This window comes from Xiphophorus hellerii, chromosome 18 (assembly GCF_003331165.1).
Source record: "Xiphophorus hellerii strain 12219 chromosome 18, Xiphophorus_hellerii-4.1, whole genome shotgun sequence".
NCBI classification, from domain to species: domain Eukaryota; kingdom Metazoa; phylum Chordata; class Actinopteri; order Cyprinodontiformes; family Poeciliidae; genus Xiphophorus; species Xiphophorus hellerii.
Window position 1 is genome coordinate 14,150,368 of NC_045689.1, and position 55,789 is coordinate 14,206,156.

The 55,789-nt window shown below is 38.0% G+C and overlaps 3 protein-coding genes and 1 long non-coding RNA gene across 5 annotated transcripts; 2 read left to right on the plus strand and 2 right to left on the minus strand.

Annotated features, from left to right (window-relative positions):
- The first annotated feature begins 647 nt into the window (after positions 1–647).
- LOC116737243 (uncharacterized) lies at positions 648–1,090 on the plus strand. Its single transcript, XR_004342755.1, has 2 exons — positions 648–835; positions 919–1,090. It is a non-coding gene; the product is annotated as an uncharacterized LOC116737243 (long non-coding RNA).
- A 20,230-nt stretch (positions 1,091–21,320) lies between these two features.
- Positions 21,321–22,536, minus strand: LOC116737237 (forkhead box protein O1-A-like). The gene has a single exon (XM_032590279.1). It carries the CDS (start codon positions 22,070–22,072, stop codon positions 21,359–21,361), a length of 714 nt encoding a protein of 237 aa, XP_032446170.1. The 5' UTR covers positions 22,073–22,536; the 3' UTR covers positions 21,321–21,358.
- Positions 22,537–24,250: 1,714 nt separating this feature from the next.
- Positions 24,251–35,627, plus strand: LOC116707971 (uncharacterized). The gene is made up of 14 exons (XM_032545677.1): positions 24,251–24,708; positions 24,881–24,946; positions 25,438–25,696; positions 26,533–26,673; positions 26,765–26,940; positions 27,013–27,171; positions 27,681–27,799; positions 29,523–29,640; positions 31,063–31,166; positions 31,895–31,967; positions 32,077–32,159; positions 32,255–32,458; positions 32,983–33,117; positions 33,235–35,627. The coding sequence occupies exons 2-14, from the start codon at positions 24,892–24,894 to the stop codon at positions 33,424–33,426; spliced, it is 1,818 nt and encodes a 605-aa protein (XP_032401568.1). The 5' UTR covers positions 24,251–24,708; positions 24,881–24,891; the 3' UTR covers positions 33,427–35,627.
- Positions 35,628–36,398: 771 nt separating this feature from the next.
- LOC116707885 (microtubule-associated tumor suppressor candidate 2-like) lies at positions 36,399–41,991 on the minus strand. 2 transcript variants are annotated; one of them, XM_032545563.1, is made up of 9 exons: positions 41,825–41,991; positions 39,342–39,408; positions 38,841–39,055; positions 38,605–38,710; positions 38,455–38,528; positions 38,273–38,371; positions 38,072–38,191; positions 37,660–37,760; positions 36,399–36,704 (listed from the first exon to the last, which is right to left on the minus strand). In XM_032545563.1, exons 1-9 carry the CDS (start codon positions 41,879–41,881, stop codon positions 36,497–36,499), a joined length of 1,047 nt encoding a protein of 348 aa, XP_032401454.1. In that variant the 5' UTR covers positions 41,882–41,991; the 3' UTR covers positions 36,399–36,496. The 2 variants fall into 2 exon arrangements, with proteins under 2 accessions (XP_032401454.1, XP_032401455.1); XM_032545564.1 differs by having other exon boundaries at positions 37,660–37,757; positions 41,825–41,984.
- Between the last annotated feature and the right edge of the window lie 13,798 nt (positions 41,992–55,789).

Here is a 55,789-nt window from a genome sequence, read left to right on the forward strand (position 1 = left end):
CTGAGATGACTTTTTAAAGCTGAGCTGAGTTCATTCCAATAACATGAGTTTATTGGAATGAACTCATGTTTATTCCAATAAACATGAAGGAACATGAGTTCATCTGTTCCTTTTTACTCCTTAAAAAGTAAAAGGAGAGAAAATCTGTTTAAACATTTACTTTTAAGGCCAATTCCTGGTGAGCCGAGCAGCATTGAGGCAAAGCTCCTTCATTCAACAGAAACTCAGACGAGTTTTTAAAGCTCAGCTGATTTATTTAAAAAATTGAGCTAAAAAACAAATCAAAATGTGTTGAAACCTGGTTGAGGTAAGAGGCCACTGAAGTTAGGGTTAAGTCCCAGCTCGATAAGACGTTCCTAGCCAGACTTTGACTAGGTCGAAAAATGAACGGGAGTCTATGGCAGCTACATGAAAGGAATGGGCTAGGACCACCAAACATGGCGGGGACCTGCAGAGGGTTGGAGGGAGAATACGAATCAAGTTTGGTCAAATGAGCACTTCTTTTTGTACTTCACCAATTTTCCATTCTGTGCACCACCCAGGTCCGTTTAACAGTTTCAGGACCTGACCAGCACCCCTCAGCATCATTTGCTTGAGAAATAATGAGATTTGGAACCTATTGGAACTTCTTCATCTTGCCTGAACTACCAGAGACTGTCAGGATCTGCGGCTTCAGCAGTTCCTCTGGTTTCCTTCTAGGTGGCGTTCGAGAGCTCGCTGCCGTATTCACACACCCTCTCCACAGGTGTGTTTCGGCACACCTGTGGATCATCAGCGGGAGCATATTAGGAGCGGGTTCCCGGCACTTCGTCGCCAAAGTGTTGTCGCCTTTGTGGTACATCTGGTCCTGAGATCTCTAGAAAGATATCCAGTCTGTTTCGCACGCTTACCTGTCCTGTACCTTTCTGTGATTCCTAGGCTCCCTGTTGTCTGGACACTCCATGCGAAGTACGGGATTTGCAGTTCCATCCGCTGAGCTCCCTGACGAGTTACGCCCACCTACCAGCTGTTCGATCACACCGGTCCGCTCCTGATCAGACGCTCCTGCATTACACACCAATTGTCTTTTGTAAATAAATCTTTAATCTGATCTCCTGAGAGAGTCTTTGCATGTGGGTTCGGAGAGTTCAAACAACATGACAGAGACCAGATGAAGAACCAGACAGGTCCAACTGATGACTTTAGGAGCAACTGTCGTGGCCATTTATGCTAAGGTTTTGTAGTTTATAATTTCTACCAATTTTGTTTTGTTCTTTGGGTAGTTGGAATATATTTAAGTTAATTTAGAATCAAAATTTGTAATTAATTTTTATATTTGGAATTGTTTAATTTACGTTGTTAATTGTTAGACCCTCCCACCAAAACACACCGGGTGCTGGGTGGATTGTTTGGTGGATGTCTGGTGTGGACGGGAGGTTTGGTAGAATGATTTTTTTTTTTTTGAACACTTGTTTACACCTTCAAACATTAAATTGAGATTATTTTTCATTTCAACTAAGTTACAAGACCTTTATTTCTACTTTTGCAATAAATGAATCGAGTCAAAGTGCGTACAGATCCCAAACCGCCTGTTACCACCCACAGCCTTTATTGGAGTTTTTATTTTTTGCTTTTTTGGAACGAAAGGCTGCGACAAGCAACTTTATTTCAGATGTATGGTGCATCAGAACCAACTTCTCCTGGTACCAGGTAACAACTGAGCCGGGCCGGGTGGGATCACAGCTTTCATGGTTGCACAGAAAGAAGGAAAGAAAAGGAATATTTAATCGCTGAAGCAAAAAGAGCAACAGCTCTTTAAACCTTAAAGTTTAAACTAAGGTATACTTCCATTAGGCCATCAAAGCACCACAAGCTACATAATAAGTTAAAACAGGCACTGAAGAACATCTTCACGATTTTACTTTAAATATCAAACGAAAGCAACTCTTTTGCCTTTTGTTGAAAAAAAAAAAAAACTTTGGCTGATGCTGCATTTTGCTACAATATACTTGAAGGATAATCAACTAAAATTGGACTAGCAGAAGAAAGCTTTACAAAAACACAAGGGCAGACACCTTGCAACAATTTCTGATTGGTGCATTTCTAATTTCAAGTGACTGATATAATTTTTTACAATGCAATGACTGGATCAGTTGTAATACCTCTACATTTCACTCATTTGTCTTCACAATGATTCATCTCTTTCTATAATCTTTTGCATACTGGTACTACCATCTTCACAACAGGCTGAAGATGCCAATGCAATTCATGGTTTACATTAGCATGCAAACCATAAATGTATAACACTTTTAATTAATATATTATTCTACATTGTGATATTATTTATATGTATTGTACAACCAAAGAGTCCAGTTCTTTGGTGTCTTAAGCTATCTATTAGGCATGTAAAGTGACCATATGTTTTATTAAGTTCTTTCTAATAAAGACAAGAAAAACAAAATTTTAAAAGCTTTAAAATTTATTTGAACGTTTGAATATTTTCTTTGAAGTTTTAGAATGTACTAAATGTTTAATATTTAATAAATTAGGAAGTCTCTTTACTTAGTATTGATTTTTCCTTGATGAGGCTGAATGTTAGAACATGAAGGATGTAGAGAAAAACATAAACAAAATCACATTCTGTTTTTCTGTTAAGTTTTAGGTTAATTAAGTTTTCATTAACCTAAAACTTAATTAAATCTAAACTAATTCACGTAAACAATAAATAAATACAAAGAAATCATGCAGTTGTTCAGTTCATTTTTGTAACTGAACTAAAAGTCACCAAAGGACATTCTACAAAGTAAACAAGTTAAATGCAGATCCAATTTATTTCTTTTTGCAACACCATAACATTACCACACTTACAAAGCAATCTGAACAGACGGCAATGACTTCATGTGTTTGCAGTTTAATAGGTTATCATCAGCACCAATATTGAACTGTCCAGTTGTAATCACTGAAATCACTGACCTGTTTACCAAAGTCAATATGGCGATGATTATAAAAAGGCAGTGGAAATGAAAGGCCAAACACAGGAAATGCACAGCCCCGGGTCTGATTTTTTGTATTATTTACATGCTCAGATTAAAAACAGAAAAAATACAGTCTGAAAAATGGAAATGATTGTTATCATTAATGTTGCATAGCAGCGAGCAGCAAAGCAGAGCACCTCAGGTTTGTCTGGTGAGCAGAGTATAAATGTGTCACTGTTAGCAAGGCTATAAAAGGAAACTGTTTTGCCACAATTTTTTCAGAGAGAAAGCTTTTGGAACAAAAATGGAAACTGACCCTAGGACATGGGTAACCAAAAATAGGCCGTTTCTGATTTCTCTTCCATCCCTTATTATTTCCAGTTGCTCCTTCAGGCTCCTTAGTTAAAGATCACTACTTGCTGCACCTGATTGCACACTCGTGCTTCAAAAGGGTCTCTTTCAGCAGTTTATGTCTTATAGGCATTAATATCATATTCATTTTGGGGGTTTTATTTTACTTTGGTCATTTTTTTAATGGATGTATATGGATAATAAAAAAAACTGCGATGAATAAAAACAAACTGGTTGACAGTTTGAGATCACTATTTTTTCTCAAACCTAAATAGGTTAAAAATATACAACAGGCTCAAATATATACATGTACCACTGCTTACATTAGATTAACAGTCTCTTAGCAAGTTTAATAAAGAATGCATACCTGGGTTATTAGAAGTAGTGGTCTTCCTTCAAAATGGTTGCTGTCTGAGCACACACTCAGCTTTTAAGCAAAGCTCCTAAACTGTCAGTAGCGTTGAGGTTGGGATCATCCCAGAAGCTTAATGTCTGTTTTTTCCCTCCCAACCAGTTTTATTGTTTGTTTGGAGTCCTTTTCATGATGGAACCTCAAACCGTGTTCAAGATTGACTCATCTGCTGTTGGGTGACGTGAAGTTAATCTGGAGGTAGTCCTCCTTTATCATTAAACTGTTCACTTTTGTTACTGGTACTGCAAGCAACAGTGTTACCGGTGGAGAGAGCAAAATGCTGGAGAAAGAACTGTATTTGTAAAAACCCAAAATGCAAAATGACCCTCATCTCAGTCATAAATGAATTAAATTTTCTGACCAGCAGTGTGTATCTCCAAAGATAAGACAGTAGGCTATGCATTGAGCTGCCAGTGTGCAGCCCGTCAAATTCACTTTACAATTCTATTAGCCTGAATAGTAGTCAATGACTTCCAGGAAAGTACTTCTTTACAACAGCCATTACCAGATGGTGAGATATATGACCATCGTAAAGAGCAGATGGAAAGACAGAAAACACAAGTCATGCAGAAGCAAGTCTGTCTGCAAATGTATTTACCAACTGCACTCTTGGCAGGATCGCCTTCTCACAACCCTCTGTAAGCAATCTCAGAGCAACCAAACGCTCTTTCTCCTCAAACTTACACACAGTCAACTAAGTTTGGAAGCCACAGAGGACACCGACTGATAAGGATGAGAAGTGATTATTCTCAGAGTCTCTGCAGAAGGCTTGAAAGCAGATTTTGCAAACGATGAGGATCCACAAGGCCTCTGGCACTCGGGGATCTATCGTCGCTGTGACCGCTGCCGTCCCGTATAAGGCGCAGATTGGCTATTAGCAAACTTCCTGCTGCATTGTGTCCACACAGGAAGAGCTGGCCAGTCCTGATACTGATCCCGCAGATGCCTCTGGTTTACTTGAAAAACACCACAAAATGAGACCCTGCTAGGTGCAGAGCCAAGGGACCAGCTGGAGAAAACAGTGGGTTCATGAGCCACAACTTCCTAATCAAAACTCTAGTCTGACCGGGCAAAACAAGAGGAAAAAGGAAAGAGTGGTGCCTGGTCCAGGTAGGCCTTTTCATGGAGAGGTTACAATGGATCAGGAATTACTGTACATCCCAGAAACTATTCTTCACTGAAGACTTGACCCCATTAGGTACCCAAAACAAAGAGAAATAAATCCTCTCCTGTTGTTCTGGGTTTGACAGTTTGGAAAAATATTCAAAAGAAAACTTGGTTGAGGAGGTATCGCTGTGATCACATTGGAAACAAAAAAAGCTCACATTTTGTCACATCAAAACTACAAAACTAATTTTTATCTTATTGACATTTTATAAGTTACTCTAGCTCAAAATAGCACATAATTACAAAGTAGAAGGAAAATGATACATGTTTTTATTTGTGGCATTTTATGTTATTTGGATTTAGGTCTACAGTTTCTAGCTTTATGTTTTGAGTTGTTGTCCTGTGGAAGATCAACCTCTGCTCTAGTCTAATGTCTTCTCCAGCCCAGCCTCTAATAGGCTTTCACCTAGTTTTAAGCTTCAGCCACATTCTCATCAACTTTGAGGAGCTTTACTCTCCTTGGTGAAGAAAAGCCTCCCTGTGGTCACGACCATGACAATCTGTGAAAGAAATCAAACTCTTCTGCTCCTTCCCTGTGGTCCTACTGCCATCTGAAACAACCAATCAACTCCAGGAGGAGGGTCTTAGCAGTCTACAGCTCCTCCTCCACAACGGAGCCTGCCATGAATGAGCAAACTAGTTAGCAAGACCACCGATGAGTGTTTTAAGTTTTAAGTTACTTACTGCAGCTTTAAAATTTTCACTTATAAATGTTAAAAATATTTGCACATTAATGTAATGTAGCTGTAGGTTTTATGACAGTGGACAGGTAATAATGTTAATATGCTGTGAAAATCATGTTCCTACAGTAGCCCTGAGTGGACAAACCAAAGCAGGGCTCTGGATTGAGATTACGTTCTGATTCTCGTTCTGTGTAAAATGTGTAATTAGTTTTTTGCCAGGGGCAACTTCATCTGTGAAGATGGATGTAGACTATTCAATAGTTTTCATTGATGTTTTTGTTTTTTTAATGAAGTCACACTGATTTAATATTAAATGTTCAAAATACACCATTGTTTGCAACATGACTAATTGGCATCGAATGACTCCAAGTGCTTTATTGGCATTTATTATATTTTTTATAAGTGTTGTTAGTGACAAATTCCTTGTAAGTAGTGTCTCGGCAGCAATGTGAGCTCTGTGTTCACATGTTGGGTTCGCTCGCGTGCTTGTTGATTATCTGACTCAGACTGGAGCAGCGTGCAGCTCATGTGTATAGACAGGGACTGAGTTGTGCTGGCTAAGCTTGCCATGCTAAAATATGTGCATGTGTTGCTATATGCCACACAATGTGAGTCTGTAAAATGGACAGAGCTGTGTCTGTGGAGTGGGAATATTTTTTGCCTCTGATCAGCACGGCCAATGATGCAATTAATTGCTTATTACGACAGGCATAGTGTGCAGCATTAAATCCTTGACTCAAAGTCCAGAGTCTGCTATTTTGAAAACAAAGTGCTGCTCATTACACATTATTGGACAAAAGAGAGTTACTGATCAGTGAAGTCTTTATTAAATACAGATTAGCACCAATTCATGTCAGAAGCATGGTCTGATTTTAGACTTTGATGTAGAAATGCAGGATATATCGTCATTAACATTAGTAATGGCCGATGTCTATTTTTAACATATCATTAATGGCCCTATAAGTATAACTGGGGCTTGGTCATGTGGTGTTTGTAGTGATGCAGAAAAGGTTTGTGGGATGTTTCACTGAAGCAAAGAAGCAATGTCAGTTGTTTTTTTTCACAATGTCCAAAAGGTCAGGAAATATTTATAATATGTAATACAGGTGAACAGCAATATTGTTAATATCAGTATCATATCCCTACTCTAATATATAATATTTAGCTAATTTCCACACACTATTATTTGGAAAATTGTCAAATGTGAAGTAAAAAAAAATAATGTGAGAATTTACATGGACAAGCATCAAGAGTGATTCACTTCCTGCTCTCAGCAGAGTTCAGATGAAGGATGTTGAAAAATTAAGGAAACTGGAAGAGGAAGAAGCCACTGAATCTGGCATCACGCTCCCCGTTGCTTCCTCTGCGCATGACATCACTGCGATGGTGCTGCATACCTTGAGCTGTTTTCTAAAAAGCCCGCTTCCTGTCAGTGAGAGGTTTGAAATTTACATCTTCAAAAATAGAAGATGAAGTAGGTGGAGAAAAGTGCCAGTGACAGGTTCTAGAAAAGACATCGATGTTGCTCCTGTGAGCTGATGACACAGAATAAACTGATAGACTCAGCCTGGAGTGCTTTAAATTAATCGGACACTTTTCTTCATCTTGTTTCTGCTGCTCACTGTCTGTTCCTGAATGATACAAAGACATAAATGTAGCACCTTGCAGAAGTATTCACACCACTTCCATGTTCAGAGAAGATAAAAAAGGAACACATGCAAAAAAATGCTCTTTCTAGAGGAAACACAGTAGATTACCATCCTATCATGAAACATGATAGTTTCATCATAATGAGCAGATGATATTATGATGAAGGACAAAAAACTGAGTTGACTTTCAGCAGGACAGCCATCCTAAACATACACAGAGGGCTACAATGGAGAGGTTTCCAGTCAGAACTCTTTTCCGCTTAGAAACTTAGGTCTTGGTTCAGTTGAATGCATATGTGAATACCAAGCACCACTTAAAAAGCAGGAAGGGAACTATTGCACAGGGCATTCTGGGTAAATACAACTAAAACAAATGTGCAAATCGAATGCAAGCAGGAGAAATGGCTCATGGCCATTTGCCAAAGAAAAAGAGAAATCCTACAAACTGCTAAAATTTGATGTCACCTAGGCCTGTCACGATAGCAAATTTTGCTGAACGATTAATTGTCTCAAAAATTATTGCGATAAACGATAATATTGTTTGAAGATATTTCACTGAAATGACGTAATAATGCATGCGATTTCTTGCCAAAGATGGATACACTTTATTTTCAAAAGAACACTAAACACTGGAACTGATAAACAAAATAAACAAAACAACCAAAAACAAAAATAAAATGGATTCTCAGTGTCCATTAACAAAAAATGTACTTGAATAAAACCTAAACATAAAGCCAAAGTGGAAATAAATACTGCATTCAACCAAAAGATTATGAAGTCTGTATACTATGTTGCCCTTCAATAATCATTAGATTTAAATAGAGAAAATGGGCACATCGACTACATGATGCAATAGTGCACACTACACGATTTTTTGCTCCTATTTTTCCCCTTACAACAATCTTAGAACGTTGGTCTTTCTAAGATTGTGTGGTGTGTTATGGTAGATCGTTGTTGCCACTCCAATCTAAATCAGGGGTTTTCCCCGACTGGGATCTTTAACGCAGCCTGTTGAATGTGACAGGTAGCCAATCAGAAAGCGTGGCTTCTCCTCCGTGCTTTCTGAGGGGAAATTACGTCGGGGAATCCCAAACAGCTGACACGGCGGAACACGAAGTCCAGCGGACATTGGAGATGATATGTGGAAACAACATTAATGTTTATTCAACATGCAAAGAATATAGAAACGACAAGGGGAGGAGTTGGAGCGAAATTGCTACCACAGTTGATAAACCCGGTAACTTTTCAGCTGTTCGTTAACGTGACGTAAATAGGTTATAATGATTTTCATTCAGTCAGGACTTTACGCTGACACTAGCCACATGCATTGCAGGTAGATTGTAGTAAAGCATTAATTAATGCCTGGTTTTAAAATTAGTTAACTGGACTTGTAGCCATTATTTTGTGCCCATTGTTGGACACCACACGGCAGGAACGAACCCGATCGAACCGTTTTACCAAGGATTTCTGTCGGCTAATGTGTGGTCTGTCAGGTTTTGAAAATGGGCCGACAATCGGCCGACAGCTCTAAGATCGTGTCGTGTGCGCTGGTCTTTACCCTAAGGAAATGAGGAAGGGAGGGTCAGTGCAGAGCACCGGAGTTTAGCCTTTTTTCATTCAGTGTCATTAGCTGAAAGAGAAAAAGGTCGGAAGAGACGATAATGCCGATAATGAAAATGACGTCGATAGTTTTAATTTATCGTACGATTAATTGATTTATCGTTTATCGCGACAGGCCTAATGTCACCCCATTTTTGTTTACATTTTGTGAAGAAGGAATTAGTGCTCATGTCTTCTTGAGAGGTTTTTGGTACAGCGCCACCACAGGTGAGGGAGACAGCAGGTTTTTCAAACAGTTTGGTTTGATTGACACAGATGAAATAGTAACAAATGTTGCTATTTTGATCCCCACTTGAACCATGTCTACCACACTATCAGGTGTGAAAACCCCCTAAAGCTTATTCATGACTGAGAATGGCCAAGTCAAAGTCAACAACAAATCCAAAGGAGAATCTGTAGAAAGACTTGAAAACTGATGCTCACAGATACTTTACATTCTGTCTGACTAAGGTTGAGCCATTTTGCAAAGACGACTTGCCAAAAATTAAAGAACTAACTTTCTGGAGGAACAAGTTGAGTTCAAGTGATTTTTTTTAATTTTGTTGAGGGGGACTCCAAAGTTTTCTGAGTTTAAAGTCAGAATTCGGAGAACTAAGATTTCTGAGAAAAAAAGTGTGAATTCTTAGATTAAAGTCTGATATTTTTTTCTTTTTCAGTGCCTCTAATCCTCTTGTAATGCGATACAGTGCTGAAAAGCTCAAAGGCTAAAGGGCAAGACACTCTCAAAGACATGAACTTAAGAACAGTTAAGTGCTGGTTCAAATATCATCTGAAGTAATACTTCAAATAGTGAAAGAAGCAAAAACTGCTGAATAGAAACTTTTCGTCTCACTCACAAGGCTCATGACATCAACTGACCTTTCTCACATTACGGCCGCCACCTAAAAATATCACTTTATATCAAGTCTTAAACAAGTGTTGAGGGGTTTTTTTTAGGTTAAGTGGGTGATTAATTCTAATCTTTTGCGTCAATTACGTACAGCAAGAATAGGAATGAATCATTGGGAGACAAATAAAGAGATCTTTAAAACCATACTCTCAGTCTCACTCTGAATTAATCACAGATTTAAATTTCCACTGCTGAGCATTCATGAGTGTGACAGAGAGGGTCGAGTGAATGTGTGATGGTGTGATAATGCCAGGCCAGTCTGACAGGCACCGTGTATAATAGCTTTAGGGCAGGAATTGCACAACAATGTGGGTTTGGGTAATGCCAGTGGTTTGGGGCCCGGGGCAGCGAGCGAGCAGTCCCGTTAGAACGCTGCCCTCCCCACGGGTCTGCAATCCAGTTCAGAGATCCACGAGAGCGGATTTTCACATGTGAAAAAGTACTGGGGACTTTCATTTCTCGTTTTAACACTAAAACATCGACAGTTCCTCTTTTTGCACCGTAAAACAATGTCGATGTCTTCCTGCAAAAAGAATCAGGAGATTTTTTTTTTTGGTTTGGGTTGTTTTCCTCAGTTTGTGTGAAAGATGAGAAGCTGCGACGGCACGCGGGGCAAAAGCACACTCTGCGCCAAGCCCGGCTAGACCCGCGACCAAAACAAAGTATCACGTGCTCCTGTCCCGCTACTACCAAACCCGCTCTGAGAAAAACAAAACATTCTGACTCATCCTAAATGACTGTTTACCTGGCAAGCTAACATGATCTCTACTCCATATTTTCACTCTTAGTGTAAAGCCCCTAGATTTGGTGCTCCTCCCCTCTTTAGCTGAAAACCTAACTCTTTGCTGTTACGGCTACACTCACTGTGAAGTTAGTGGTCAGCCAGGACACTGAGTGGTCTGTCCTCTGGGCTGCAGCCAGAAAATGGGGACTGACAAAACAAAACACTGGCAGGAGCACAGCGTCTGAGGTGGGTGGAATCAGCCGGGTACACATTCCACCTGATTTGTTTGAAAATGAAAGGGTCACAATATGGGATTTTCCAGAGTTCAGTCCTGTTATATAAAGGCTCAGTAAGTGTTAATTTACCAGCTGCAACACCTGATGTTTCACTAACTCGAGTAAAAAAAAAGTATTCCACAGCTCAGAACACATGCTGTGTAAATGGAAGGTGCTCTTACCGAGTATGTTTGACCTACTTTTAGAAAAGTCTTGTGGTTTGATGTAGTGCCTTGCAAAAGGATTCATGCCCCTTGAGCTTTTCACATTTATTCATGTTACAACCAAAAACCTTAAGCTGTTAAGGTTGAAAGACATGAAAGACCTGGGGTCAGCCAAGCAGCCATATTTAAGTTCACTTACACAAGAAAAAAGTTATCTAAAACCGCAAAACTTAGAAAAAAAAAAACATGCCCTGTCTGGTGGAGGGACTGCTGAAACCAACTGGTTTTTTTCAGTTTGTATTATAAACACAACTCACCTGTATTTATTAATAGGATTGATTTAGAATACAGTAGATCCCATGTTCGAGGGATGTAGGGACCTGAATTGGATAGCTGAAATCCACAAATATTTGAGACTCCCTTTGGAATCCCTCACAATTGCCTATTTTACCAGTTCTAAAATGAAATGCACTTTAACATGCTTTAATTTGCATAGTTGAAACCACTGAAGCTTTCTTATCTCTGCTCTTGAGGATACAGTCAATCAACGGCAAGGCAAATGAATGGCACTCCTGGATCGGCTGCTTTACAAACACAAGCCAATAGCGTGTCGAGTAGCAGGTATCTCAGCTTCCAAAGACGCTAAAAAATCCACAAATATGTGATTTTTCAGTAAATAATTTCAAGTAGCGCTCCACAGAAAACTCTGCAAGCAGGTGAATCCTCAAATACTGAACAACGAACAAGTGAAGATCCATTGTAATTTGCATTATATTTGTCTGTATGATAGGATTGAATTGACTATATATTTATTTATATAAATTGAATAATTTTGTTTTTAAAAGACGAGATCAGTGCTATATAAAAAAAACTGTATAACAAAAATATACAGATTTTTGTTATACAGATATACAAATAAACAGATCTTTACTTAATATGCACCAAATGAGATCAAACTGTAAAACAAGGACACCAATGAAGAAGTCCAACATGAGATAAATTAGAAACATTCAGCTGAAGTTAAAATGATGTGATGTCATATCATCAGAATAGCATCCATAAATAAACACACGTGTTCCACACTTAGACATCAACATGCAAACATCATTTGATAGCTGTGCTGTGCCATAACTCTGCCCTGCTGTCGTGCCTGTTTACTGCTTCAGTCTACTGAAGTTTGATTAAATCCCCTAAAGCCCTTCTGGGCAAACAAGAATGAAAGAGTGCAGAGAGCAATAGTAGTGCCGGAGCTGAGGAGGTAAACAAATCTGGAGCAGGATAGAAGGGAAAACATGACGTTGTGAAATCGTCTGTGGGGCTACTAGTATCACGCTGTTGCTCCATCAGATCAGCTTGGATCAGCACAGTTACGTCACAATGTTACATCGTTCCCTGCCAGCACCATCAAAACAAACTGATTGACTTGTACTTACAAGGGCATAAAAATCAGATGATGTGAAAAGAAAAACCTTCAGTTTTTTAATTAATATATTAAACTAATTATCTGAATAATCCAAATAAGCAAAGACAATCCAAGAAGGAACAATGTACTGTTTTGCAGTAGGAGAAGGAGAGCTGTTGTAGAAGAAAAAACAAAGGACCTCCAGTAACTACTGACAAGCCAGAGAGATCCAATCCATTGATGTGAGAAGAAGCAATTGCTGAAAATATGCCATAAGAAGTTCCGTTTGCTGTTTGCAGCAACCAGTGTGGTGGCCCTGTTTTGCATAACTTCATTTCAGCAGGAAACTGCTCAGTTTTGGCTGACTTATATCAAAGCATATACAGTATATGTTTTGCAATGGCCCAGTCAAAGGTCATACCTTAATTCAATCCAAAATCTGTCCTAAAGTTTTAAAAAGACATGTTTACAGATACATTCCATCCAACTTGATGGTGCCCATAAATCAGTTCCTATGTCCATTCCCACTTTGCTTGACACCCCCTGTGTGCAGTTATGGTAATTCAGCACTACAGAGTACAGGCAGTTTTAAAAGTTTCCGCATTGAAATCAGGCGGGAAGAAAAAAAAAAGACACAAAGTATTCCTCTACAGTAAAGAAAAGGATATAAAAGCATGTGCTGGAATGTTCCCTGTGTCTGCCTGTCTGTCTGCCATCGTGATTGTGCATCTGCCAGCAGAAGAGCTTTAATTATGAGGCCCAGGTTATGTGTGTGCACTCACACACTCACGCACGCCTACACACGCACACACACACACACACAGAAGACTAGCGTCCCACATATCTCCAACACAGGCCTCACAGTTCCGCTGACTAACCAGTGGCACCAGACTTTGGCCTGCGGCTCCCTGATTCCAGTAAATGTCTTGTTATGCAACTCCTCACAAGTGTCACCCAGACTGAACTTGGAGCTTTCTGGGACTCTCCTTCCCTTAATCTTTAGCTCTTTGATTTTGTACAAGGAATGGAAGCCCCTGGTGTAGCTGAAGGTTTGACAATGGCAAAAGAATATGGAGAGACAACAAAGGAGGGGAGTGTCTGGTAACCTTTTAAAAAATTAAGTGTGACCTGCTTTTTGCTGAGGCTAGAAACTGGGAATGAAGAGCAGACAGTGCAGGCAGGAAATGGGGAGGAGGGTGAGGAGAGCTCCTTCAGTTCTTTTTGCCTGAGAATCACAGCTGCCCCTCATGTCTTGGGACAATGCCAAGGCTAGACTCCTTAAATGCTTCACAGGGGTTTGGTGTGTGTGCTTTTTGAGTGTTTGGGTGTCCTTGTGTGTGTGTGTTTTGAACCAGCTGAAAGAAGAGGACTGCTGTTCTATCTAACTTTCTGTCCCACTTAAAACACTTTCAGGGAAGTTAACAATCTTAAAGTTGTGACAAAGTTCAACTAGCTTTGTGCTTAATCAGGATTATAACACCTTCGGTCTCAGCTTCTGGTTGACTTTAAGCCATATTTCAGAGGTTTATAGGGCAAACATTCCAACATTAAATAGCTTTCTGTATCCTTGCTCAAAAACAACAAAGAGTTAAACTGTAGCCTATAAGTTACTTAACTGCCTCAATTCAACTGAAGAGTGTTCATCATTCCTCGCTTTGAGGGAAATATTTTGAAGGGTTTTATTTCTAAGGTTGACAATATTAGAAAAACGCAGAGATACATTATTATTGTTCAAATACTGTTAATTTGGGACAATTTACATTGAGATTAACCCAAAGTAAATCTAGTTCATGCCTGCCATTTCAAGGGCTTGCAACTGAAAAGACAGCATAAAAAGGCAATATCAATCAATAGCTTCTTTCTTTTCCAGTTTAAATTCTGACTTTAGGGAGCACTATAGTTTTACCGAATGGGAACTCAGAAAATCTAACTCCAAAGTACAAAGGGACCACACCATAAGTACTTGTTCCCGTCAAACAATTACCAAAATAAATGTCACAAAATATTGAAGAAGCCTCCGGTAGAGAAAAAATGGCCAAAGAGAAAGACCAGATTTAAAAAAGCCATGCGAACCATCTTTAAGCTCTGAAAAAATACGACAACTAGATAATTGCTATAGCTACTCATTGTGCCAAAAACTAGTCTTTGAATCAGGACTTATGCTATGTCATGAGTTGGGTAAAAGTAGGTTTCAAGTCAATACTTGGTAGAAATGGAAACAATAAGTTAACAATAAGTTCTGATATCCATTTTATAAAAGCTTGGTTGTTCACTCTTTTTGAGTTCCTTCCTGCTTTCTCAGAATTTGAGAGGACTTGTTCATGTTCTAGGTGAACAAAGACTGGCCTGTTTTAAAACCAGCTTTGATTATATTTGATAAAATCTCAACAGTTTAAGTTTAAGTAACTCTTATCAATAGCTTTCAGAAATTAAACAAAGCATCAATTGACAGACCCATGGTGAAGCCTAGGGATGATTCAGCCAATTTGCAACTGAGCAATTACAAAATGATTCAGTTCAACTCTGAGTAATTTCCAATGAAAAATTTGTTGCATAACGCAATCATTTTTTTAAGCGGGATGTTTAATTGTCTTCCACAGATTGCATAACTGCATTTGGATGTCAAAGGTAAGATAAAAATGCAGAAACAAGCAACTGTTAGTGTGATGTAAATAACCAGCAAAACCCAGTAATGAGAGGCTATATTCAGTTTTTACCCATTACTGGTTGAAATGTTTAATTTACTGGTTCATAATTTTTGTACTGGGACAGGAAGTGATCAAATGAAAAGTTTGATATTTGAAGAAAACTATCAACTTATGATACTATCCTGGGTCATTTGTCTGATTTGAAAGATAAATATATCTTTAAATCATTTCAGTTGTCATTCGCTTCTATGGTGTTGCAGGTGCTTGGGAGTTATTCTGTTAAAATGCTGGAGCAGAACCTTTCTCCTGTCAAAGTCAGTGTTTACAGTAAGACTGAGTGGGATGGGAGTCAATAGGCGCATTGACATGGTAATGACCCTTGTGCCGCTTGCCGTACAATCTGCTCGGACCGATGTGTTTGTCCGCTGCTACAGTTTGTTTTGAGTTCCGTGGGAGTATTTACCAGCGTAGGTTGAGGAATTTCAGGTCAAGAGAGCGCCGTGTACGGAGGAAACCTCTGACTGAACTGATCCTGATACTGACATCAAACGCACCTGAGCCATCAGGCTCCACCAGCTTAAAGCAAATATTTATCCTGTAGTGACGTAAAAGCAGAAAAAGAACAGATTTTTGGCAGGTATGAATGCATGCGTACCTCGTGTTATTTTAATGTGTGACTTTATTCATCTCATTAATTCCATTCATAAAGTTAAACTAATATACTATACAGAGTCTTTACACGCAGAATAACAGAAGTCAAGCACGTATTTCTGTTAAGTTTTATAATAAAGGCGCCAATGATGCAGCACCAAATTGGTGTTCATGAAGCCCAGGTTTCTTTAATACTAGTCTGCAGCTTGTCTGCATTGTTGGTTCTGATGTCTCTCATCTTGCTCTAAACAATATGCCTCAGATTCTCCATAGGGATCAGGTCAAGTGAGCTTCCTGGCCAATAAAACACATTGATTCTATGGTGACAAAGACAGGTATAAGCAGTTTTGTTGTAGTTTGGAAAGTGTCGAAACCTCTTGAAAAATAAAATCAGCAATAAAGCTTATCAGTAGAGGGAGACATGAAGCACTCTAAAATTTCATGTGCTGACTAATACTTGAGCTTTTGAAGCACACATTTTCCTTCCACATAACCTTCTACTAATGTGATTGTACAGAGCATATAACTGCCATTCCATCTGTATAATACTCTTATAACTTTGTGTAAGCAAAAATAATCAAAATTAACACGAATAAATTATCAAAACGTATTAGTGCGTGCAATGAATCTATATAATAAATGCATTTCACTTTTTTAATTGAATAAAAAAAAAAAGAAGAGAATTTTTCAATGATAGCCTAATTTCTGGAGCTGTCCCTGCATTTCTGGCAATAACGCTTTACAAAGGGAAATAACTGATCATAAAATGTGCACAGATCTAAGACATGGAGAATGAGCTCAGCAAAAATGTTTGGTGATGCATTGTTTGTGCCATCTGCTCTCTTTCCCATCAGGTGGCATCCTGGGCTTGGGCCAGTGCCCAGACCAAGCTGATCCCACCTGACACAACTGTCCTCCAAATTCACACTGTCACAGACGGCCTGAGAAGTGTGGAGGCTGTCATGACTCAGCTTAGACTGGACCTACCGTGGAAGATTAGTGGGACTGTGAAATGAGCTCTGTACATTTACAGAGCACAGAACCCTAATTAGATATTAATGAGAACTTTATGTGCTTTCTTCACTAACAGTAGATAGTCACAGCAATAAACCATCCTCAAGTTAATTATAATTAATATCTGAAGGTGTTAAGGAAACCAAGTATTTTTTTGATATGCGGCCAGTCATGTCTACTGTAGCTCACATAGAAACCACTGTCAGCCAAAGACTTACTCAATCAGTGAATCAGCACAAACCACATATTGTTTTCTGATTCAGTGATTTGTGTTCTGTTAAGGTGATTTGGTGTGAGTGCTTTTATCAAAATTACTTTTCCAGCATCTGCATTAACAGAATATGTGCCTTTAACTAATGAAACCAACATGCTTTTGTATTTCCAGAGAGTTATTTTGTCCCATTTGAGACAGAATGTGGGTAACAGATAAAAATTAGGATAGCAACAAGCCAAAACAATGAAGACAAAAATGTTAAAATATGAGAGATGAGACCAGAACTGACCAAATTTTAGCTTGATTAACCGTAACTTCTGACCAGTCAATCATAAGCTCATTTTCTGATTAGTCATTCCATCACACAAAATAAGTGTTATCAAGTTGCAATGACAACAATCTTCAAAGTAAAAGCTTCAACGACACATATTATTTCAGTGTCTTGTAGCTAGACAAAGGCTGAACAGAGTTAAGTAAAGATGTCATGTTTTAACCTTTTGAAATTCCAACCTTTGCTTGTCATAGAACATGCAAGACTTGGAAACATTGATAACTTTTGGGAGCATCCAGCTAAGCTAGTGATCTAAGTTATGTAGAATTTACAATTGGAGACTGCTGTTGTAGTAATGTTAGCCATGCTAACGGCTACAACAATGCTAATGATGCAAATGCTAATATAAGATGCCAAAGATAGATTAAAATGGACACTTCATAATAGCTTTGTCTTAAAACTGTTTCCCAGCAACTATCCTCTCACAGTCAGTAGACTGACTTTATTGCCGCCACTACCAGAATTTTTTTATTTATTTATTTTTTTTAATATTTCTCAAACTGTTCTTATATTATAGTAGAACTTAGCTGATCGGAATAGAATTAGCCATTCAAGATTTACCAAAAACTAATTGGAAATCTGTCAAAATTTAAAAGGAGAAAATTAGTTTAAATATTAATTATATTAATGTCTTTTGAGATTGGGCTGCCTTACAACTGAGCTCCTGCTGAAGATACATTGTGTGACAGGCCCCCTGTGTGGAACCGAGCTCTATGAATAACTCCTCTCAGCAGTACTGAATGGTACTTTGATTTCCAACAGAATTACTCAGTTTTAAACACCCCCAACATGGCAGGAAAGGCGGCAAACCCAGGGGGTAGCCAAGCACCCCTCACTGGGCTGCCAGTCACACACACACTGCTACATGGCTGCTACAGCAACAGAGAGGAAAGCTGTTAACTTAGATGCAGTAGATCAGACAAAAAACATGTTAAAATTCTGTCAGTGTGACTCTGTTACATACGTTATAAAATAAAAATTGACTGATGCAAATCAGAGTGCTGGAGACAATTAACCAGCGTTGATATTTTGTAACACTGTTTTGCTATAACAAAGTCACAAATTATCTCATTATGCAGGACTCCAAAAATATAATGATCAATGGCTGAAAAACTGAAAGTGGGGTACCAACACCTTTCTTCCAGGAATCTTGCTTCTGGTTTCCTACTATTATTACAAATTAAAAATGGTTCCATGCATTAATATATTCCAAGGTTGCACAAATATTCTGTCAAAATGTTGCTACGGTTTAAAGTCTGCTTAAAGCTATGTCAGAGAAAGTCTTAGACCAGACCTGTTGCTGAAAACTCTGGGTCAGCTGGGTGAAAGAACATTGCTACAATTTTTCCTCACTTACAGGAAATGCAATTGAATTGTTTGGGAACAAAAACAGCCATGACATATCCAAATCAACATGATAAATAAATGTTAATTATAGTCAATAAGTTACTTTATTTCAGCAGAAGTGGAAATAACCGTTTTTTTTTTTCCTGTCTCCAATAATGGCGATTCAATAATTTTTTGGGTAGATCTTTGTTTTACTTTTTTTTTTAGCAAATAACATTTTATTGTGAGGATCTCATACTGGCTAAGCTTTCAAAAGACAATCATTAAAATAGCAATAAAAAAATACAATAAAAATTTTAATGCAATGTAGGATAGTTATCAAAGAAATCCTGTAGGCAGGTAGTTTTTTTGCATGTGGATTAAATAATGATGCACCTTCTCAAGTAAAAGCAATGAATCCTGCTTACGACTTTGTGTTTGTGTTTAGCCCGCAAATCGTATGAAAACGCACTGCGAGAACATTTTAGAGCAAAAATGCACATCCAGAATAAACAGTGGGTAATTGACTTCAGGTAAAAATCTACTTGAACAATATCAGTCCCCCCTTGCACCACATCTGTCCATTGACGGCTTTGTTTACTGAGAGTATTCCACTACACTGGAAGGGTTTTTCCACTTGTGGGACAACATCTGACAACTCAATGTGAATTTTAAGCTAATTTACTAAAATCCTGGAGGTCAGACAGATGAATATGAAGCAAAATGTTTGCAAAAAAGAAAAAATACCTGCATGAAAACAGTGAAAATCCAAGTGAATCAGTATTGTTTATATCAATCTGTGTCAGATTCAGCATAAGCACTAAAAAACAATATTTTCTCCAATAACCGTGACTGACACATATGTCAAATTTCAGCACATGAGGTTGCTCAGATGGAGACAGCCCAAACAATAAAGAAAAAAACTACAACTGCTTCAAATTTCAAAAACCCGGACAGCTTACAATAGAGAACAGTCGTAGTAAATCTTTCAGTATTATGGGCTCACTATGATTTCCTGCTGGGAAAGCAGACTGTCATTAATTTATTGTCAGACATCAATGAAACTATGTTTCTCCAAACAATAAATTAAATGAACGAAACATTTTCGCCCCTCAATGGTCCTCAGTAGGCATGCTTTCTTTCACACCACATCAGAAATTTTGAATCTACTCTTGTGTAATGTTTTGGGAAAGTTTCTAGGACACATGATCGGCTCCAGTGTCTCCTTACGACATAGCCGCTTAAACTCAGCTGCATTGGAGTTCCACAGTCCAATGTGGAAAACTGTGATTCAGCCTGAAAATGTACAACATTTTCGCAGGACAAGAAAAAACAGAGGGGAGCTGCCTCAGCGGTACAGTGATTACCATGATTACCATGTTTAAAAGATCAATACGCCAAACTGGAAGAAAAAAAAAATCCTGTTGAGTCAGGAGACTCACATAAGTCACATTGTGCAGTAAGAAGTCAGATGACTGTTTAAGGTGATGGTAGTAACAGACAAGTTTGCAAAATTATAATGTACTGGTTGTAAGACATGGTACAATTAACAATTTCATTGGCATTTAAATGTTCTTGCATGCTTTTTCAGTTAAGACCATTGAAAAAGCAATGATCTAAACTTAATCATGAGGTGAAATTAAAGATGTACCAATCAGTCAGCTGGGGATCGGCTTAGGCCAATTTTTCTCTTGATCAGCTCTAATTTTTGACGGCGTGTACTTTTTGAGTTTAAGAAAGATTAAAAATGTTAGGGACATGCAGTATGAGTGGAGCATATTGTTTTCTCTTTTATGTGAAAACATAAAAGATTCATGTCTGAATAGGAGAAAAAAAACCTGAAGTGTCACAAATTAAAATCGACAGGTCAGACATGATCAACCAGGAAAATCCTGATGAATGAATCATTTGTGAAAATGTAGACCAAAAGATAACATGCCAGTAACACAGACAACACAATGGAGATATAAAAGTAAACAACTCTAAAACAAAGGATACAAAATAAATTCCTTGTCTATCAAGCACCACAGAGAAGCCAAATCTCCCCAGAGGGGATATTACAGTTATACCACATGAGATAAAAACAGCATAAAACACAATGAAGTCCATAAAAACCCACTGTGAAATACCACAGACACAAAAAATTCCCCTGTGGATAACATTGTACAGGAACTGGCATAGGCAGAACTGGCATTGGCCAATCTTCACCTGATTGGCACTGATCAGTGCCGATCATTGTTTCCCCAACAGTAAAAACAGCAAAAGATGTTTAACCACAGATGGTAAGAACTTCATACCATTTTCAGTCTCTAAATGCATCAACCAATGACAGGTTTTGCTGCATAAATATCAGATTTGTTGTGACTATTCTTGACAGCACTTTTCTTTCTCCTGTTTTATGGATCATAGTCATTTGAATTTTAAAATATTAAAACCGAAACTAGCAGGTCAAAGTTTTATCAGCTTTGTTGACAAAAATGTTTTGACCTAGCCAGACCTTTTCTGTACAACTAAAACCACATGCAGAATGACTAAAACTACAGCAGAAATGAGTGAAATTTATGCTATTGAATAAAAACTTAATTGTAAAAATACTGGAAGGATCCATATTTAATTTTAGCTTGAGGAACGGTGGGATAGATTGTTTGTGTTGCAAGATATAAGTTTATTTCTATTGCATTCTAAAATAAATATTAGACTTTGATGTAAAAAATATATATATTTTCCTGATAAAAGTGAACTAAAAAGTATTTGAATATAGCTTTACACTATTGTCAACTGACTAAATTGTGAGTAAAGTCAAATTACAATTTAGTTAAAAGACTGTGACAAACCCCAATTTAAAATGTATTTTTACTTCTTCAAAAAAAATCGGTAATGGGTATCAGTCAGGAAAAAAACATGATTGGTGCATCGCTAATGTTGTCCACAGTAAACTCCAAGAAGCAAGTATGAAAACAGTCAGACATACCTTCCAGCCTGCAGAGCTGTTGCTGTCTCCCTTGTCCTTGAAGTAAGGCACACTTTTCACCATCCAGTCATAAATCTGAGACAGCGTTAGTCTGTTCTCTGGAGAACTTTCAATAGCTTTGGTTATGAGGTCTGCATATGACATATTCCCCCATGCGTTCCGCCGAGAGGAGCTGCTCTTCCTCTGTGCAGCGGCTGCAGCAGCTGCTGCGGCTGCCGAAGGTGAGGAGCCCACCGGGGTGGAGAGCAGAGGCACCTGCTGCTGCTGCTGCTGCTGCTGATGCGGGAGTTGCGGGTTTGGGTGCTGCTGCTGATGCTGGTGATGATGTTGCTGTTGGGCTTGCTGGTGGACGCAGTTTTCCTGACACTGAAACTCGCTGCACAGGATGACCGGCTTCTGCTCCGTGAAGTCTTCATTCTCCTCCAGCAGGCTCAGATTGTTGATGAACTCCGCATTGCCAACGCCGGGCTCCTGCTTCACGGACGGCACCGGCGACGAGGTGTTGGAGTCTCCCGGGTTGATGAACTCCGGCCGGGGCAGGGGCCAAGTGCACGACCGGGGCCGCGGAAGGGGCTCGAAATCCGGGTCGATTTCCACCAGGTGTGGCTGCTGGGCCGCTTCCGCCATGGTGTCGAGAGATGACCGAGTGTTCTTACAATGTCATATAAGTGTGACACCTTCTAAATAAGTCAAAACTTACGTTTTTGAAATGTTAAGAAACTCAAGAAAAGTCTCAGTGCTCCGCCTGGGCGCAAAATCCTCACTGGAAGTTACATCCCAAGCCGGTGGAAACGTGAAGCAGTTGAAAAAAGTCTGCGACCGAGTGGTCTTTCAAGGGGGCTAAAGTTGAGTTGGTGGGACGGTTCTGCTGGATCGCTGGTTTGTTTATGTTGTCCAGTCGTGGTGATGTTCCGTCTGATGTCCCGCACAGCCTGTTGACTCTGTGTTGTAGAGCATGTGAGGAGGACTTACTGGAAGTCTCATTTGTCAACTGATACCACCCACATTTGACTGACAGCCCTGAGCCACCAATGAATGCTATTTTAAAAGCTCCTCTGGTTTTATTCTGAGAAGGACCAAAAATACATTTAGTTCTCAGATAGTCTTCCAAAGTACTTTTAAATGTCAGTTTAATCGACTTTCTCTAAAGTAATCTGGCTTCTATAACAATTTTTGTTGTAAATTTCTCCCCTAGAATTATATTATATTATATTATATTATATTATATTATATTATATTATATTATATTATTAAAAAGTGCAGTAACACTTGCCTATTTCAGTAACACACAAAGAAAGACATTTAATTACACCCTTTTTTCTTGTTTCTGTTAAATACTATAAGAATAAAGTTTTCAAAAGTTACTTTCTGTCTCACAAATGAGCTTCATTGGAACACACATTCTAATTTATTGAACATGATTGAATATATATATATATATATATATATATATATATATATATATATATATACAGTATATATATATATAGTGTATATTTAGACTGTGAGTTCAAGGTAGAGCAGATGAAATCAAGTATTGTAAATTAAAAAAACATTTAGTTTTCAAATAAAATTAGGCTAGTTATATTTTCCATGGTGCAATTTTTTAGGTAAAAAAAACATAACAACAAAAAACCAAGAATCAAATCAATGTTTCTGATTAGTTGGTTGATGAATGTGGTGGCAGCATCAAGCTGAATGACGAAATGTTTTCATTAGGGTCACCTGAAGCAAGATGTAGCTGAAGTTGAAGGAAGAAAATCTGCAAAACACTTTATCCAATAGCAGAGGTTACCTTCCAACAGATCATACAGTCATAGCTGTCATAGAATAGTATAACATGGCAATATCCAGACCTAACCCCACTTAAACATCTGTGGCAAGATTTGATAATTGCTATTCAAAAATACTCTTTATTCAGTCTGGAATGTTTTTTGCCTACGTTAAAAAACAATGGAAGCTTTTAAATGGTAGATAAAAAAAATTCTCAGGCAACATGTTAGCTGAGCCCCCATAATGATCAAGAGCAAGAAATGTTAAAAGGGTATGTTCTAAATGGATCAAAAGTGCAGTGCAGTTGTGATGCACATAATGATTCATCAAAAAAGCCCCTTTTGCAACATCTGGACAACATAACGTCTTTTTGATCTCTCTCTATTTCTCTCTCTCTTTGTCAGTCTCTCTCTTTCTCTCTCTCTCTCTGTTTGCCTCTCCCATTCTCTCTCTCTTTTTTCTTTCTCTCTCCAGCTCTCTCTTTCAGAATAGAATAGAATTGAATTGTACCATATTGCACAAAGAAATTAGGACAACCCATTTACCAAATACTTTCATATTTCACTGGATCTCAGGAAATGGTGGATTCAAACATCCAAACGCAATGAGAAATCTTAAACGAGAAGCAGCAGCATAAAAAAAGAAACTGATTTATTATGCAACTATGTTTTTTTGCTAGGTTTGCATTCTATTCCTCCCCTTATGAATCACAGCATCAGCACAGCAACTTATTCTTAAAAATGTATATATATTCCTAAATAAGGATATTCAAGTAATTTCGACTACCCTTATTTTGCACTAAAATGCTCGGTAGATAGATAGATAGATAGATAGATAGATAGATAGATAGATAGATAGATAGATAGATAGATAGATAGATAGATAGATAGATAGATAGATAGATAGATAGATAGATAGATAGATAGATAGATAGATAGATAGATAGATAGATAGAGTTAGAGTTAACTACAAATTTCAAGGCATCCGTGGAGTCTGCTGACATCTTGTGGATAATATTAGGTATTACAATCTCAACTGTGTTCGAATAACCTATTCTGTCACTAGAGGGTTTAGTAGATTTTATTTCGGTCATTCTGAGTTTGAGGCTTTACGAGAATATATAAACAGAAAACATATACTAACTTTCTGTTCCGAACCTTTGTAGTCATGTCTAAATTGATTCCATGTTACTTTCAGAGAGCGTCTCATTTCTGTCTTCTGTCATTGATATCAGTCTCTTGACGCGCTTACGTAGGGTGTGCGCCACATCTTCAGGGCTCAAGGGAGACGGAAGTTCACCACGGAGCACCGACGTTAGCTCGTTTCTTCGGGCTGTGTGAGAGCTCTGTTAACCTTTCCTGGAAAGTGGGGTGAACAGTTTTACCTGAGTGGTTCTTGTGGGGACAAAAAGTAAAGTAACGCTTCGATTAACAAATAACACCGTCTTACCTGTCATACTCTAAATCCGAGTTAAGGTGACTACAGAACAGGTGAGTGTGAAATATAAAGGTATGTACTGGGTGAATTACACCCAGTAAGAGGAGTTCTCTTACTGGGTGCTTTTCTTTTTCTGCTCTAAAGTTACATGGGCTCTAGGGTTTGTGACTCTTTTTTATGAATTAAAAAAAGATTTGACCCTCAGGTTTGTTTATATGTACACAGGCTTCATCATCATGGCTCCACATCCTGTAATACAGGCACTCATTGACTTTTCAGCAGGAGCAGCAGGTGAGTTCATTATTTTCTTAAACCTTCATTCTGTTAATTAAAGGTATATCAGTCGAATTAGACTACATATTCATGCTTTTTAAGGACCAGTTATGCAGAGATCTACAGTTGGGTGATAGAATGCTAATTTTGGCCACTACAAGTCTGCCTTTTATGATATAGCTGCAAGAAAAAGCACTTGTTGAAAGAAACCAATAAGAGCTCTGATTTGGAGTTTTCTACAAGCCACTACAAAGAGGAAATCTCGGTCCCTAATCACAGTGAAAGGTCGTTTTACAATATATTTACTCCGGAGAGCTGGATACAAATGTGTGCCACACACACTTTTCAGATATTTATTTGCTAAGACATGTTGTTTGTTGATCTGTAATATAGAAGTCCAATATAACACAATTGAACTTGATTATTTCCTAGCCATATTTACATATACTTTAATGGTGAAGTAGAAAATGTTTGTTCTGCTTTGTAAAACTTAAACTGTCCTATTTTAGGTGGTACAGCCTGCGTGCTAAGCGGTCAGCCATTTGACACCATCAAGGTGAAGATGCAGACGTTTCCCAGCATGTACCGTGGCTTCATCCACTGCTTCATTTCAAGTTTCAAACAGGTGGGACTCCGTGGTCTCTACAAAGGCACCACACCAGCCCTCCTGGCCAACATCAGTGAGAATGCGGTGCTCTTCTTGAGTTATGGCCTGTGCCAGGACACTGTCCGTCTTTTGTTAAGGATGGATAAAGGAGCAGAGCTCAGGTTTGAAACTGATGAGGATTTCTGTTTCTTTTATTTCAACTAAAAGTTTCACTGTGGACAAATATATTTGTTCATCTGTTTCCCAACCCTGTTCTTCAATGAACACTGATCTGCATGTTTTAGCATGCAACATACCACATTCAGATGATAGCAATTCAGTAAAACCCCATTAGTCAGCCATCTATTGAAATCATGTGTGCTGAAGCAGGGGAATGCCTAAAACTTGCAGAGCAGCGTGCCTTGAGGACCAGGGTTGAAAAACACTGTTAGGCCACCACATAAATGTTTTGTAAAGTTTTAAAATCTGTACAATTTGCAGATCTCTTTGAAGAAGTGCTGGTAACAGGATCTTATGGCTTAATGAGCTCCCGCAATTTTTCCAACTTGTAGCAAGCAATATTGATATTTAAGAAACATTTATTTGTTAAGACATTAGGTGCACAATATTTCTGATAATTTTGACTAGAAGTCTAGTTCTGCTCTGGGGTGTACTGTAGGACCTCTGGAGATTATTTTGGAAGAAAGAATTCTTCATGAAATCTAGAACATTCTTAACCCTGTACAGTTTTTGAATAAACTTGGATAATATGAGTTAGAAAAACCTCTTAATTTTTCTTTGGCATTAATAAAGTATTTTTGGACTAATTACTAAAAGAACACTTAACTAAAGTTGATTCTTGTTACCTAACACACATGTAACAATATAAGCATATTAAATCTTGATTATTCTGTGCAAATTCATAGCAGTCATTTCAACCTTTGCATCAATGTGTACCATTGTGTCTGAGGACTGTCACTCATCTTTATACATTGATACATTTTCTGTTTGTGTTCAGTGATGTCCAAAAAGCTTCTGCAGGGTCTTTAGCTTCCATCTTCTCCTCCATGGCCATTTGCCCCACAGAGCTGGTGAAATGTCGCCTACAGGCCATGCATGAAATGGAGGAGACTGGAAAAGTTGCAAAAGGACAGCGAAGGTCCGTTTCATCAGAGATGTTGGAATATACAAAGCATTTTCAGTTTTGGCTGATTTCACCTTTCCTTTCTGTATTTGTGGTGGGACATTAGCACCGTCTGGTCTGTGGTTAAGACTGTGCTGAGGACAAATGGTCCTTTGGGTTTCTACCAGGGACTCACCTCAACCATTGTCAGGGAAATACCAGGTTACTTCTGCTTCTTTGGTGCCTACGAAGTATGTCGGACTACATTTGCACACCATATGGGGACAGACAAAGACAGTATAGGTAGGTTCATTTAATTTTAGTTTTGATGTCTGTGCTTAAAGCTACTCTGCAAACTGACATCTTTGTTTGCAGGCATTCTTCCACTTATGTTCAGCGGTGGATTTGGAGGGGCTTGTCTTTGGCTAGTGGTCTATCCAATAGATTGTGTGAAGTCTAGGATTCAAGTCTACTCTTTAGCTGGGAGGCAAGAGGGTTTCATGAAGACCTTCATGGGTATTATACGCACTGAGGGTAAGCTTTGACGATGCAATGTTTGCCTACTGTGACAGCAAATGCAGTTAGCAGTTGTAGAATACTGGGCATGGCTGATAGCTAGCACAGCAATCCCCAATAGAGACAACATCACACGTTTCTCTTGCTGGAGTTATGGAGATACTATATGACAAACACATTCAGTTGTTGCAGTCTAAAATATCAAGATCTAAAATTAAGCCCTAAAGCACTGAGAACCACAAATATTTAACATTGTTAATCATTTTTGCATTTATATACAGCTTTGCTAATATAGCAGATGTTTGAAAATATATTGAAAAATGTCACACATATTCATGTGCAGAATGTCATAAATGCATGTTATCCTAAACAGTAACATAAAACTGCATGCGGCAAAGCTAACTTACAAGTTAAATGAGTGATGAAACTCAAAAACTTGCTGGAGTTGTGAGGATAATGTCTCACTGTAAGAGTATTGTACAGGTTTTGCATTTTATAGCCACTGTTTGACTGTTTCTGCCTTACAGGTTTCACGGCTCTGTACTCTGGTTTGACTCCTACCATGATACGCACCTTCCCTGCCAACGGAGCGCTCTTCCTAGCTTATGAGTTCAGCCGTAAATTTATGATGGACACAGTGGGGGCCTGATAGTGATGATACAAAATGTTTGGTCAAAATCATTTTAAATAAAGTTTTAATACAAATATTCATGTCATGGCTTCATATTTTTTACTTGGTATGAACATATAAAAAAATTTCACCTAATCAATGGATAATTAGAACAAGTGCAATAATTGTTTAACTGTAGCGAAACTGAAGGATCAAAGTGACTGAACAGTTCAATTCTTCAGTTTTCATAAAATGTCAAAACTCTAAAAACGTAAATTCCTCTAATGGAATATTTGCATAGACCTTTTACTTGCAAACTACTGTATGTAAATAGAATAGAAGTACTTTATTCATCCCAGCAGGGAAATTAGTTCTAATGGAAAATAGGAATGCTCTTGTAGCAGGGAAAATATCTTGCATTGCGCATATCCTAAAATTGATGTTTTTTGTTTAAAAATACATCTTTATGTAGCCTTCTCAAGTTATATTTGGAAAAATCTTGGAAGAAGGCAGCCTTTTGGTTAACTAATCATCAAGTGTTAGCGGCTCATCAAAACCTGGAGTTCTGTCATTTAGCTGGTCTTTAACACAATGTCAATAAGATAAACATCATTGGTGATCTTGCCATAATGCCATATCTATAGTATTCGAAGTCCATTCTACATTAAGAAGGATTTTTCTAAAGTTGAAAATCATTTATCATTCATTCCAGGAGTAGACATCACAAAGTTTGATGTGCAGTGCTCAAAGAAATTTCAAAAGACACTCAAACTCTGTCTCAGACTCCACAAGCCTCAGCCATGTCGAAGGTCATAACAGTAAAATGCTAAAAAAAAAAAAAAATAAATAAACTGAACTAGTGTGGCTTGTTTAGCAGCCACACTGTGGATAAAACCATGTCCATCTTCTTGACTGCTTTTAGATATGGATGACACCAAAGTGGAGATGTATGCCCGATAATGCACGTTACAAAGTTTAGAGACAATAAAAGCGAATACAGGTTACTGACAAAAAAACTTAATGTTGATTTGGACTTGTTTTGCAACCAAAGGTCATCGGCATCTTGAAGACTTTGAATTGACTATGTATTTTATTCTAAATTAAAATAATGTGAAGTCTTTATTGTTTAATGAAATATTACTGTTTGGGGAGTGAAAGGGTTATACATTTTAAGGCAAAATATAATAATTGGAGAACCTTGCTTATGTATTAAAGTGAATCAGTGAATTTATTCTAGTCTAACAGAAATATTTCTCATCAGTCCAAGATAACTAAGTGACATGCTTAGAGTCAACAGGTTTTATTGAATTTCCCATTCAAGCCTTCTTACTTTCTCTGTGAACAATATGAATGTGGTTATCACACCCCTAATGTTGTGAAAAGGCTGTATTTCCTTTTTGCAGTCGATGAAAAAGACATTAGCGAGAAAGTAATAAACTTCTGTAAGTCATTTCTGTGGAAGGACTTAATTTTTTTCTCGTTAAAGTGAAACAAGAGAATGGTCACGCTGTCTCACCACATAAAGCCTCATGTTTCAGGACGTGATTATTTATTCATCATCTGCAGTCAACAAGTGACCGAATCCTGCAAGGGCAAGAAGATAATAGGATACCAAGAGGACTGAATTTGGAGTTCTCAACTGTGGAAAACATGCAAAGGCTGGATGCACTGTGGTTCAGGTTACCACAGCAATAGATTTGTACAAGGCAGGATGAGAGAAATGGATAGACCACGCCCCACAGACAGAGGAGGGAAGTAAACAAGTGTGCCGCTGCAGCTCCAAGTGTCAGACTTCTCTCCAATGATCTCAACAACATCCAGCACAGTGGAGATGGTTACTCCACGCAAACTTCAGATCAGTGAAGAAAATGTTGAAGGTAAGTACTTTTTTAAGATCTTCCCATAACCATTATGGATACATGTTGTAGGTTTGAAATGTTCGTTAGCTCCAAATGAGGGGGATAAAATGAATTATTGTTCTGAGGCAAATGTCTGCTTTTATCTTTTTATTGTATTACATTTTTTAAAGTAAGTATTTTTTCACATTGTAATATATGTTATTATTAAATTAGTACATATACGTTTTGATGGCTAGTGTTCTAGATCACCATTCATTGGCTGCTATATTTCTCACTAGCTCTACCCTCACTGACTGAATTGATTTATTTCTTTTCATCCATAATCCAAATTCACATTCTGTGTTGAAAATTTAGCTGGGATAAGTATGTACATTTTTTCCAGTTATGATTGCACAGAAATGTTAAATGAAGCTATGGAAGTACAATTGTATACAGCACCTCTTATTCTAAATTAATAAGAGATGGGACGGTAAGGAATTTTCCTCTTGCTTAAAATTCGACCTTGATCATGTTGGCCAGCAAAGAGGTGGAGGTTTTAATCACTAACAGCCACTCTTTTGTCTCCCCTCCACAAAGTACTGTGTTCGAGAGAATACAAATCACTAAACACTAAAAATTACTAAAATTAGTTAAACAAAAGCAATCAAAACCGTTTATAGCCTAGTTTGACTTAAACTGTCAGATTTTGTTTTCAGCCTAATAAAAAAGTATTTGCTGCCGTTTACAGATTTAATCAGGTTTTGCTTTTTTGTACCCTCTAAATCTTTTAGACCTTTGAACAAATTTTAATATCATACAAAGATAACCCACTTAAATACAAAAATCTAATTTCAATCATGATTTTATTTATCATAAAATCATAAATGGTATCCAAACCAACCTGATCCTATATGAAAAACGTGTTTCCTTTCTTTCAACTGAAAAATTAACTACAAATAAACCTGGTCAATTTGGTCAATTAAACTAGTCAGACCCAGCCCTAATTAGCACATTACCTGTAAAAGCAAGAAATCATTTGACTAGAACCTGCATGACAACATGAAGTAGGCCTCAAGATATCAAAAAGCAGCATCTTAAGAAATTCAAAAGAGATGAGAAACAAATCCTCCTTGTTGGTGTTACTAGAAATGATGACAGTAATTTACAATGATATATCAGTTGGTTTGCGAAACATCTCTTGATTGAGACAACCTTTAGGTCTTCATAGTTTCCCTGTGAGATTAATTACATCATTAGTTACAAATGAGATGTGTGAATTTACTGCAGCCCTTACGTGACAGCGAGGATGTTCTGTGTTCTCCCACTGGATTGTACTACTTTCTAATCTGCCATCAACAATCTTACTACAAGAGATGTGTGTTTTCATGGCTTATCGAACAGAATCTAACTTTAACAAAGCAGACACTTCCCATTGTACTTTGAACTTCTCTCTCTCCACAGATAAAAATGCAGGGAGGTTGGAATGTTTTGGTTGGCTGCTGGTATTTATATCCCTCCTGTTTATAGCGCTAACCTTCCCAATCACGTTGTTTATGTGTGTCAAGGTAAGAAAATGTTCTTATTTGTTGCTGATCAGGCTGCATGCAACAGACCAAAACAGTGGAGGGTTTCATTGTGAACTGGAAGGAAAATAATACATACACGTCTTCCATTTTACTTTTACAAAAAATAAAAACCTTAGTGTGGCATGCATTTGTTTTTAGTACCCTTTACTCGGATACCCCTAAATGAAATCTGGGGCAACCAGATAATCCTGTTTTCTCTGAGGATTTTTAGATCAATTCAGTGAACAAAATGTATAAGAAAGAGCAAACAGGGCAAACCGTTGTTGAGAAGTGTAGAGCAGGATTAGGTCATAGAACAACACCCAAAAACCTAAACTGACAAGTCAAACAATGAGAGCATTTATCAGAGAAGAAGCCAAGAGGGCCATTGCTAGAGGAGGTGTGGGGATTAACAACTCAGGTTCATGAAAAAATCCAGCTTTTACAAAACAGTGGAAAAACGAAAACAATTGCTGAAAGATGAAGATGAAGAATTTTAGCCTAAATAATAATAAAAAAAACATACATTATCCACAGAGAAAATGTTGTGGCAGCATTAATGAAAGATGGATGGATCTAAATATAGTATAAAATGCATACTTTTTATTGTAATCTGACAAAATTGTGAAAAAAAGTCTAAGGAATGTGAATGCTTTTACATCCAAGAAGTAAAAACTCTTCCCAGAATAATTTTGCTCTCTACACTGTTTGCTGTCATTGGTGTCCAGATAGTAAAGGAGTATGAGCGAGCGGTCATTTTCAGACTTGGGCGAATCACCGATCGGAAACCTAAAGGACCAGGTTTGTAGTTTTACATGACGGATTGTACACACCAGATCATTCCAGAAACTGATTTTCAGAAAAAAGTTGAACTTGAAACTGATGCAGTTTGATGTTTCTCTCTTTCTAGGCCTATTTTTTGTTTTGCCCTGCACTGATAACTTTGTGAAAGTTGATCTAAGGACTGTGTCTTTTGATATCCCTCCACAAGAGGTCTGTTTTCCTTTTGTACATAAAACGTAAAGCCAGGATGTGTTTCCAATAAACCTTCCAGTGTACTGTTCATTTGTATCTGTATTCTTTCACAGATCCTGACCAAAGACTCGGTCACTGTGTCCGTGGATGGAGTTGTCTACTTCCGCATTCACTGTCCCATCTCAGCTGTGGCCAACGTGTCCAATGCACACTCATCCACACGGCTGCTTGCTCAAACCACTCTGAGGAATGTACTTGGCACCAAAAACCTTTCAGAACTACTGTCTGACAGAGAAGGAATTTCAGTGAGCATGCAGGTTAGATAAAAGACAAGAGACAAATGGTCAATTGTACTGAAATGAAATACAATCCCATGGAAACATAGTGATTGTCTCAACAACGACAAACTATAATATATTAAGATTTGCTACGACTGACCAACAGAAAATAATAATTGTGAGGAGTAAGAAAAATGATATAGAGCAGGTTTTTCAAAATTTTGTTCAAATCTAAATTCATTTTTCATGTTTGCTGTAATCTCAACATAGCTTGTGGCAAACTGCAAAGGGGAGTTTTTTCTTTACACCATTTATTTTTTATTTGTAAAAACTGAATCATTTTCCTTCCACTTCACAACTATTCACTGCTTTGAGTTTGTCTACCACTAAAGTCCCAGAAGAGGGAAATATTTTGTAGTTGCATGCGAAATGTATTGAATGCTAAAATTTCCGAGTATTTATGTAGGTAATAGCAGCCTTAAAAATATCTTTACTCAAAATATTTTGAATAATTTAATCTGAGTTTCTGAAATGAAGCTGAAGGAGTGTTTGTTCTCATACAGGAGGCCCTGGATGAAGCCACCGACTCATGGGGGATCAAGGTGGAGCGTGTGGAGATCAAGGATGTGAAGCTGCCTCAGCAGCTGCAGAGAGCCATGGCTGCAGAGGCGGAGGCCAGTCGGGAGGCCAGGGCTAAAGTGAGAGCAGTAGTGGAAGATTTACTTTCCATATCACACTCTACATCACTAAAAATAATTTTTTTAAAAATTGTAGGAAATGGTTGCAAGGCTGGTTATTGTTTGTGTCTGTTTCAGATCATTGCTGCAGAAGGTGAGATGAATGCTTCCCGGGCTCTGAAAGAAGCAGCTCTAGTCATCGATGAAGCCCCATCTGCTCTCCAGCTGCGATACCTGCAGACTCTCAATTCCATCGCCGCAGAGAAGAACTCCACCATCATCTTCCCTCTGCCCATAGACATGATGCAGAGTTTCATGCAGAAAAAGTGATGAACCGTGTAGTCTGCACAATTATTTTCGTCCCAAAGTAAGTTCGCATGTTTCAAATAGGGAGGAAAAAGAGCTACTCGTTAATGCAAATACAAACCAAACACTGTTTTTGTGTACTTATTATGCTTATTGTGATTTAATAATTAAATACAAAGTGCAACATACACAGCCATAGCCTCTCATTATTAACCTCAGCTAAGTTACAGTTTCAGTAGAGGAGAGCGAATGAAGTAGGCAAGAAACAAAAACAATTCACAGCAAACTTATAAAGACATGCTTTCATGGAAACTTCTCTGGAATATCTGATTACAATCATTTTTAACAACAATCCACAGAAGTAACAACATCCACGTGATGCAGCGACCTCTCTCTGATATTGCATGAAAACTGTAAACAAAAGCTTTTACTCTTATTCATTCATTAAATGTGTACAAGACGGTGTCCACAGGACACAGAGGCAATCAGTGCAATCGGAGTACCTGATGTAGAAAAAGGCAACTTCCACTGTCGGAATACAACAAATCCTCTTCCCAATAAACGTAATTATCTTATCTACCAATAAACGCAGCCACAGCCAAATACCTGCTTTAAACATGTTTACACACTTTACGATAGATGAAATGTATAAATGAAATACTGTAATGCTTAAATCTGCAGTAGGGAGCTATAATAATCAATTAGTTTTTTGCATAACAGATAGACAGATAATCTGGGAAACAATTGAGCTCCTCCTTTTCCTCCCTGTGGTCCTGCAGCTGTCTGCAGTGATACACCGCTTCCAGTCAGAAACAACCAATCAGAGCCAGGACGAGGGTCTTAATTCTGTCAATCATGCTCGTGTATGCACTGCTCAATGGGAAAGAACTTACTGTTACAGAAAAATCTTTCATCTGTTGTCATCAGTGGCCATGCTAACTAGCCTTAGCTTTCATGGCAGGCTCCAGTGTGATAAACTAGCTGAGAGCAAAGGGAGTGTGTGAGCTGCATGTACACAAGGGTGATTGACAGTGGTAAGACCCTCCTCCTGGTTCTGATTGGTTGTTTCTGACTGAGCGGAGTATTTCTGCAGATGGCAGTAGGACCGCAGGGAGAAGGCAGAAGAGCTCAATTTTTCACAGATTGCCTCTCTCATGTTTTAATAAACATGTAAAAAGCATATTGTTTCTAAAAGTTACTCACTGCAACTTTAAGTAGTGATTTTTTTCTAAGACCTTTTTGAAACATTTCTACCTACTTCTAACATCTAAATGCCTGTGTAAGAGAAATGTTTATTGAGACAGACTTCTGACGGCTGGTTGCCATATGTAAACATGAACGAATAAAATAAATGAAATTTAAATAAAATAAAAACCATGGCAGTTGCTTCCCTTTGATGACTTATGCATTTTCTCAAATCCTGAGCTTAATCAAAACAATGAAAAATGAGGTAAGATTGCATCAGACTTTCATTTCTTGCTTCTAAGTGACTCAGGAAATGTTGCAAAACAGGAACACTGCAGATATGGTGGAGAGACTTTATAATTGGTTTAGCTGCTCAAACTGTACATATGGAAATATGAAGAACACTGAACAGAGCGCAGAAAAGATAAAGCAAACTGTTACTGCTGCAAAAGGATTCATACCCCTTAAGCTTTTCAACAATTTGTCACGTTGCAACCACAAACTTAAATGTTTTTTATTAGGACTTTATATAATAAACCAATGTAAAGTAGTGCATAATTGTAAAATGAAAGGAAATTGGTAGTTCGCAAATAAAAAAAAAAGACTTCTGAAGTTACTAATGGTATGTATATGTGATTTAATCTCATCTAAATACAGGCAATTGGGTATTAACATTAAATTTTCTTGAGATCTCAAGAAGTTTTATCGTGGTTAAATAAAGGTTGAATAAAGAACCTTTATTTCCACTGTGAAAACACAGTGGTAGCAGCATCAAGCTTATCGGAGTTGATGTGAAAATGAATGGCGTTAAATTAAAGACGAACCTGCCGGAATATGAAAAGGTTCCAGCAGGGCAGTAACCCTAAACACATCGCCAGATTTACATTGGAATGGTTTAGATGAAGGAATAATCATATGTTGGAATCTTACATGCATGCTTTTTTAGCTTACATACAGTATGTATGGCATACTTTTCAGCTTTCAGCTCATGAAATCCAAATAAAAACATTCAAGTTTGTGTTTGAAACATCCCAAAATGTAAAAAAAACTCAAGGGGCTTCGTCTGAAGCATGAATGTTCTGCATTGAGTTCCAAGCATGTAACTGATGCAGTGTCATAGTTTAAGAACTTCATCTTTGGTGGTTTTATTTTGTGTGAGTTGACTACCTTTTCTTTAATTCAACTGAGGGTGAGGGTTCTTTCTTCTCCAAAATATGTTGAAGTGCTTCTTTTTAATTCTTATCATCATACATACATGAAATAATCTGAAAATCTGTTCTAATCGGAAGACAACCCATGCTGCAAAGATAGTCATACATCTACAGAGTCTACACACGTAATAACTCATAATATACATACACTGTATTGGCAGTAAAGTGGAGTTATAAATGGTTTGGGGTTAGATGACTTGGTATAAATCATACACTCATGATAAATGAAATGTTTCTACATGAAAATGTTAAGAACTGAAGTTGGCTTTTTCTGATAATACTGCCAACCCCCAGGTGGACCTTGCTGGTGGGAGGGAATGGATGACTGAAGGCGCTTCATGTTTTTTGAGTTTACTATGTCTTATTTATCCATCATCCTGAGAGCTGGAGGAGAAGATGAAAATGTAAATGGAGGCGATAAACATGTAAATGAGGCACTGCGATGCTCTCTGAACTTTCACCTGCTGGAGAAACATGCTAAGGTTTTACTCTTTGTGTAATCATCCGTACAATTCATGAGGTCAAAGAAAAAAAAAAGTGTTTTGGAAATGCATCAAATGAGAGGAGATTCTCCCCAAACAAACAGAACATATTACTGTCTCTTTGTCCACTGATTGTATAATATTCCTTTAAAACAGAGGAACATTTTTTCAGAGTTAAACAAAACACTGATAAAATAAGATGTTTGGTACAAACAGTCACTGGTGGTAGGAGTGGGGGCGGGCGGGGGAGCCCGGTCCAGAGGCTGGGTGGTGGATGGGGGAGGAGCTGGGGGTCATGTGTGGACTCAGCTCGCCTGTCTGCAGACGCCACAGCAGCTCCTCGTTGGTGCGGCTCAGACGCTTCTTCTCTTTGCTCTCCATCTCCACGTGCACCTGCAGGTTGGCGTTCTCTTCAGAGAGTTGCCTGAAGTAGAAAAGGGACAAAAGAACATAAGTAAAAAATGTAAGTCATTTTGATAGCTACAGTGTTTATGCCCCTTAAACCTTTAACATTGTTGTGATGCTGCAACCACAAACGTGTGTTTTATTGAGATTTTATGTGACATCCATTACTGAAGTGACAGTAAAATGTCTATAAAATGCGGCATGCATCTCTATTCACACTCATTTATTTAGATATTTTTTAAGATAATCTCTGGAGGAGCTGCAGAGATTCTCAGCACTGATGGGAGAAAAAAAGAGAGACAAAAATAAAGTCTCAATTAGTCAGTGTCAACCGAAATAAGGGACACAATAAACATGGATGAAACTTTTTGGTCTATATGCAAACTGTGTTTGTCAGAAAGCTAACACACACACACACACGCATCATCCGCAATACAACACCCCCACTGTAAAACATGATGGTGGATTGGTGTAATTCTATTTTTTTCTGCAGAGATAAAAAAATAAAGCAGAAAAAACAGTTATAAAAAAAGCTACAGACTACAAAGGACTTGAGAATGGCATTGAGGTTCACCTTCCAGCTGGACAGTGACCTGAAACATGCAGCAATGGAATGGTTTTAATCTAACTATTCTCATGTGTTGGAAAGGCCCAGTCAAAATCCTAAATTTGTAGCAAGACCTAAAAACTGATGTTCACAGATGTTCACCCTTCGACTCAACAAGAGCCATTTTGTACTGAAAAACCTGCAGAAATTTGGTTTTAGAAGTGGAAAAGTGATAGAGACATATGCCAACTATAACTATAACTGTAACTATAGCAAAAACTGGCTCCATGTACAAGTTTCAGACTTTTCAGTTTTTAACTTTATGGTTGTAATGTGATAAAAGGCGAAATAAACTTTTGCAATGCGCTGTGAGTGTTGAACTCAACCTTATTACCTATGTATAATTTAAATGCACATACAAACAGACCTGGACACAGCTTGATTCTTGTCTATCTGCTCTCTCAGGTCTTCGTTCTGCTGCTGCAACACTTGCAGTCTCTCCTCTAGGTGCACATTCTTTTCAGCCTGCTCAAAAACACAGGAGAAAACAGCACAAAACATTAAAGTCTTTAAATAAGTTAAAGCATTAGAATCCATTGAATGATATAGATGGTAATGCCATTTGATTTTACAGTCAAAAAGGTAACGAACGTAATAATCATTTAATTTAGACCATTACTATTTGACTGTTCTTGCAAGGATAGAATTGCATAGCAATTTAATCAAATTCAAGTATATCTTTATGTTTAATTTAATATTACAAAAAAAATTAGGAATAAGACACTCAAAAGTCATTGTTGTTACTTTACAAAATATCCAGAATAAAAGTTGAAGCATACTATTTTCTCCAGTTCAGAAATCTTCAGCTCCTGTTGATGAATTTGTTGATTCTTCATCTCCAGAACTTCTTTAAGGCTCTTCAGGTCCTCATCAATATGCTTATATGGAGCCAAAGCGTCCTGAAAGAGAAGCGCTGTTTGTTCTGCAGGTATTTTCAGAGCTGTCAGTGTGTTATAGTGTTCTGCATCATGTAAACTTACAACTATCTGCTCATCTGTGCTCTTACGAAGAGCTTCTTCAAAGCGTTTGGCTCGATCTCTCAGGCTGCGGTTCTGAAACGTAAGCGTGTCCACCTGATCCTGGAAATCAAACGCACACAAATCTGCAAGGGATTTGCTTTTTTCTGGTGGTAAATTTTACCTTAAAATGAAAAAACGCATACCTGGAGTGAAAGTCTGATCTTCTCAAACTCTTCCTCTAGAGACTTTTTCTGTTGTTCATGAGCCATTTTCAGATCTTTTAAAAGACATAACATATTATCGTCTCAAACTGAGGAATACACACAGGAGAAGTTTTTAAAAGTGCTTCTTACTCTTTACTGTCCTTGCATGCTCCTCCTGCAAAGTGTCCAAAGTGTCATTGTGGGCTGTCTCCATCTCTGTCAAAGATGCCTCATGATTCTCTGTCATCTCCTCAAGCTACAAAGAAAATGTTGAAACATTTTTCAGTTTTGTTTTCAACAAAAAGTTCTTCATTTTCAGTTTTCATGCCAAATCATTAAAATCCTGAGCAAGTGAAGACATTAGAGTCTGTTTCTGCATGCTGCACCTGCTCCTGGTGTCTGAACTGTAGCTCCTCCAGCTCAGCTCGCTGATGGGCCTGCAGGCTCTCGGTCTCCTCTGCGTGCCGAGCCTTCAGCCTCTCCTCCAGCGCTCCCAGCTCGCTCCGCTGCTGAGCCTGCAGCCCCTGCAGCTCAGCCTCAAAACGGTGCTCCTGATCCTCCTTCTCCTGCTGCAGCTGCTCCCAGTGCGCGACACTAACAGCTGGAAAACATACAGAGGTGAAACTGACTTCACCAGATTCAAATGTTGGTAATTGGCTACTCATCAAATGTTCAAAATAATAGATTTAGTACTATGCCTCATCTCATAAATAGTGGATTTTAAATAAACCATTCTGGTTAGCATGTTTATTTAACCCATTTTATGCAGTTGTGTAATTGAAAAGTGCTTAACTCTTATAAATTCAGGTTTCCACCTCCTCTTTTCTCTGAAGAGGTAATCCATCACGTACATGTTGGGAGTCCGGCTCCCTGAGGTTTCCACTTACCAACTTCATCCCTGATTCTGCGGAGCTCCAGGGACAGCTCCCTCTCTTTTACAATGGCGCTCTCATTCTGGAATGAAACAGAACATGACACATTTAAGGAGACAAACTGATGTATTTTATAGGCAAACTGCAAAATGAAAGAATTTTATTTCCATCATGTTCAGCACGATAGATAATGGTCAAGACATTAGCAGGAAGATAAGCTTGGATCCTCAGGGGGCTCTGCCTGTCACAGTTTTAACTATTTTAAACTTAAATTTATTGAGAGACTGATAGGAAAATGTGACATTAAAAGTTAATGTTCCAGATCTAACAAGAACAACAGATTTGGGAAAAAAAGAAAAAGATGATTAAAACCTGATTTACTTCAAATTATTGCTAAAAATATCTTGTAATTGGTAGCAGAGATATACAGTATTTCATCAGTGCTATTATACTGATGTGCCTCCTGTCAGTAATAACATAGAGATAATCAGATAATGTAATTATCTGATGAACAAAGTTCCAGTAATAAACTTCTATCTTTTTTATCAACCCTATCTTTACAGATGTAGCAAATGTCTTAAAAATTTCAAGTTATCTACAACTATAAGCATTTTCTGAGAGGTACGAGGCTTGCGTTAAACTTTTTTCAACTAGCTAAACAGACCCCAGATGCATTGCGCCAATATGGGGCAATTAGGAGGTTTTTGTAGAGGTTAACATCTTGCAACACATTTGTACGGCACACACCTGTAGGTGTTGAATGGCCCAAATTATGAATGAACCAATAAGGTTTTTTAAGAGAGAGAGAGATAAAAGACAGCAACAAGATATCTGATCATAATTAATGTCTGCAGAAAAATATCTAATCCAAAAATAACTCAACAATCCTGAAGAGAGAAAGACTCAGAGGGGAACAAAGTGGAGCTTTTGAAAAATGTATGAAACGGTCAACAGTATGTCCCAGTAGAAATGATGTCACCATCTAAGAGGTTTTCTATGCAGCAGAAAATCATCACTAAGAGACTGGAATGATCTCAAGGGGGATGAAACATGTTCAGCATCATTTTATACACAGAAGCTCCACCCATCCTCCAGGTTTCTGCTTATCAGTTCTCTGTGTTTTTTTTCCTTTTTTATTTCCTGCCTGGCAAAGTAACTTAATCTAATTTAGAAATGCAACTATTGAGTATTTATGTATGTAATAAAATTGTTGATTCAGACTTTTCATGATTATTTTGTTTTGTAGTATCAAAAGAAATCTAGAGTAAAGGGCGGTGACAAGCTATTCCTTATAGAATACCAATACATTTTTATGTAATGTTTCAGGGGCGGGGGGGGGGAAAGTGACATTTTTTAATAGATACATTTTTACATACAGTACAGACCAAAAGTTTGGACACAACTGTGTGTCCAAACTTTTGGCACACATTGACCACAAACTTTTGGTCAATACAGACCAAAAGTTTGGACACACTTTCTCATTGAATTCAATGAGAAGGTGTGTCCAAACTTTTGGTCTGTACTGTATGTCTGACTAAATACCCTTAGTGTAGTGCTACACAGAGGAAAAAATAGCATAAGTTTCTGAAAAACACTAAACAGAGTTAACTAACTTGAAGCAGTCATTTATTCCAGCCTACGTGCAGCTTTAGTTTCAGTGGTGTAGCTGCTTATTTGGTGGGAGTTTTTGTCTTGTAACAATTTAAAGGCCAGGAAGAACACGAGAGGCTGCAAAAAATCTTCCTTGTTAAAGTTTCAACTTTAACAAGGAAGCTTCAACTTTTGTTAAAGTTGAAACTTTCATCCAAAAGTCATTTTAAAACTGCTGTGCTTTGCAACAGTAATTATATTCCTTGGACTTTTGCATTGTTTTTCACAGTATAGCAACAGTTAATTTGGGTTTTCAGGGTTTTGTGTTTGACTAAAACAATGTAATGCAGAATTACTAAATTGAAGGAAAATGATACATGGTTTTCAGAACCTATTGCAAATAAATATCTGAAATATGTCGAGTAGATTTGTATCCGGCTGTTTTGATAATAATTCCCCTAAAAAATATGCAATCAATTGTGTGGGAAGTTGGATGAAGTTTCACATTTTGACAGAAAAGCAAGTTTACAATGGAGGAGTTTAGATCAAAGCATATTCACATGTTAGGAGGAGAGGAGAGACATTGACACAGCACACAGGAATCTGATCGATAAATGCACACACACCCTAACACTGAAATTATTATATCAGAATGAAGCACAGCTGCAAAATTATTCCATGCCGTCTTCCTGGAAACTCAGGCAGCTTTGACTCAGCACAATCCTCCCTAGCTCTTTGCTCTCTGCCTGCTCTGTCGCTAGGAAACAAGTGAACATAATGATCATATAGACGCACGCATTCAGACTCCCACAGCACCAAACACACATGAGCAAAGCTACAAATGCATCAAGGAATCCTCGGTGCCAGACAAAAACAAGCTTACTGCCTGCAGTAGACACTGTCTTTACCGTTTGGTCCAGACAGCAGAGAGGGAGAAAATGAAGCCTGCAGCAGCAATGGCCCATATTAGGCTAGCAAACGGCAGCATCCCTTAGCCTGATGGGGAGGCAGCAGGGACAGATGGGAAGTGAAAAGAAAGATGCAGAAAGAATGTCAAAGCAGAGGGGAGGGATGAGGCAGGCGGAGGAGAGGGAGAGAAGAGAGGAGAGAAGGGAAAGACCAAAAGCTCACCTCGCTGCTTGGTTTGCGAGCATCATTTCTCTCTACTGGAACAAAGAGAGCCAGACCCAGCCCAGCTCTGACTGTCCTCCTCTCAACCCCCCACCAACACGCCCCATACCACAGTCATAAGCATGACAGAGAGCAACACACCCAGACACACGCACACAGCATCTTTGAATCTCTGAAGGCAGACGAAGAAACAGGGGAGTGACCTGATCAATAAATGCATAGATTTTCAGATTAGCGGGAAATATTGGCTTATTATTATTCTTTTTTCTCCTACAGAAGCTGCAGAATTACACAACAGCATACATCTGACAAAAACTGCCTAAATAGTTCAGTCCAAGCACAGTTTAAAACATTTAATACTTTTTAATCAAAAGGGGTTTTAATTCAATCCAGAATGAGCTAATCTACTCATAATGGGTTGGGCTCATAGTAGGACAAATAAAATAAAATCAAAGGAAGAGATAAAAGGACAAGACAATAGTTAAAAAGCAGCACACACAGCACCATTATTAGCATTTGCATAAGTATAATAGGAAATTAACTGAAATATCTTTTATATTTTCCTTAGATTTTTTAGGGAACACCCGAAGTGTTTCACAGTCCAAATTTCAGTATAGGCTTCTTTGAGAATGAATGTGTCCTCTACTATTATATCAGCATAAAAACAAACTTTGGTATAGAACTTTAATTTGGAATTTTTTTTTTACTTTCTTACATACTGAAGATTTTGAACTAATGTATTTGGAAAGCAGCCCAGAGTCAACAAAGCACAAAAAAAATCTACAACAAATCACACAGTGGAAACATCTGAGTGCATTAAACAGTAAATACTTGCAAAGGTTCTTATGCTTCCTTAACTTTTTCATGTAGTGTCACATATTCATAAACTTATACATACAGTATATATGCTACAAGTGTATTTTAATGCGATTCTTATGTGAAATACGAAACTGTGAAGTGGAAGAAAAATGTTCAATTACTTTCAAATTTGTTTACAACTTCCTTTCTTTACTGCAAAACTGAAAAGTGTGGCACATACTTGTATTAGGCTCTCTATGTCAATTCCTCTGGCTTCAAATACATCTGGATTTTAGTAGGGTGTCCTTACCTGCACAACTAATTTCGAATCCAATAATAGAAGCACAAATCTGTATGACTGTTATTTTGCTAGTGGTACACCTAAAATTCTCCACTGAGGGATAATAAAGATATTTCTAATATCTATTATTTTCTGTATTTGTTTCCCTTCATCTTTCTGTCATCTAATCTCTGACCAGCTTTCTTGTTATTGTTTAAGTATAAACAACACCCAAATTTACACTTCCCTTTTAACTATTATATTGACCTGTCATAAAAAATCTAAAATACACCAAAAGTTTGTGACATCATATCAAAATGTCATAAAGTTTAGGAGGTAAAAATGCTTCCATATGGCACTCTATATATTGAAAGCAAAATACAACTAGTGTTCTTTTTCCCATTTTAAATAAATATAAAACCTTTGGAAGTCCTCAAGTTTGATGAGCCCTGATGCTGCAGACTCACACTTGATGTGAAAAAAAAGATTTAAAGAAATCAAAGGAACTTGCTTTGACAGTAGCAACTGGATGCTACAGGTGTCTTTTGAACAAAGGGATGTTGGATGCTTTGTAGTTGTATTGAAGCTCACAGTGAGATTCTCTCAGTTGGCTCTGTCAGACACTATTGGTCATAGAGAGTTTACAACCATGCAGCTAAATGGGAATCTAAATGGAAGCAAGTTCAATGATGATACTGTTTACACAATAAAATTTGTGCATTGTCCTTATGAAGTGATAGTGTGTAATCTTGTTTGCTTCAACCATAGCTTCCGTCAACACAAGAAAGCTAATTCAACCATATTCTTAACATTCTTCCCTAAAAACCAATTTACTTATCTATAGCTCCTAAATCTTAGACATCACTACTAACTGACCCTACGTGCAACTTTTTTTTTTTTCCACATAGAAAAAAAAAGCTAAGATTAGACAGAATCTAATCTTAGCTCTAAAGGCGTATTTATGTCTGCAGAGCCTACCTTATCACAAAAGTGCAGAGTGGTGATGCTGAAAACATCCAGGCACAGAGAGGCCTTCTTCAGCTGGACCTGGAGAGTCTGCAGCTGCAGGGCCTGCTGCTCACATCGCTCCTGTAGCCGCTGGATCAGAGCCCGGTCCACTTCCTGACACCGTCCTGTCCGAGGAACCGCTGCTGTTCGACCGCGAGCTAGGAGCACAGATAACCAAAATGTTATTGCTTAGACTCAGATGAGAGTCAAAGTAAAAATGATCAGAGGAAATATACTAATCAATGATATTTCCTTGCAACTATGGCCCCCTTTTCAGATTAAAAAAATAAATAAATAAAAATTTATATATATATATATATATATATATATATACATAATATACAGTTCACCACTGTATGTTTGAACATTATCTAACTAATTGGACTCCTCTGAATCTACATGAACTTTACTTTTTAGATTAAACTGATGAAATGAATCATTTTTTATGATATTATAAACTAATGGGGTGCACCTGTACTAACTGCAATGAGTCATACAACTTTACAACAATGAGCTCTGTTTGCTTTGTATAATTAATTTTCCTTTCTTGGCAAATCCCCAAGCAGGGAAGAGGAAATAAGATCTATTTCTGCACATTGTGGAAAGAGGAGCAGCTTCCTACTTTTCAAGTAGGACCGCATAATGTGTGTCTTGTATTGGAACATTGTTCACTGTACTGCAACTCTATATGCTACTACTGCTTCTCTGTCTCAGTGGTCTCTGAATAAAGCAAAATTGGTGGCGAGCACTGATGTAATCTGAGCTGGAAGAACAGGCACAGAGGGAGCTATAGCAGCATTACTGCTACTGTAGCTTGTTGCTATGACAACATCAGGTCGCCCGTGTGTAAGATCAGGAAATGAGGAGCAGAGATTGTGAACGCAATTTAAATTTTTAAAGGAACGGAAGCAGCAATTGACATGGAACAAACTTAAGATGACATCATATCGTATAGGACACAACCTGTGGGTACATTATGCGTGTAGAGCAGAGAGAAGGTTGAAGTGTGAACAGTGTGACATGACAGACTCACAGGGTGATTGTGGCTTTGGTGGAACCACAGCACATCTTTTAGGGGAAGATCTTGGTGAGAACACAGCCTCTGTGTCCTTCTGCAGGTCTGTCCTCGACACTGTGTAGAATAGAAAACTGGTGATCTGCTGCAAAATGTCGAAGATGAAAGCATTCTTTGATTTCCCAAAGCATAGAATACATGCCAAAAATTAGGAGGTTACATCAAAAGAGTTCCAAAATAGATTCTAGTAAAGAATAAACATTATTATTACATAATGGGTTACCTATAAGAATACATTACATAATTTAGAAGGATGTCCTTTCTTAGAGTTTGCTTGCTTCAAGGTATATCCTCCTCTGGCTTAAACCCCAGCATGGCATACATGTCAAAAACCAGAGGTTTTATCAAAACTGAAACCTTTTCAACTCATACAAATTTTTCAGAAAAGAATTGTGAAAACAAAAATATTTCAACAGCTATAGATTATGTACTAAAATGGGCCAGTCAAAGGCAACGCATAAGTACAAGAGACAATTTTTTAGCTAAGACTGATAAACTGAAACTGAATTTCACACCAATTTCCATTGGTCTTTAAAATCTGGGCAAAATTTAATTAAATTCATGTGAGAATTGTTAAAGAGTGTAATTGTGTAAGAAACTTTAAGTTTATAAATGTAATCTAATTAAATGTATGACTTAGTAAATCTCATGAAAGGCGATAAAAACATTAAAATAAAACATTAAAATATATTTGCCTTGAATAAATAATAATTGTATGATAGTAAAAATCCTAGATGCAATGCCGGTTAAAAAGGGGACCTGTACAGATGAACCGGGCAGCTACCAATTACACAGATAACCACTAGATGGTGATGATTTCCAACATTCAAATCAAATATTAACTTGAGGAATTTGATCGAGCTCACTGCCTCCTACAGGAGTATAAAGGAAGTGCAGTGTGTGGTGCTGCATCACTTCTGAACTGCAGCGCTAAGCAGTAGTTACAACAGCACCGAGGCCTGCAGTTGTGGTGTTTTCTGCACATTCTTTCAGAAATCCTTAATTAGACTATTAGTGAGGAAACTGGTCATTAAGACATTGTTGATCATAAAGGAGGCACTCTGTGATTGCTGTTTTTGGTTTTAAAATATCATGCTAAGATACAACTTAAAAAAGCAGAAAATGAAGCAAAACCTCTCAACAAAAACACAATGCTCTATGAAAAGCCTAATTATTAGTTCTGTTTTTCTTTTTTAAATATTTTGGGTAAGAAAAAAAAAGTCATTTTATCCATTTATTTTCTATGCCGGTTTGTCCTTGCATGCAAGGGGATGCCGGTGCCAATTTCCAGTGGTCATTAGATAAGGAGATAGAGGTACATCCTGGACACGTCACCAGTTACAAGGCAGTACAGAAACACAGCAGGACCAAAAAACGTGCACACACACATTCACTATATAAAGACCAATTAACAAATGGTCATGTGTTTGGGAAGAAGCTTGAGGAGAGATCCCAGAACCTAACTCTTTCTTCCTAAAAGGCAACAGTGCTATTCAAATGCTTTATCTAAAAATATACAAAACAAACTTCATTAAAGAGAAATAAGAAATGGTTTGCAGCACTTTTCTGCAATTTTTCTTTTTTTATGGCTTCTTTTGGTGACAAAATCAAATGATCCGGCACAGCTCGAGGTCTAAACCAGCTGTCAAAATTCACATCCAGGCATGGAAATAACGTGATCTCACCTCAGGATAACTCTAAATTGATAATCGCTCACAAGCACACACACTGAAACTGGATATCGGAAAACTATTTCCTCCTGTCTGTGCGATGTGTGACTGTACCAAGGGAGGAGCCATGTTGGGGTGATAGGTTACGATTCTGCAGACTCGTAGTGCTGGAGGGCTGAACCCGGCCCTTAGCCTGGGAGGTTTCACTGTCTATGACGGCTTTGTGTGGAAGTGTTTCATCACCGCCAGAGCAGGGATCTACAAAGGAAGGAGACAGATAAACGTGAATCTCTGTGCTTTACCTGCAGGTATGTCTGGAAAAACACAGCAGCCCTGTGACATGCTAGAGGAAAACTAGACTATTTAAGCTGACGTTAATGTGATTTCAAATCGAAAGAAGAATTCTTTCCAGCTTAAAGACACTCCAGTAGCAAATTTTCTAAATAACCAAAAGCACAAAAAAGCATTGCTGCAAACATCTTTATTGCATTTCTGGTTTTTGCACCAGAGATGCAAAAACCATCTCTGGTGTAAAATATACCAAAGATGGTTGTATATTTTTGCTACTCAGTTTCTGTGTAACCAGCAGCTTAAAAAGACATTCCTGTAGAGAATGTTCTAAATGTCTGAACTACCAAGAGCACAAAAAAGAAATGCTGCAAACATGTTACTGCATCTCAGTTTTTTTTTATTATTATGAACAGTTTTAGATGTGGAGAAAATATGAACAAAAAACATTTTCTTTAAGAGAATACAATATTAGCAGCAAAATGGTAATCATTTTGCTGCTAATATTTATTCAATAAAAAATCTGTAAAAAATAATAACTCACACTTTCAATATTCAAATGTACCATCCAACAGCCAGTACTTTAATACAATTTATGTATTAAATGTGGTTACCTTCATAATAACCATATTTGAAACTATTAACAAGAAACTTGCAGGATGCTTTTCCTGGTCAAAATTGCAATATGTATCTTTTATAAAAAAAAAAAAAATGTTTTATACATATTTGTTAAAACTGTTACTTTGTCATGATTGTACAAAATGAGACAGAAAAGGAAAAAAAATGAAGCTCCTCCCTGTAGTACTATTGCCATTTGCAGAAATACACTGATTGTTCAGAAACAGCCAATCAGAGCCAGGAGGAAGGTCTCAGTTAGAACTGTCAATCAGGCTTGAGTATGCGCTGCTTACACCCTCCCCCTTACGCTCTGCTACACTATAAGTTATGGTAATAATGTGAAATTGGAAATGCGAGGAATATCCTACTTAGTGCATTTCTAGTTTTTAATTTGAGTTGTTTCTAACCATTTTTACATACAAACATGTCTAGATTAAAGTTTACTATGTCTGCGTAAACAGGAAGTCAAAAACCAGACAGACAGATTACATTACTTATAAAACATTCAGCTGCTAAATCAATGGTTGTGCTGACACAACTCCACTTTCTACAGGTAATGTGACACTTTCAAACTGAACAAAACGGAGTCTTTTGCCCTTGAGCATCTTTACTGTGACCTTAGTCCAGATCAGATTGCACTGTACACTACTACACACTTAACTGCCTGAATCTTACAACTGCTGCAGCTTAATATAGTCTGGTTCTAAAATGAACACCCTGTAGGTGTGTGTGATACTTTCACAGGGACTGCCGCATCTCTTCACACTGCAGCAGTCTGAATCCACCTGGGAGAGTCAGCACATTTTCCCTTTAACTGAAGCTGATACCAAGCCAGGAAGAGAACTGACTAATAGGCAGAGCTATACAGCAATTTATGCTGTTGTTTGCATGCTTGGCTGCATGTGCAATATTAATCCAACCTCCACAACAACACGATGAGTAGCAAGAGGCCTCGGGCACTCTGATTGGTACCTTTATATTAGAAGTTGCAACAAACTCTTGGATTCTGGTTAGCATGATCAGGTTTTTTTTCTTTTTTTTCTTTTAGCTAAAATTGTATTGCTGCCATCTTACTACAGCACACTTTCAGGAGACCATACATGGATGGATCAAAGTTATGTTTTTGGCAGCCAAAAGATAAAGTTGTTATAAATTGATTGGAACACAATACAGTTTTTAATAAGCATCCTTTTATGAAAATAGATCACAGTTAAATAAATCTTACAAATTGATCGCTCATCAATTTGGGGCATTTGCTGTAAGCTGTAATTATGAAACATTTGAAATACTGCAGCACTCTTTTTGTAATCAATCTAAGAATGTCATTTCTTGACTTAAATTACTGAAAATAACTAACTTTTTATTGATATTCTATTATATTAAGATGCAAATTTGTAAATATTAAGAAGTGTAAGCTTTAATTGTGATGTTAATCAGTATATCTTAACAAGCCTTTTAGGTTCAGTTTGTTTGTCCAATATTAAAAAAACAAACAAAATCCCAATATTTAATGAGAAAACCATTTAAGCCACATCATTGTAGAGAGAGAAAAACAAACTTTTAACATTGCTACAATATAACATTTCTGGAATAAAATCATTTTTTAATTGTGTGAAGTGATATTCTAAATTTCATGAGTACTGTAAGGCAGTGGTCATCACTTTAAATAAATCCCTCTGTGTTTAATGAATATGAGTTTCACTTTCTTATTCAAATAAATGAAATAAAACATGTTACGACAGTTTTCTAATTTATTGACTTGCGCCTGTATAATCAAAGCACAGTGAAATAGAAAAAGCATCGCGACTTACAGTGACATTGGTCGTTGTGACAGCTGTCGTTGGACTGGCTGCTGGACAACGATGAGGCGCTGGAGCTGCGTATGACGCCTAAAGCAGCTAGTCGAGCAGCTGGAAGGCTGGAAAAGCCTGGAGGACGGAGACCGGACTGGCCCGACTTCAGCAGGACAGTTTTGGGTGTGATTTCTGGACCTTGGCAGAAATATATGTGGTTTTCCATGTGGAATACAACACAATGAAGCTGGGGTTCCCTTTTTAGGTTATAATTGTGGTGACATAAATTTATCTAATTTAAATAAATAAACAGCACAAAATCCTAAACCTAGTAAAAAATACATCTATTCAGAAATTTAGAGCACAATATAGAAGAGACCAGCATGCACCAAAGCACAATAGGGCTTGAAAGAGTTGAAATATGCAATGAATATTGACAGAAAGTCCTAATGTTAACCTTTTAAAGATTTCTCAAACGGATGGAGGTTAACTTTCCACCATCTTACCTGTTTGGTCCTGGAGGCCTGGGGTGGACACGCTTGCTGCACGGCAAGATAGTGGAGCTGACCTCTGACCCATCTGCGGGACTCTTGTCTTGGCCGCAGGCTGCCTGGTGACTGCCCCCAAACCTAGCTGAGGCCTCAGAGTTCTAGGTGAACGATAGACGCCTCCACCGTCTTGGTAAAGATGCTGATGAAGGACATTAGCAACCAATTACTGTCACAAGAGCTACATTTCCTTTCACAATGAATATATTGAAGTTGAGGGATGCAATGGGGAAAAAAATGAAAAGGGTAAGGGAGAATGATTATGTTACATCTTGATTGTCATTGTATGTTAGGAATAGATGAAATCCAGAATCTACATCTCACCTCTTGGACGTATTTCTTCGACATTTCTTCATGAAAGCTCTCTGATTTCCCGCTCACCCTCTGAGGTGCGGTGTTCCCTGGAGGTTTCACGCCCATCGGAGCTGCGCCTGGCGGATAGTACCCTGCCTTCTGCAACTCCTGTCGATATTTGTCAAACAGTACATTGGAGGAGCTGAGCACCGGAGTGGATCTGGATTGAGGAACCCCCTTTGAATCCTTCTCAGCTTGTGCACCAGAAGAAGATAGTGGTTGAGTTGCCTTTGTCAAGCCTTCAGACTGGGTGTTGGTGTCTTGTGATTTTGCTGGTGTGCTTTTTCGAATGTATGTAATGATTTTTGGTCTCACATTTTTGGGCTTCTGTGGTAGAGGGGGAATTTTGGGCTCATTTTCTTTCTGTTGAGAGATGGGTTTGGGAATGCCACTATTTATGTTTATCTTATTCGGAAGTCTGACGATCTGACTGACAGTTTTTTGAAAAGCAGCACTTCTTTCCAAACTCAAAGCCCTTGTGCCCTGGACTTTAGCTGGAGAACCAGGCGGTTGTCTTTTGGGTGAGCAGGAGGTAGTTTTGGGAGTTGCAGGGGCTGCAGATCGACCAGGGCTTCCCCATGTTTTCCTCCGCTCCTGAGATGACAAGCTGGAGCTGTTCTCAAAGGAGCCCTGCTTTTTCAGGCTGTTATCAAAAGAAAGCTGCTTCTTGAAAGAATTCTCAAAGGATGGCTGCTTTTTGAAACTCCTGTCAAAAGAGTTTTGTTTCTTTAGACCGTCTTGTTTTCTTATGGCTTTTGGTTCACTTGATGGATGAGTTGCTTTTGCACCACTATTGACTGGTTTTATCAACTCAAGGATTTCACTGGCTTGTGTGCTTTTATCCATTTTAGTTTTGCTTTCTACACAGAATAAAGCTTTGTGGTCTGTATTATCACAATCTCCCTTTGAAATGGTTTTTCCTTCCACATTCCTCTGGTTATTATCCGTGTTCTGCTTGTTGCTTACATCCTCGCTTAAGACACCATTCTCCACTTGCTGTTGCGGTACAATAATCTCTGGATGCGGTGTTGAATTTAAATTCATGTCTAAATCTTGCTGGTGTGTTGAGCTGTTTCCAGCTGACAAGGAGAGATCAGCTTTTTGGGGGGCTTTGTCTCGCTCAGAGACGATGCTACAGGTTTGGGAGGCCACAGTAAGATCCTCTGAGAGGGCAGAGTGGTTACCAGGGGCAACATGCCAGGAGTCTGTCGTCAGAGTAGCAGTGGTGGACAAGCAGGTCACAAAAACATCAGAATCAGAGACATGAGACGCTGATGATTCCTGCTCACAAGCAACATCCACAACCGACTTCATTCCTTTACGATTTGTACCACCTGTTGCCTGTTTTTCTGTGGCGTTACTACACGGTGAGGTCTCCTCTTGATGTTTCTTCCTTTCTGTGAGCCCAACAAAATCTTCCCCATCCTCAACCAAATAAGCCTCCAACTCCTGACACTCCAACATCTCAAACTCAGCCAGCTCGGGGTCGTCACACTGAGAGTCTGTGCCCCAGATGATGACTTTGTCTTGCTCTGCTGTCTCAGTCATTATCCCTGACAGAGAGCCAGTATGTCCAGTTCTCCCATCATCCTCCTCTGTCTGAACTCTGTTGGCATTTGCATCACCAGCACCCTGCTGGTTGTTGTTCCTCAATTCCCGGTCACCAACTTCCTCTACTTGATCACACATTATGGACAAAGTTAAGAGTCTGTGGCACCCTAAGGAGGTCGTTCACATCACTCATCCATAGCGTCAGTTATAAATCTCTGCCTTCTCATTAAAAAGCCTTACATGCAGAAGAGGAGCACATAATGACATGCTTTTTTCCAGCATTGAAGGAATCAGAATGTCTCAGATAAGAGCAAATTTTGAAGAGATGTCCTCATTACATCTTTCTGGAGTCTGTAAGACAAGAGCAAAATAAAAACAGCATGACATTAGAATTGGTATTACAGCCTGATCCCACAATATTTGTCATTAGGGCTGAAATGATTCATTGGATTAATCGTGATGAACTGATTATTGAAATAATCGTCAACTAATTTAGTAATTGATTAAACGTTAACTGGAGGATAACAGACTCAAGAAAAGTCAGACATTCAGAGAAGTAATTACTTTAACTTTAAAGAGGCATTATAGTGGGACTCAGTATCAGTAAATGTCAGATTTTAATGTGAACCTGAATAAAATATCAGTGGTTCTTGTAGGACACACAGATAACTATAAATCTGCTAGGATTTATAGTTTTTAGAAAACTTGTTTGTAAGCAAGTTAACCTGAAGTATATATCGTGTAGTATGAATGAACACTTAATACAACTCTCCCAGGTCTATATGTGACATAGATAAAACTATGTAGTATAAAAACAGGAGACAGAAGCTCATCAAGCTTCAGATGGCCTGTATAAATATGACTGTAAACAAAAGCGGAAACTAGGACAGACCTCACTAGTCCTAAAAGAAGGATTTAACAACAACATTATCAATAATGATGACTGGAGGGAAAGGAACAAAGAGATGATCAAATTATATTTTTGAATTACAATCAAAGATTGACTGAATATCTGCCCTGTTTTTTGCAATGTTCAGTAACATTAACAGAGAGGAAAACAAAACAAAGAATGCGCCATATAATTTTAACTTATCTGTTTCCCCATCAGTTGTATAGATATTGTCATAAATAACGCATTATGTGGCAGCTGTTACTTTGTGCTGCATTTTCAATTCTAATTTCTGATTTTTTGTTGTTGCGCGCACTTATAAATGCAACAAGGACAACAGAACTTACATCGACCATGGCTCATCACTGTTTGACATGAGAGAAACTATGTTGTCTTCTGAGAAGTGAATAAGAGTTGCATGCTGTGCTGCAGGCAGAACAGGAGGCTCTTAGCTTTGTTGATGGCTGCATTTACTATGAAAGGGTCTGCATTTTCAGAGCTCTTGTACAATTAAAGGGACAGCAAGCCATGTTCAAGCTGTGCAGCACTGCTAATGGTTTTTGGTTCTCTTAATATAGTGGCAGAAGCAATAACTCGGGTGGATGAATCCTTCAAAAAAGGTCACTGAAAGATTTGTTACTTTGCCATATTATTTGGGACTTTCTACAATAAATTTTGCATAGCAAGTAGGGATTTGTTCAGTAATGCAAATGCTTTTTTGTTCTTGTCTCAGCTTATAGAGAAAAGGTAGAAATGGGGCTGCATATCTGAAAATTATTCAATGATCATACTGTAATGTTAAATATAATGATAATGTAACCAGTTGTAATAAATTTTGGATACAACACCACTACCTTATTCAAGGCCTTGCCAATAATGCATCACATTTATTTGCTGAATTAAAATAATACACATAAAATGTTGCATAGGTTATATATAGGATACAGTGGAATTGTAAAGGAAGAATACGATATGTAATGCACTCTACTTATTAAAACATCTGAAAGTAGCCAATGAAATGCCTGATTAATCCGTCTCCAACTGGAATACAGTATTTTGATTTTCACTCAGTGGGCACCACATTCCTGCTGTTCATGAGCAGCTGGAGTTTTGGTCCACCCCAGAAGTGAAATTCTAATATTTTAATATTTTAAAGACATTGGAATCTTTGATAAAGTATATGATACAGATCATTTTTCAATCATTATATGTCTCTGAACAGACTTTGATCTGCTCTGCACTTTGTGCATTTAAAGCCCCAGTTTTTACGGAGATATTGTTTGAAACGGCTGATGAGGATCCCTGTCCAGCTGTGGGAGTATTTGAAGTTAACATATCACAGAAGTACAGTATTGATGTACTGACAGAATGTACATGACTGATGCTTATATGGTGTTACAGCCATCGAAGACAACTGCATCTTGGCCATAATCCCACTGACCACAGCATGCTCATGGTTATAGCTTTAGTAACAGCTGAGCACATTCACATATATCACAGCAGTAACATGAGTGAGAGCTGTTAAACCTTTACTTCATTCTCTTTGTGGGCTGGAGATTCACTGACGTTTAATAAATTGTTTACTACATATTAAAGACTAAACTGCAACGTAAAACAGCCCAGACTCTCCCTCAGGGTTGAAGGACACACAAACAAAAGCATGAGTAATGTAACAAGATGGAGTGAGGTTGGATGTAAATCTTGTAAGAATGCGTCTTTAAGTTGTTTTGAAGCAGAAGAAAAACATATACAAGATAAATTTTAAATTTGAGCCTTTTTTCCCATGCGTATCTCTAGAATTCTATACTTCCATACTTTTTATATCTGTGAAATTTACCAACTTATTTACTTACCCGATCACAATACAATAAAAAAGCTCTAAAATATTTACTTGGATCATTTTGACCCACATGAGCTCATATGTGCCAGTCAGGTTTCTCAAATATCTCTGCTGGAGGAAGTTTTGCAGCTGCTCAATTCTGCAAAGTGGAGGAAATCAGAGGCACAACTTTCCTGCCATTTCCCTTCATCTTTTCAGGCAAAAAAAAATTAATAAAGGATGTCTGCAAAGGATTTCCTGACTGAATTCCTGTGCAGAAAAAGAGCCTTGAAAGTCCCTCTGATCTCAGCCGTGCCCACAAATCCACCTGCATTAAGCTCTCATCGCCAAATCTAAGAATTTATCCTCTGCTGTTTTAAAAGTTCATTCAGCTCATAAAATCTAACTGGACATTTAATAAAACTGTCCTGTTGCCAAGCCTCATTATAATGATCAGTGTTTTTTGTTTTTTTTTCTCACAAAAATGTGAACCGGCAAAGGGTTAAACAAAGGCTGGATTAATCTGCTCTGTGCACAAACAGAACTTCAGTAAATGTCTTTTTCACACACATCAACCTGCTAGCAAAAAATTAAACTACTGAATACTGCTCTGCTTCATGGTTTTACTCCCCATTTCTATCCCTTACACAGTAGAAATAAAAACATCCTTGTGAAGGCTTGACATATGTCTACAACAAGAAGAAAAACATGTACCTGCAAAAGATGAATGAAATTTACTAGTTTAGTTCTATTCGCTTATGGTTACTTAGGTTAAGACGAGCTGCAGAGATTTCCCACAGTTACTTTGCACTTGCAGACACATGAGACGAGCTGATTCAGCAAAGCCCTCAGCTGTACACAAACCGATAAATCACATATCAGATTTCTTTATACGTGCACTTCCTGTTCCTGCCGATCAGGTCTCATACAGCAACGCAAGAGGTTTTAATGAAGTCAAAGTATGAACTGATTTCTGCTTTCAGGTCTCTCAGGTGGGTTATAGGTTGAACATTTCCAGGAATGATGGAGACTTTGAAATACAGGAGCAGCC

Coding starts and splice junctions, on each gene's coding strand:
- LOC116737237 (XM_032590279.1), bottom strand. CDS start 22,072: ATGGCGGAAGCGGCCCAGCAGCCACACCTGGTGGAAATCGACCCGGAT.
- LOC116707971 (XM_032545677.1), top strand. CDS start 24,892: ATGGCTCCACATCCTGTAATACAGGCACTCATTGACTTTTCAGCAGGA. Junction 27,800..29,522: donor TGATGGACACAGTGGGGGCC/TGATAGTGATGA, acceptor GGAGGGAAGTAA/ACAAGTGTGCCGCTGCAGCT. Junction 29,641..31,062: donor CAGTGAAGAAAATGTTGAAG/GTAAGTACTTTT, acceptor CTCTCTCCACAG/ATAAAAATGCAGGGAGGTTG.
- LOC116707885 (XM_032545563.1), bottom strand. CDS start 41,881: ATGGGCCATTGCTGCTGCAGGCTTCATTTTCTCCCTCTCTGCTGTCTG. Junction 38,711..38,840: donor AGTTCAGACACCAGGAGCAG/GTGCAGCATGCA, acceptor TTTTCTTTGTAG/CTTGAGGAGATGACAGAGAA. Junction 36,705..37,659: donor AAGAATCAAGCTGTGTCCAG/GTCTGTTTGTAT, acceptor TTTCTACTTCAG/GCAACTCTCTGAAGAGAACG.